At 45.2% G+C, this 72,089-nt stretch overlaps 1 protein-coding gene and 1 pseudogene across 1 annotated transcript; both read right to left on the bottom strand.

Annotated features, from left to right (window-relative positions):
• Positions 1–12,823: 12,823 nt before the first annotated feature.
• LOC144157769 (arylsulfatase B-like) lies at positions 12,824–60,131 on the bottom strand. The gene is made up of 11 exons (XM_077688536.1): positions 60,027–60,131; positions 54,459–54,567; positions 53,738–53,897; positions 50,964–51,076; positions 50,304–50,414; positions 49,758–49,883; positions 48,505–48,631; positions 45,786–46,067; positions 44,639–44,777; positions 15,356–15,659; positions 12,824–13,684 (listed from the first exon to the last, which is right to left on the bottom strand). The coding sequence occupies exons 2-11, from the start codon at positions 54,564–54,566 to the stop codon at positions 13,388–13,390; spliced, it is 1,767 nt and encodes a 588-aa protein (XP_077544662.1). The 5' UTR covers position 54,567; positions 60,027–60,131; the 3' UTR covers positions 12,824–13,387.
• A 6,418-nt stretch (positions 60,132–66,549) lies between these two features.
• The window catches only part of LOC144159877 (uncharacterized), a 13,375-nt pseudogene continuing 7,835 nt past the window's right edge, over positions 66,550–72,089 (bottom strand).

The raw sequence follows: 72,089 nt of genomic DNA, 5'->3' as shown, positions 1-72,089 counted from the left end.
GCAATGGCATAACGCGATCGCGCAAGACGACGTGCTCGGGCGAAGGCCGAAGGACCCTTCGTGACGATGTGGTGGGTGATGGTGTGCTTCACCGGGGACTCTGCCGTATGCGGTCTTGTGATCGCGGGAAAATCTGCGAGTATCTTCTCGTACACGGAAGATGGCACAAAGGCTCGAAGTCTGGACACCGTGACAGAGGAAACAATACCATGCACCAAAAGGCTCGTCGTCATGTCCACGAGGCGTCGAGAGTGCGCGTCCAGGGCCAGGTTGTAGAGAACCAGGAAATGAGCGCCGAGAATAGGCTGCTTATTGTCGGCAATCCTGAAAAGCCAACGGAAGGTGCAGCGTAGGCCGAAATTGACTGTGAACGACCGCTACGCGTAGGTGTTGATCGGCGAGTTGTTGACGGCCGTTAACGTGGAGGTCATTTCTAGGCGCCATTGGTCTAACGAAGAGGACAGTATGACGCTGACCTCTGCTCCCGTATCGACCAGGAAGCGGTGGCCGGCAATCTTGTAGGTGACGTTGAAGAGGCAGCTGTCTGCGTGACCGGGCTCAATTGCCGCCGCCAGTGTCCGGTCTCCTAGTTTCCCGTCCTCGAGCAAGGCTGGCTGCACTTGCGGGCGGAAGCGCCGAAGGTACGATGACACCAACAGATGCCCGAAGGGCCAGGCTCGCCTCGTGTTACTGAGGAGCGATGTTGAGAACTGGACGGGGCTTGGGAGTATCGTCGTTCGTGGGATGCACGGCGGCGTCGGTGCAAGAGGGGTGCGAGGAATGACAGATGATGGCTGATTTCATCCATGCGGCTCTTAAGTCGACCAAGGCTGGAGTCGTCCTTTGAGGCGGAGGGTGTATCGGCTACTGCGGCGATGCTTGCGGACCGGGAATAGTCCGCGATGCAGTCATCCAGTTCCGCGATTTGGTTAAGCGGCATGTCAGCGGCTGCCGCAAGTACCAATCCCGTGTTCCGTGGGAGGCGTTCAAGGAAGAGCTCCCGATGAAGTGGATTGTTGAGGTCCTGGCCAGGATCGCCCAATAATTGCCGCATGCGATGTAGCAGCGGGGGGGATCGCCTGTTCCCGAATTCCTCGGTGTTTCGAAGCTGCAGCATCATGCTGCGCTCCGACTCGGACTTGCGTTGGATGATGGCTGCCTTTAGGTGGTCGTACGGCGCTACCAGATGTGATGCGTCAAGAATGTCGGCCAGCTGGTCCGCGATGCTGCCTGGCAAGGAGGTTACGACGCTATTATATTTCGTCTCCTGGCTAGTGATGTGGTGCTGACGAAAGCGCGCTTCGACAAAACGAGGGTGGTGTAGGGCTATGCACAGCCGCGGCTGTATCGTAAGCTGGCGGAGCTGCTTAATGCGCCGAAGGAGCTGCTTTGTCGTCACCGCCGGGCTGTAGTTGGCCCGCAGAATCCGGCGAGGCCGAAGGGTCCAACATGGCTCGGCCAGAAGAGGCGAGTTTGGTCCACGCCACCAATTCTTGTTGCGACCAACGCACAGACAACCAGCCGCGACAGCGTTTGGGCTCGAACTGAAGTTTATTACTCCAGCGCAAATAAACTTAAGCGCCTCGTGCTTCCAGCTTCGTCGTCGTCGTCGTCTCGGCGCGGCGGACCTGCGCCGCTACAATATATTGTCGTCCGAAATTTTTCTTTAAATGTTAGCTTTTGTCCCAGGAGTCGTAAGGCTGGTATCGACGTAACTAAACGTATCGGAATTGTTGGCTGGCATTACGTGGCACCTAAATATCGAAATCTGCAGGCAATATTAACACAAGGGGTATTGAAAAAAGAACAATCACACTTTTGGACCATGTCAAGGGCTTATTTGTTGTTCGTTACGGGTCACAGGATTCTCGCTCCCAGTGGTTAGAATGTAGGGACAGTTTAGTCCCGAAGAAGTTAAAAAATGAAATTTCGCGCACTAAACTGCACGGAGACGAGAAGTAAAAGGCTAGAGACACCACAAACAGCACGTCACTGACAGAAAAAGCTACAATTTTTCTTGCTCTCTATATATACGCGCTCCGGGAATTCAGCTTTCATCGAGTAACTGAAGCCCGCATCACTCATGCAAAATGGGAAAAAGAAACAAAACACGCTTACTTGTGCTTTGTGGGTTTCAGCTAGCTAGCAGTTACGACGTGCGAAACTGTGAGGTCTGTTTAAAGGCAATTAGGATACAAAGCGTGCTCGCTTTCACAAGCGCAGAACCCCCGTTGCAAGCTCGTCGCTTCGCTGGGACTTGGTATCGAAGTAAATACATCAGTATTTTCGATCCGTAAGAATGAGGGGTAATTTGTGCTGGAGTGTGCACTGCAATTGTAGGGATCTCGAGTGGTATGAGCAATAGAGAATTATTCCACCAAACGAGACGAACACTACCGACTAGTGTTTCTGGCAACAATGCGCTTCCGACACGGCTTTTACTTTAGTTGTTTGCATGGAACTGCAGACAAAACATTGCGATTAAGACAGCAAGAAAACGGAACCACATGTAAGCGCCACATGGTGGAGTTTTTGTTTTACTTTAGAAGCTTGAGGAATCGAGCCTAGGTACCCGGAGTTCCAAATCAGGAACCAAAACTACTACAGTATCCGTCCATTGTGAAAACAGTGCAAGGAAAGACCAAGACATGGATAGGGTAAACACAAGCACGACGGTACCAAATCTGTGTCTTCGTCTTTCCTTGCGCTGTTTTCACCATCAGCGTAGACCAACATTACCAGTCCGCTGCAATCGCAAATACTACAGTATAGTTAATTTTAGGATAAGTAGTTTGCACAGCAGTGGTTGTTGATTAGTTGCTTTCGCCTCATGTTACAGAGCACATGTTATATGCTCAAGGAAAAAAATACTGTCAGTGCGTCCGTCTGGATGCAGTGCAATAAAAAACTTACACTGAATAAATAAAATTAAAAATAAAAAACTAACACAAATACCAGACTTTTTTACTTCCCTACAAAAACTGTGTTCTCAATACATCAAGAATATTTTCACGTTTCTCATGCATTTTTTTGCACATGACGAAAGGAGCACGTGTCCGAGTTTGAGGGTTCCCTTTTTTGGGTTTCGAAGTATAGTTACCATTCCCCGTCCTACACGCACTGCCTATTCCTAGTGCTCAATGAGGCGTTAGCGATCATTAGTAATCTTAGCCCATTTATGAACAAGCCTTTGAGAAGTCTCCATAGTGTTTTGTCTTTATGTGTTATTGTTTCATTGGGTCTGTCTTTTCTTTTACTATTACTGTTTACACCTTCCACATGAGCTTACATTGAACCCTTTACTTCGGTTTCTAGATTTCCCCGCTCATTAGCATAGCGACAGTAAAAGCACTATCCGTTGCTTCTGCAGAATCAACGTCATACACACCTCACACGTTTCCGCTTGTAGCACTGAACAAATATGCCTACGCCGATTTATAGTGGGTGTATTTGAAAAGCCTCAATTCTAAATGAATCACCACCATTCGTCGTCCGCGCTCTTATCAAGTGATGTGCTTAAAAATACATAAGCAACGATAAACTCCCGTTGTCCCAATTTTTGTACAATAAACCAACAAGGAACGCTTGTTTTTTTTACTTTATACAATGCTAGTGTCGATGTTTTTTGTACTGAAGTGAGGACTTCAGGACGTACTCAGTTCAATATTGTATTGAGAGAACCACCGCAATCGCAGGGCCACGTATCAACAGCGACCATTGTGAGTCGTATCAGCTCGGGGGTGGTCGTCGGCCAGTGTTTTATTGTGTTTTGGTAGGGGTTTATGTACCCTTTCCTGCCTTATAACGTAAGGCAGTACGAATTCAAGAAATGAAGCAAATAAAATTAATGCGGGTTCACTGCCTAACCTGCCTCTTCTACCACTTAGAAAAACTCTGTAGGTACAACATAAAAAAATGTATAAAGTGACAGAAACCAGGATTTTTGGCTGTGGCTGATTCTGTAAGGAATACGAAACTCCGCCATCTGCTTCTTAAACCTTGGTTAACCCACAGCCTCCACTTTTCCCGCTTATGATGACAAGCCCACAGATAGCACTTGGCAGTACAAAAGGCAACTAACCAGTCTGACTTTATCGTTGTTGTCCTTGGAAAAGGGGCATATGCGCTTACTGAGCCAATGTGAGCGTGTACTTTCACAACACTGGTTTTGTCTGCATAACACCGATGCCGTGAAGTGCCGTATTTAATGATGGCTGGTTTTTACTTTGGGAATCTGTTACCTGCTTTTTTCTTACCTAACTAATCTGGGAGATTTCTGGGTATACCTGCGTGCATAGCTCGTTCCGCATCGCCGGCGTTATTGAATTTGGGTGTATTTTTCCAGGCCCTTCAAACATGTGGCCTCCGGGTACAACGTACTGAGAAACAGGAAGCGTGGCTTAATAAATGGGATACAATAAGGCCCCAATCACGTTTTGACCCAGAAAGAAAGACGAAAATAAGAAAACGAATAAATGTTTCACCCATCACAAATACGGACAAGTTGTGGCAGAAGATTTGCTACCTAAAAATTGTTCGGAAAATTATTACCTGCGTAACTTGCGGTCCGCCCAGAGAAATTCAATTATGGGATCCTTAACGTTCATCTTAGCCGCAGAAAACAACACGCGCACAGAAGACAAGTGCAAGCGCTAGGATGAGCGCTTGTCCTTGTCTTCTGTGTCCGTGTTTTTTTTCTGGGCTTAAGATTAACGTATGGAATACCAACTATCCCGAACACAAGCCCTTCTCTATGTGATCCTTTTGCCGCATGCCATGCTGCTAAGATTTTTGACCCACTGCGAGAAGCGAAACTAAACCGTACGCTGGCTATATAGCGACGGTACTTCATAGTAAAAGTCGCAAAACAATTAAACGGTTATCGTTATCCAGCGTATTGTTCAAGTTTTCAGAACTACTGTCAAAATAAAGACTCTTTTACTTTTGTGAACATTTAGTGCATCTAGTATATTTAGTGCACTTCACACGTTGTTGCATAATATCCATTCTTAAACTAGCGTTCTTTTTATTAGACGTTTCTGGCGAACAAGTGTAACTACGGGGCGTTCAATGTGTCCTTCTCCCTGAAGTCAGTGGCCCGTTATTTACTCATTCATTTGAAAATATTCGAGATCGAATATTTTGCGAAGAGCCTAAAATCAAAAACAACAAACGTTTGGGTTCAGCGCCTAACTCGCGCATAGTTACATTTCTGAAAGTGATGAATAACTGCCACGCCTTGTACAAAGAGGTTGGTATTCCTAATTGCAAACAAATTGGCCCTTCCATGCAGCATCCCTGCCTCATTTTAGGCGGATTGAGCTAAATCTATGTAAATATGGCAAGGGGAAACTAACCGTTTGCGAAAGATTTTTTCAACCTAGTTTACTACGCTTCACGTGATGTGGTTACCCCGTAGTCCTTGGGAGCAGTGAAATGTTCCTTTTTGTCAACCGTGCTGCAATTTATGAGAGATTTGAGGCCAATGTTAGGCCAAAATGCGGTAACCGTAAATAGGGAGTGGCTTGTAGAAAACAATGTGGTTTCGGCTCTACGAGCGTGATTAGGGTAAGCATTGCACGTTTTGTATTGTAACCAATATTTTGAGTGACCTATTACCCTGTCAGCGTAAAATAAACTCAGTGTGTTCCCCTCGTCACTGCACCGGTAATTCCACGCATGTCGAGGCGAGTGTTTCGCGTGGCAGAAGGCGCCATTCCCGGAACATCATTTGCGAGGCCGAACGGCGTAAAAGCAATGCGGTGATCACCAGTGCCAGATTCAGTTTTGTGTGTGCGGGTCGCGAGCAGAATGAAATTTTCCGTACTGTACACAGTGGTCGAGAAAGTGATGCTCGTAAATGTTTTTGTTACACTGCATCCGTGGCTTATCATTTGCACGAAAAGCTGAATTCGGCCCTGCGAGTGCCACAAAGCTGATGTTCTTGAGAAGCGCGAGGGGTTTCTGGCGCGCCTGGTACATTGGTGAAAGACCGCCGCGTGCACCTGGCGGCCGCATTGATTTTTATTGGAGGGCGAAGGTCGGGGCGCCGAAAGCAGTGATGGAAAAGGATGCGATAGGCAGGTGTAAATTGAACCGGCAGGTGATTTCGCTGGAGCATTCTTGTAAGTTTAAGCGACGTCTGTTTTGTTCGTGGGCGCTAGATACTATGTTCAGGAGACGCGTCACAACGACGGAGGAAGGAGGGAGGAAAAACATTTATTTATATTTTGTAGGGGTTGGGCCGCACTCCATTGAGGGCTTGTGCCACGTGCGACAGTTCCCAACGGGGTCAGCAGGGGTGGTACCGTTGGTCCAGGTAGAGAGTCCAAGTCTCGAACAGGCTCTGCTCCTTTCCGTGCTAGCTGAATCAGACCGATCTGGTCTTCACAGCAGGCGCTGGCCAGGAGTGCCTCGCATTGCTCCGCATTAGGTTTTCTGATTTTGGTGACAGCCGTTGTGCTTTGGCATTAACAACGACGAGGATCTTTTCGCCACTTTATGGGAGGGGGCAAGAGGGTGATGTGCGGGCGGTATAACCTAAAGCCACCTATTACAATCAACACGACTCAAGAGAGACGCAGGAAGTAGATGCGGAGTTTTGGAAAGGTGGGGGCAACAAGAGTCGCATTCCGTTTCGAAAAACACTTCGTCCTGACCTGCGTGCTCTTGACGAGCCAGTGAGCGATGTCCTGGACGAAAGAGCAACGTTGCAGCTTTAAATAAAACTTGAGACATAACGAAAAGCTGAGCACGGAGTGACAAGTGCCGAGTCTTTACGACAGAGTTTCTTTTTTTTTCAGCTTGGCTGTACAACATACGCCTTTATTTGTTGCTCGATAATTGAAAAGTTCTGACATCCCTGTAATTCCGGTGCTTCCGTGGCTTCATGGGCAATATGCCAGGAGGCGGCAGCAAGGTCAGTGCTAGGGACGCAAGTGCAACTCAACAGCGCAATTATCACTGCGTAGATGACTTCATTGTTTGCGGATGCCTTGCATTCTTTTCGTTGAATAGAGGTATATTAGATAAAATTCTTACAAAGATACCTTGTATTCGCTACGCACGGGCTTTGTTAATTGCGCATTCTTATGCTTTGTTAATTACGTTTTCGGGAGCACTTTTGTATGAGTGCAATTGCTGTGCGATACATTGTCTGTGTGCAGAAAACCAATCTTTCGCGTTTTGGCGTAGAAATATTTGGAAAAAAACGTACAAGAAAATACATTCAATGCAGCCGAACAGTACACTGAACAGGCCTCCTGTGAACTCCCAGTAAGAGAACACAATAAACTGCCACTGCTCCCATTGAAACTCCCATTTTTATGCACCAAGCTCTATTCTTAAAGGCCAGTAAATAATCTCCGGAAGCAGTGATAGTAAGGCGATACTTCCTCTTGAAGACATACAGTATACTCAGACTGGCGATTGAGTTACGCTACAGCCCGTTTGCACTGAGTTTGCCTCATTTGTTACCTCTGTGCATGAAAGCGTATTGTTCAAACGAAACGCTATCGTGCGCGACTGGTAAAAAAATGATTAAAATAATTTGACGCAAGGTGTGGCCTTGTAAAATTTGTTCCTAATCAGGCTACACTTCTGTAACTGTATAATAAGTTGAATAGTTGTGACTGGGCGTTTTGTGGCATTTTAACGCACGATATCAAATGGCAAGCTTTGCCACGCCGTAGGCAGGACGACGGGGCACAAGTCGCAATTTGCACATTTCCCTGCCTGCAAGCAGCCGGCCGCTTCGTGCATACTGCTGTGTCTTGGAAAAGAAAACCCCTGCTGCTTTCTTTCCGGCATCTTTTTTTTATCGGGAACGAAATGTGAGCCTTTTTTTGATGTGCCGGTGTTCGGAACTGAATTTTTACTTACCTTGCATTTTGCACGCTGAGCACGCTGCGTAGCTTCACCGCAAATGGGCGTAGCTGGTTCGGCACCTATACTATAAGAGCTTCAGAGCCGCTTAGATCAGATTGTTTCCTTGCAAAATATTAAAAAATATTGTTGTACGCCATGCCGTTCACTCAAGCGGTACGGTGTCAGCGGTACGTGCCCATGGTCGATCTTGTCGTTTACGGCTGTGAATGACGGCGGTGTTATTTAGACACAATTGGCATGTCTGCTCCAATGGGCAGAACTGGTAGGCATTCTCAGATAATGAAGGGCAGCCTAAAATTGCCCCTGAAGAATAAAGTTTGTGACAGCTGCATATGGGTAAGAAACATGGGGGTTCACTAAGCAGGTTCAAACTTAAATTGAGGGCGACTCAGCGCGCCATGAAACGGAAGATGATCAAAGAACAAAGAGGAGCGGTTCAGGGAACAAACGCGTCTTGAGGACAAATTAGTAGAAATTCAGAGGGAGAAATGGACATGGGCAGGGCGTGTATTGCGCAGGCAAGATAACCGTTGGTCTTAAAGGGTAACAGAGTGAATACCTATAGAAGGTAAACGTGGCGGGGGCGGCGGAAAGTTAGAGGGGCAGATGAGATCGAGAAATTTGCGATGATGAATTCGTCGCAGTTAGCACAGGACCCACATAATTAGAGATCTAGGGGAGAGCCCTTTGCCCAGCAGTGGGCTTAAATATGCTGGCTATGATGATGATATTCATCATCACCATCATCCTCGTCCTCCTGCTCCTCCTCATCATCATGGAGGAATATTTGATACCATCAGCCGCACTCCTACCACCCTGATGTATCTAATCCATTTTTGTGCGTTCTCGTAACACGGATGTGCCGGTATTTTAAGGCGTGTTGTGCGCTGTGTGTGAACCTACACGAGGTTACAAGAATCAAAGTACTTAGCTCATTGAGAACGTGCGATATTTTCGTGTTAAAAGGAAATAAACACGAACCAGGAAAGAAGTAGCCCGCTGCGTTAGCTCATGCCAAAAGGCGCAGCTGCTGCAGTTTCATTAAGATGTGGTGCGATATGGCGCAAGCTATTGAAAGTCGTGCTAGCGGACGCAGCAAAGTTAGAGCATTTGGCTCTCTTTGATCATAAAACCGCTCGCACACACCCTGTAAACTTATATACATGGGCTGCGTGCGTATCCATTCCCTCACAGAGCCGCAGACGCAAAATTAAAGCCCTTCTGGGTTTTATATATTATGGAATTGCATGTAGCCTGGTAGCGACTTCCCGTGTGCTGAAATCCTTGTCAGATCACAAAATACAGGAACCATGCGTAGCAATGTTTCATCTGGGGCAGTATTCTCGTAACTGTCCCTTTTGAAAATGTCCCTTTGGCGCCCCTTCCTCGTGACGTACTTCCGGTTGAGCAATGAGCGTTGGCGGTTGATTTGCCGCGCTTGCGTTACGTCACTGCCGGTTGTTTGCTTTAAGCCAATCAGGGCTTGCCAAAAGGGACACTTTTGAAAGGGACGCAAAAGGGACAAAACTCGAGAATACCGCCCCTGGATTTCACAGGTTTCATTTTGGAGCCTCAAATCGCATCGTTTTTTGCCCATTCGGCTTCCGTGCAGCTCTTCCGGAAAACAGTCTCCGTCAAAGGACCTCATGGTGACCATGGAGTGATTCAAAGGTCAAGTGGCCAGACACCTGAAACCCATCGTAAGGCTTCTGAAGGACAAGACCCAAGCTACGACCATTCATTTCGCACGCCGTTGGCACTATTGCCACAAAGCATTACCGGTTAAGTAGGTGCATGGGAATTTATTGTGCTGGCCCTTCTCGCTGCTGGTAAGGCAGCGTTTTGGCGATGTTGATCGTTATTGATCAATGCAAAAGAGACACTAAAGGGCAGGGACGCACATAGCAGCTCTGCAATCTCACCTAATTTATGTTTGAAAGAAAACGTCTTATACTCAGATTGCAGTCCCCTCGTGGCGCTAAAATTTCACAAAAGGAACCAAATCACTGGCGCATCTGCGGAAGCGTAATAAATGTATGAATATGGCTGCACAAGAACATCATTTAGGGGGACAAATTCTAAATTGTGCCATACTGTGGAGGGCATGCTCATGCAGCGGTGAGCAGATGGCCTTGTATGGTATGCCTTGATTATCTCCATAGTGTTTTTACCTCGGGCTTTTATCGCTGATAGAATATGACTATCCCCCCTCCCGAAACGAACTCGCGATTTCTTTGGGTGCTTTGGGAAGTTAATCCGAATGCTTAAGTAATTCCATTCGTGTGTGTTGCGAATCGGAAATAGATTTTTTAATATTCCGGCTTTGACTGTTTACACAAACGTACTTTCTTTGCAAACAGTTAACACTACTGATTAACAATTGTCAAGGAACATTAGAGCTTATTGCACGCATAAGTTTAGCAAGGCTACTTACTTGAAACCTTTTTTTTTCACATGTTGTCTGGGACAGTTGCCATAGCCAATAAAATTATTCTCCAAGCATTGGGGTCATAAACTCTATTGATTACCTGTATTTTGTGTTTGATATTTGTGTATGACTGCACATGCAAATGAGAGATTATTTTGGCTTTCCCACTTTGTTTACCAAGAATAAATTGTGTGCACTTGTGTTCGCTTAGGTTATTGCACTTCTCTACGCCTGGAAACGTGTGCCGTTCTTCTAGATATTCTGTATTTTAATCCTTCCATGTTTCATGTTGCTAAATGTATAATAATAGGCTAGTATCCTGCCACAAGCAGCCTAACTTTAAATTTCTTCTTACTTTTTAACATATATCTAAGAAGAAATTTCTCTATTATGGCGATCAGTAAATGAGTACAAAATGGGGTGTGGCAAACCTACCGACAAATATTTCGCAAGCAGCGGTGTGGTTCACCCTTTCAGCTTTAGGTATGTAGCAGTTCTCTGCCTTGAAATGCCGGCAGAAGTCTGAATCGCCGTTGCGTGCCAGCATTTCCTCGTTGATAACGACTGTGGGGAGACAAGAGCCTTTGAAGTGGCGCTAAAATACCTGAGTATAAGGATGGCGATTGTCTCCCACGAGGTTTTTAGTTTGACCTGAAGAACATCAGTACAAAATAACGGGGCTGACAGCATTTATTGCAAAATATACTGCCCATTGGCCAAAACGTTTGTTTTGGGCGGGAAAGTGATGTTCAGTGTCTATAGGCAAATGTCCAATCACGTGCACTGTTAGCGCGTTTCCCAAATATTAATGAGCACGAGTTATGAGCAGCGTCATAAAGGGACTGCGATCTATTTGCTAAAATGTTTATTTCGGGTGCCTTCTACATACAATGGTTACCAAGGTATTACTTTGGAAGGGTTAACAGTTTGAAAATATTTGGAATAGCTTTCAATACTACAGAAATGGCGGTTGTAGAACTTGTGAACTCACCCTGACAGCCTAATGTATTCGCGCGTTGCCGGAATTACAATCTGCCAATGTTCCTACAGTAAGCATGCAGCAAATAAGAAGTTCCACGCATATCAACGGCAACTTGTGACAATCCCTTAGCACGGCCTCGAGGTTTAGCTCTCCATATATTTCCCAACTGGAAGCGATAGAATGTTTTTACTAGCACGTGTAATTGGCAAGGTAGCAAACATGATGAATAGAATTTAAATATGGAAGAGGTTTTTACAGGTTTGTACGCTGGTGCTTTTGACTGAGAAAACACTTTGAGAGACTAGCCAACTAGAACAGGCCCCAGGAATAACAAGATATGGAGGAACCCCACTAAAAGTAGTTAGGAAAGCGAGTGATTCGTCAGGCACCCGAATCAAAACTGATTTATGGCTTCATGCATAAAGAATGGAGGTGGAAAAGCTTTCTTAATGTTGGCCTAGTACCGGAGCACCTAAAAGAGAGAAAATTACAAAGGAAACCCGCACATATTCCCTTTCGCCACGCGCATGAAATCAAAGATGTGTTTTCACAGATACGTGGCCCTACTATTGGTAGTGTACATAATAAGTACAAGGTAATGCATAAAATTATAGCGACCCCCTCGATTTTCAGTAAGTGAGAAAATAGGAAGCTATTGGAAAACGTTTCTCATAAATAGACAATATCCATGCCAATGCTCATATATAAAAAACCTCGTCAGAATATAATAAACGTGCGGGTTTGGCACTTATAGCTTATGAAATGGCCGTTACTGAGTGGCGACCACCACGGTGGTAAACGCATTGACAGATCATTAGCGGTCGTCGCGTAGCACTTTGTAGGACATGTATAAGTGATGCACGAAAACGACGCTCTTCCATAAGTAGGTGGGTGTAAGACGAATGCGCGAAATCTCATTAATTATCTACGGCTCGTTTAGAATACAGGTACCCAAATCCGTATTGTGAACACGAATGCCTCAAGGGAGAATACTTGAGATTTTCTGATGACCTCGCCTTGCCCAGCCAACAATGAAGGAGTGTATAAAAAAACATGCTTCAACAACTGTACTTAGGAGCTAGGTTACTATCCTAAAACAAAAAAATAGACGTAAAATGTAATGATAAAGTAACATTCAAAAGACATTTGATGAACGAAGGTAATCACGTACTTGGGATATGTGCTTATAACTATCCGGACAAGGTATGAGGTATGGCATAATTGATTAGAAAGTAAAAAAACGGAGCTTTATTGTTGGCTGGCCTGCATTGCTTATCTGTTAAAAAATGTTGAGCAGCAGCTTATCTATGTCACTAACAAATATTGGTGCGTTACCTGTAGTCACTTGCGGTGCGGGCATACGGAGAAGAAATTTGCGTTTCTAATAACCGCCTTGAAGAAAACTTATGCCTGTCTAAAGAGCAATAAAGAACACGGCTACGACAGAAGAGACATGAACACATCTCTCTCTATTGGAGGGTGGAGGACAGGCGAGGCAAGAGAGAGACGGCATCCAACGGGTAAGGTGCCGTCTCGTGCATGAGCATGAGCGCGTCTCGGCCTCTACCATTATATAAGAGAGGTGAAAAATGAAAATTGTGGATTGCAGACAATCATGGCTATAGAAGTTGAACGGGTGATTATGATGATGCTGCTACCAGAGAATACTCTCCGGGGGAGATATTTTGGCGCGTATCAGGCTAACTATTCTTTGGGACTGGTCAGGTTTTGTGCGGGACGCATAAAAGCGCCGTATATAGGTTCAATACAATGGTGACGAAAGAATTGATAGTAAAGTACGTGAAAACGGAGACATGAATACGGAATTGCGTTAGGAAAATTCTGGGATAAAGATGCGACTCGGGAAACTTCCTTATGCAATGGACAAATACATGATAATGTGGATGATGACGACGACAACGATAACGACGACAAAGCTAACGTGGCTGGTTGTTTTGGACGAATACAACTTTTACCGGTGTTTTTACTGTTTTTATAAAACATCACTCTTTTAAAAATTGTACGCACTACTACCAACTAACAGCTACATATAAACCATCCAAGGCCATCCAAACGAACTTTTTAGTCAATTACGTCCTGTAGCAGGACCCTTCGCCGGTCTCCCTAGCTCCGGTTAGGGTCCCCGCTCCAGCATCATAGGGTGTTGGGGACGTGGGACAGGTACTCATGGTCCTGGTCGGGGCACCCTGCTCACGAAGGGTCTTACTGCAACGGCATGTTAGAGGTTTGTCGCAGCTGGAGCCTTCCCATGGACCCCAGACACAGTTGTTGCATTCAGGGGTCGCCTCAGGCTCCAAGACATCGTCGATCGCGGGTAGCGTAATGGAGGCAGCAGCAAATAGCTTTTCCGTGAGGCTGGATACCAGCTGCGGTGGAGGATACACAGTAGATACTGTAAGAGCTCTTACACTCTATAGTATCAGTGACAGAAACGTTAGCTGTTGCCCCAATATTGGTCCAAAATATCCAATGACAACAAGACCAACAACACCGCAGTCGTCCCCACCATCGCTACTGTCATGAGCCCATTTCCGTACAAGGACCAAAGTCTCTCCCGAGTTGGTCGACGACGAACCCTCGTTAATTTATCAAGCCAACCTTTTGCCCTCAATTTTTATTCCGTTCATCCCTTACCGAATTGTTCGCATTTGTAGGGATAGTACATCCTTTACCATCTCCTCCCAGCAATTCTGTTTAACGGACGGCTCCCCTTGCCCAACCTCACTTCTTATGCTTCATTGGAAATATTTCCCATGATAACCAAGCCAGTTCCCTAATCCAATTCTGTTTACTAATCTTGACATGTGACTCCTTTCCACTAAGCAAGAGTATATATAGTAGACTAAACAGAGTTTTGCGGCAAGTGTTGACGAGCGACCTGGTAATATCAAAATGACAAGCAACGCTGTTAAAAAAAGCTACATAGTGGTAACGGCGAAAGCGAGGGCAGCAGCACCCACCGGCAAAATGATAGCGGGCACAATTCATTCCGGGGCTGCGGAGTGAAATGCTGGACGCCGTGGGCGAACACTTTCCTCCACCAGGACAGATTCCGCTAGCATGACTTGGGGAAAGCACTTGCGACGTTATGAGGCCGTGATAGGAGTCGCCGTTGCTCCTCCTGTCTTGTTCGTCCTCAGGGCTCCTAGCATATGTTTTGCATGGTTGCTTCAACCTATCTAAGCTATTTTTCAAATTTTCTACTAAGGCGAACTGTTGCTATTTTTGATATCACAACCAAAAGTACACGCTCATTGTATACTTTTAACAGCGTAGTTCAGCAAATCGTAATTTGCCGGGAGATTTCGGGTATAGTGCAAGGTAGGTCCGATGACCATGTTTTTTATTTATATTTCGAGCGTACTTTCGGAGGATTTTGTTCTTTAATCTTCGGGTATTGGAGGACATGTAAAAGTTGCATATGTTTTATCTTCAGAACATTTTTCCGTTTTTTTTTATTTTTCGGTTTTACAGAAATTTGTTCGAACAAATATTCATAGTTGAGCTATGATGCCAAATAAATGTGTTACTTCCGCCGGGTATGCATTTTTGTGAAAATGCAGGGTGTTAGATGGTTTCCTCATTTTCGCCTTTTATTATTCGTAGTTCCTTCATTCTTTTACGCGGTTTTTTGTTTGGCCTTTTTGTGTGCTTGACCATGTAATAAATGCATATTTTTATGTGGTCAATGGATTCATCATAACTTTTTATTTTATTGTCTTTCGATTTTTCTAGTATTTCAAAATACTGCTTCACCAATTACCTGGATTTGCGCTATTATAACGAATAAATGCGGTACTTCCGCCAATCCCTAATTTCTGTGCTAATTAAGGGCGTTATACGGTCCTGCTATGGCGGAATACCTCAAAGAATACTAGTCATTAATACCAGCTCAAATTAACCCAGATGTCTATATGAATGTGACGACCAAAACAGTAATTGCAATTATGATGACGATGATGACGCAACGCGCTAGGCCCTTTTCAAGCCTCGAATGTGGCGTACTCACCCATTGCAATATATTCACTAACACTTACGTCGCTCCGCTCGTTTGCCAGGTTGTGAGTTTCGCAGGGGTCGCTGACCACATCAAACAGGTAAGGAGAGTCCCCAGTTCTGAAGTTGCTCGAAAGCTCCGCCTCGCAGCAGATGGAGGCCGACTGCCTCCACCTAGGAGTCACCATGCGCGGTAGTTCGGTATTGTAGAACTTTGACAGCGTCTTCGCCACGGCAGATTCGGCCATCAGTTGCTCGAGGTCACTATCCAACGATGTGTTTCCCACAGGCATAATCCTGAAGTCGTTTGAACTGTGGTCTCTCGAGGTCATCACCAGTTTGTACCTGGTACGTGGAAAACAGCGCAGTCCACCGTTCATGTTTCGAGTAAAAAATAAGAAGTGACACCAGTATGTCAAAGAATTGTTTAAATTTAGAGTGAACAAACTGAATGGGGAGATGGTATACAAGTCAGTTCGAGACATTCCATGCCGGCCCTGTAAAATAGGGCTTGCAGGAGTAACCCAATATTACGTAAAACCAGCAAGACACCTTGGGGACGGCTGCGGGCTTACCTGCGTTACGGAAAAGCAACTGTTTCTTGTGCAGGGAGAAACTTCTCTTCTAAAATAATCCTCGTAAACACCTCGTAGACACATCCTCACGAGTGGATGTGTAGTTAGGCAATTCTTGTTTAAGGCGACAAATATTTAGTCATTGTTTTATTACCCAATCTTCACACCATAGTAGGGAGCCTAATTTGCGAAACTTAGTGGTAAGTAAATTTATATTTATGGGTGTATATTTGCCTAATAGTCGATGTTCCGCCAAAAGCACGAGACTCCGCGATCATTCTTGTCTTAAATTCTTATGTAAATCTTAATTTTTTTACAGGAGCTATACTCGACTGGCATCGTCTGCCAGTGGCCAATGAGGCACCATCACTAATGCCCAGACAAAGAATACTGAGAAATAAACAATAGAGCTTCTAGGCTGGGTTGAAGATTTTTTATATATTGCACAACTCGAGTTTGGTTGCCAGCCATTATTTTGGCGTCTTATTTTCTTCAAAACCAATTAAAAATTACACTTTTATACACTATCAGACCCTGAGCCATGAAATGCAAAAAACTGCATCTTCCCAAAACAGCAAGTCATTTACTCAACAATTACATTCCACCAGTCCTTCCACGTACACACGTGCCAGTTGTTCTGCTTCCGACCACTAAGTGTCATGCGACTGACTCAGACAAAATAAGAAACAAGAGTTGAGGTTATCAGAGCTTTAAAAGTGCTTTTAGCTCTCAAATCATGCTTCGTTTTACAACTTCAGCCACTCATTTTGAAACTCAGCGGTTTCATTCAGGCTTTTTATCGCACATAAATAAAACCACTTTTACCGGCAAGGAATGCGGTGTAATGCCACTGGAGTTTGCAATGCAGCTATCGCGATGTGCAGTGGGATGAGCAAGAAGGAGTGATGATACCAAAAGAAATTTACACTTCTGGGTGCTCTGCGAGGCAATTGTGTGCTTCCTACGCCATTTGGGTCCTTTCATTTCCCGCATGGAATCACGGGCGATACATTGGGATCGAGAGTGCAAGAAACGGCAGCGAACCATCAGCGGACAGATTATTTGGATTCGAAGTGAACCACCACCCTCCTCGAAGAAAGAGACGCAGCGGGAAAAGCGGGAAAGGTAAAAGAAAAGAATAATGCAGAGCAACATAAAAAGAAAGAACGTCACAATTCAACATGAATAACTTAGGCATGACTCGGACGTGCACCGGATGTGCTTTTGATTGGAATAGTCAGTTCCTTTTTTCTGCAGTGACATTTCGAAATAGTCTACTCTCAATATTGAAGCCTCGTTATGTTGGCATGTACATTGCGATGAAAACGCATTTGTTGGTAATAGTTGTGGAACAATATCTGTGTTAGTGGACTCGTATATCCCCTTCCCGAGCTCAAACAATTGGGGGAGCTTTCTACTCCCCAATAGCATGTGCCAGTGGTTTCACGTTCTATGTGGGGCTTCAAAGCGTTACCGGCAGTTTATTTTCACCATTCCACTCTAAAAATTATTTCCGCAGAAATTCTCTTCAGAATCAGAAATACCTTTATTAAGGCAAATACACACGTACGTACGCACGCACAGGCACGAACACATCCACGTGAACACGCACACGTCAGACATTCGTACAACGGGCCAGTAAGACGAACGGGCAGTAAACTGATTTTAAGCGCGTTTTGGGTTTGACAAGCCTTAGTAAAACAACCCTGACGAAGGCTTGCCCCAACCAGAAACGCGCCTAAAATCAGTTATTTGCATGCTCGTCATCTTGTTCTACGGTATATATATATATATATATATATATATATATATATATATATATATATATATATATATATATATATATATATATATATATATATATATATATATATATATATATATATCTATATCTATATATATATATATATAAATATATATATATATATATATATATATATATATATATATATATATATATATATATATATATATATATGAGTGTGACAGCAATAAAGTTTGGCAGTCAAGAAAACCTCGTAAAGCAAAGGGTAGGATATCGTAGGACATTGAAACATATAAAGAATTTGGAAAGAAAGAAAGTGGAGAAAAGATGCCCGCCAGGTGGGATCCCAACTGAGAAATAAACTGAATACTGAGAAATAAACAATAGAGCTTCTAGGCTGGGTTGAAGATTTTTTATATATTGCACAACTCGAGTTTGGTTGCCAGCCATTATTTTGGCGTCTTATTTTCTTCAAAACCAATTAAAAATTACACTTTTATACACTATCAGACCCTGAGCCATGAAATGCAAAAAACTGCATCTTCCCAAAACAGCAAGTCATTTACTCAACAATTACATTCCACCAGTCCTTCCACGTACACACGTGCCAGTTGTTCTGCTTCCGACCACTAAGTGTCATGCGACTGACTCAGACAAAATAAGAAACAAGAGTTGAGATTATCAGAGCTTTAAAAGTGCTTTTACCTCTCAAAGCATGCTTCGTTTTACAACTTCAGCCACTCATTTTGAAACTCAGCGGTTTCATTCAGGCTTTTTATCGCACATAAATAAAACCACTTTTACCGGCAAGGAATGCGGTGTAATTCCACTGGAGTTTGCAATGCAGCTATCGTGATGTGCAGTGGGATGAGCAAGAAGGAGTGATGATACCAAAAGAAATTTACACTTCTGGGTGCTCTGCGAGGCAATTGTGTGCTTCCTACGCCATTTGGGTCCTTTCATTTCCCGCATGGAATCACGGGCGATACATTGGGATCGAGAGTGCAAGAAACGGCAGCGAACCATCAGCGGACAGATTATTTGGATTCGAAGTGAACCACCACCCTCCTCGGAGAAAGAGACGCAGCGGGAAAAGCGGGAAAGGTAAAAGAAAAGAATAATGCAGAGCAACATAAAAAGAAAGAACGTCACAATTCAACATGAATAACTTAGGCATGACTCGGACGTGCACCGGATGTGCTTTTGATTGGAATAGTCAGTTCCTTTTTTCTGCAGGGACATTTCGAAATAGTCTACTCTCAATATTGAAGCCTCGTTATGTTGGCATGTACATTGCGATGAAAACGCATTTGTTGGTAATAGTTGTGGAACAATATCTGTGTTAGTGGACTCGTATATCCCCTTCCCGAGCTCAAACAATTGGGGGAGCTTTCTACTCCCCAATAGCATGTGCCAGTGGTTTCACGTTCTATGTGGGGCTTCAAAGCGTTACCGGCAGTTTATTTTCACCATTCCACTCTAAAAATTATTTCCGCAGAAATTCTCTTCAGAATCAGAAATACCTTTATTAAGGCAAATACACACGTACGTACGCACGCACAGGCACGAACACATCCACGTGAACACGCACACGTCAGACATTCGTACAACGGGCCAGTAAGACGAACGGGCAGTAAACTGATTTTAAGCGCGTTTTGGGTTTGACAAGCCTTAGTAAAACAACCCTGACGAAGGCTTGCCCCAACCAGAAACGCGCCTAAAATCAGTTATTTGCATGCTCGTCATCTTGTTCTACGGTATATATATATATATATATATATATATATATATATATATATATATATATATATATATATATATATATATATATATATATATATATGAGTGTGACAGAAATAAAGTTTGGCAGTCAAGAAAACCTCGTAAAGCAAAGGGTAGGATATCGTAGGACATTGAAAGATATAAAGAATTTGGAAAAAAAGAAAGTGGAGAAAAGATGCCCGCCAGGTGGCATCCCAACCCACGACCTCCAGAATACCCGTCTGGTGCGATAACCACTACGCTACCGGCGGGGCTATTTCCCCCTCCACTTTCTGGGGTATTTATGTTTAGGTATTTTATTTTCTTGTGCTAGCGGGTGGTAGCCAGCGAAACTCCAACTTCTCGGGGTGGCGCTGGCCACCACCCCCACGTCATCGTCATCGTCAGGTCAAACGTCGTCGCATCGGCTCGTCATGGGCTGGGGACACGGGGCGGGGGGACGTCGTCGAGTTTTTGTAGCGGTGGGGCTGGGGCTGCCCGACGTGGTTTACGCACCCTCGATGATTCCAGCGATGCCGATGAGGTGCGAAGCTGGGCCCAGAACGGGGATGACGACCCGCACTCTCCACCAAATGTAACGTGGCGGCAGAGCCATTGACTCGAACGATGGTTGAAGGATGAGCAACAATCTATTTACAGAATTTACAATGCGGCCATAACCGCACGCGCTGCGACCCAGCCATTTCTTCGTTGTCCTCGTCGTCATTTGTGACGAGCCATGATAGGGTATTGACCGCCTAGGTGTCCCGTGCCATTACCCCCCCCCTTGGGCGAGGGCGACCGTCCCGGTCGAAGCTGCAGCCCGGTGACGATGGTGACTCAGATGAGCAATGGGGGAACACGCATGCCAGGCAGCATGCCCCACACAGCTTCGTCGTCGTCGCAGATGCTTGTTCGTGACGCCACAAGCGGCTGCTCTCTTTATCGTCTATATATATATATATATATATATATATATATATTGTAGCGTAAACGTAGAAACTGGCCATAAGGGGTTTAGTTTAATAAGAAAGAGACCAAAAACCCTAGAGCAGAGTAATGGCATCTCTGCTTGCTGAGGGAAGCCCGCGCGAGAGAGAAAAGTCCTCTTCCTCCTTTAGCCGGGGTGTTCCCGTGCACACCTAATCTCGCGCGAACGAGGGATTGACGGCACCGCCCTGCGCTTCTTGAGTTCCTCAGAGTTGCCTTCTAATGACTTGACTGTGGCATTGCCCCCCTCTTCGGAAGAAGCATCGTCTCGATGCTCGAAGTGCGGGTCACCAAGAAGTAATAGATGACGGCCCCGGAAAGAGATAATGGAGTGCTTCATTGCCGAAGGGTAACCATCACAGGGATTCGGCAGGGTAAACGTTCTGTTCATCAGCACTGTAGAAGACATGGGTAGTCTCTGTCGTAGTACGGTTTCATTCGGACCACGTGCACAACCTCTGGAGTTAGCCTGACGCGTCGGGAGCAGGGTGCCCTTCCATAAGGTGCCACTTCATAGTTGACGTCGCTAAGGTGGCGAATAACTTTATATGGCCCGAAGTACCGACGAAGCAGTTTCTCAGAACGTCCACGCTGTCGAACTGGTGTCCAAACCCAAACCGCGTGCCCTGGTTCGTTGAACACGGCCCGCCTGTGCTCGTTGTAGCGAGCAGCATCGGAACTTTGCTGCCTTGAATTCTCTCCCGTGCTAGCTGGCGTGCTTCCTCGGCTCTTTGCACGAAATAGTCGGCGTCGCCGTCTTCATCCTCATGTACCGGAAGCATGCTATCAAGTGTCGTAGTGGCAGTGCGATCATAAACCAGCTGAAATGGAGTCATGGCTGTGGTCTCCTGAACTGCGGTGTTGTACGCGAAATTTGCGTATGGCAAGATCTCATCCCACGTTTTATGCTCGACGTCGACATACATTGAGAGCATGTCGGTGAGGGTCCTGTTAAGTCGCTCAGTCAAGGCATTCGTCTGCGTATGGTAAGCAGTTGTTCGCCTGTGAGATGTGTGGGTTAGTACCATGACGGACTGCATGAGGTCAGCTGTGAAAGCAGTGCCCCTGTCCGTTATGACAATCTAGGGAGCTCCATACCGTAAAACGATCTTGTGGACGAAGAACTGAGCTTCCTCAGCCGCAGTTGCCCTTGGGACAGATGCTGTCTCCGCGTACCGCGTAACGTAGTCTGTCGCCACCACGATCCACCTGTTCCCCTTCGTGGAGATAGCAAATGGGGCCAGGAGATCCATGCCTACTTGCTGGAAAGGGGCCATCGGTGGTTGTATTGGCTGAAGAAGCCCTGCTGGTTTCAAAGGCGGAACCTTCCTCCTCTGGCAGTCGCGGCAGCTCTTGACGTAGTGCTGAACTGTTCGCAATAGCTTCGGCCAATAGTATTTCTGGCGTATCCTCGCCAGTGTACGGCTGACACCCAGGTTCCCCGACGACGTTTCGTCGTGGCAGGCGTATAGAATTTCCTCGCGCATCGCTGTTGATACAACGAGTAAAAACGCGTCCGAGCTATTTCTGAAATTCCGCTTGTACAACACTCCGTGCCGGAGGCTAAAAGACGAGATGTTGCGGGCAAAGGCGTGCGGAATTTGGGCATTGAGACTTACAAATACTGGATGACAAGAAGCAATTCAGGGTTCTCTCGTTGTAGTTGGGCCATTTCAGCAGGAGTAACGACTCCGAGAAAGGGGAAGTCTTCGTCGGTGTCTGGGCTTGCCGACTCGACAGGTGCCCGTGACAAGCAATCAGCATCGCTATGCTTCCGCCCGGACCTGTAAATGACCGTCATGTCGTACTCTTGTAGGCGGAGACCCCATCTGGCGAGGCGTCCAGATGGGTCTTTTAGGTTTGCCAGCCAACACAAGGAATGGTGGTCACTGACAACATTAAACCGCGTGCCATAAAGGTACGGCCGGAACTTGTTGATGGCCCAGACGACGGCAAGACACTCTTTTTCAGTGGTGGAGTAATTCATCTCTGCCTTTGATAGAGTGCGGCTGGCATAGGCTAGAACTCGCTCGGCTCCGTCCTGCCACTGAACGAGGAGTGCGCCAAGACCGACGTTACTGGCATCGGTGTGGATCTCCGTATGTGCGTGTTCGTCAAAATGAGCTAGTACTGGCGCTTTCTGTAGCCGGTCCCGCAGGTGATTGAAGGCTACTTCTTGCTCTTCTTGCCATGGGAAAGGTACGTCGTCTTTTGTCAATCGCGTCAATGGTTCCGCCAGGTCAGAAAAATTCTCTACAAAGCGTCTGTAATAGGCGGAGAGGCCTAGGAAGCGCCTAACAGCTTTTTTATCGGCTGGTCGGGGGAAGGCTGCTACGGCTGCCGTCTTCTCAGGGTCTGGTGCGACACCGTCTGAACTGATGACATGTCCAAGGAACCGCAGCTGTTTGTAGCCGAAGTTGCACTTTACGGGTTTTATAGTCAGACCAGCTGACTTTATAGCGTCGAGAACAAGTCGAAGTCGCTGTAGGTGGTCATCAAAGGTGGCAGAAAACACGACGACATCGTCCAGGTAAACAAGACACGTCTGCCACTTTAAACCGGACAAGACAGTGTCCGTCATTCGCTGGAACATCGCGGGTGCCGAGCAGAGACCAAACGGAAGCACTTTAAACTCATAAAGCCCATCGGGTGTGACAAACGCAGTCTTCTCTCGGTCTCGCTCGTCAACCTCAATCTGCCAGTACCCACTTTTGAGATCCAAAGAGGAGAAGTACTTTGCATTACGCAGTCGGTGTAAGGCGTAGTCTATTCGTGGAAGAGGGTATACGTCTCGTTTTGTTACACGATTTAGCTTCCTGTAATCGACGCAAAATCGCAAGGTTTTGTCTTTCTTTTGGACCAGCACAACAGGGGATGCCCACGGACTTGTCGACGGTTGAATCACGTCTTCTCGCAACATTTCCGTTACTTGGGTCCGGATGGCTTCCCTTTCCTTACAGGACACGCGGTAGGGATGCTGGTAGACTGGCTTGGTCGTTTCGTTAACGATGATGCGATGTTTGGCCACAGGCGTTTGTCGAACTTTCGATGAAGTAGAGAAACATTCGCGGAAATCCTCGAGGAGCGTGTCAGCTGCCGTTGCTCCTCTGCCGACAGGTCAGGGCTGATGTGGATTAACCCGACAAATTCTTCCGGAGCCGATGCTTCATGCCCACCTTCTCCCACACTGCAAACTTGTGCCGCTTGAATGAATTCATGCGAGGAGGCGATGGCGGTGCCTTTTGGGACGTGTTGAAGCTCGTTCCCAAAGTTTGTCAGCACCACATTTGCACAGCCGTTATGCAGGCGGATAAGGCTCCTTGCGACACAAATTTTTCGTTATAAAAGCAAATTCATGTTGCCTTCCACTAGCCGTTCGCAACTTTCAGCCACGTCCCCCTTAACAAAGATCATTACGCTGCTTCGTGGCGGTACCACCATGCTGTCGTCCACTACGCGGAGGGCACAAAATTGCCCTGCTTCTGAATCGTTTCTGGCGATGGCTCGTTCGGTGGAGAATGTAACGGTCGATGTCTGTAGGTCGATGATGGCGCCGTTCGTTTGCAGGAAGTTCATACCCAGAATGACGTCCCTCGAGCATTCCGGGAGTACGATGAAATCGCCCACGTAGGTGTACCCCCGTATAATAACCCGGCTATAGTAAGCCGGCCATGCTGCCCGGCATGGCCGACATTCCCTCGACGATTTCGCCCCAGGCCAAGACGATGAGATGTGACCGCCAGGATGGGCATGATCCCGCGCTCTCCACCAAAAATGTAGCGTAAACGTAGCAACGGGTCAACGGTAAGAGGTATAGTTTAATAAGAAAGAGCCCAAAAACCCTAGAGCAGACTAATGGCGTCTCTGCTTGCTGAGGGAAGCCCGCGCACGAGAGAAAAGTCCTCTTGTCCTCTTCCTCCTTTAGCCGGTGTGTTCCCGTACGCACCCAGTCTCGCGCGAACGAGGGATTGCCGGCACCGCCCTGCGCTTCTTGAATGCCTCGGAGTTGCCTTCTAATGACTTGACTGTGGCAATATATATATATATATATATATAAATATATATATATAAATATATATATATATATATATATATATATATATATATATATATATATATATATATATATATATATATATATATATAAATATATAAGGTAAACGATTAGGCTAGTGAAGGTTAAATAGTAAAAAGGGGCGCAAAAAAACATAACAAATTTACTTCGAAAACATAAATTTGCATCGACGTTTCGGACGGGGACCCTCCTTTATTAAGCGTAATACTTTACAGAATGGAAGCGGTTTATATACAGGTCAAGCACTTGAGGTTCCGGGGCGGTGACATACGTTTAAGATTGGAAGCGAGGAGGAAGAGAGAAAAGCGCATTGAAACATGAGAGAAAGAGCCAGCAATAAAGAAGCACAAACTTGAAAAGCATAAATATGTGAGAGAGGGGGATGGAAAGGCAGAGGTGGGGACGGGCAAACTAAAACGAACAGAGAGGGCACGACAAACAGAAGCTTAGGAGCGATGGGAGACACGTAATTGCGTGGTCGACAGGGATGACCCACAGGGGCGGCGAGTTGTACCTGTCCGCGGCCATCGCAGGCGAACAATATGCAAGGGTTATTGTACGCGCGCCGCTTCCAAGACTCCCGTGCCAGAAGCGCGTGTTTTTCGTCGGCCCTCAAAGACGCACCGCCATCTACTTCCCCCCACCCTTCCTGCTCAGTTCGCGGAAGCCGTAATGTGTCGCCGTGTCGGAAAAAACCGGGAAGAAACGGGCCGCCCCAGTCGCGCCGGCGTGAAGATGAGCAATCGAAAGTCCGAATGAGAGTGATTGAGGAGACATGAATCACGTTGCCTGCAGAGACAGCGAGAATAGTAAGTCAACGTGAGCGATAGGGGGCACATAATTGCGTGGTTGACAGGGGTGACAAGTTGTAAGCGCCCGCGGTCAGCGCCCGTGAACAATATGCGAGGGGTGTCCTACGTACGCGTGCCCTGAAGACTCCCGAGCGAGTCTATGTATATATATATATATATATATATAAGACAGAATTAAGAATTGGCAGTCAAGAAAACCTCGGAAAGCAAAGGGGAGGATGTAGTTGGTCAAGATAAAGAATTTTGAAAATAAGAAAGTGGAGCATAAATGCCCTACAGGTGGGAACCGAACCCACCACCTCCAGAATACCAGTCTGGTGCGACAACTACTACGCTACCGGCGGGGCTACTTTAGCCTCCACTTTCTGGGGTATTTTTGTTCAGGTGTTTTTGTTACCTGCGCTTGCGGGTGGTAGCCAGCGGCACTCGGACTACTCGGGGTGAAGGGGAACTTCTTTTTAACCCCCGGGCCGTGACCCAAGCGTCTACGACATGTCGAGAGTGGTCGACCAGATTTGAACCCTCTTAAGCTCCCTATGGCACCAAGACTGCCAGAACAGAGTCCCCCGCTATGCATGTAGCCAATCAGAATAGGAAATGAGGGGGTCGTTGAAAACAAGACAGAAATAAGAATTGGCAGTCAAGAAAGCCTCTGAAAGCAAAGGGGAGGATTTAGTTGGTCAAGATAAAGAATTTGGGAAATAAGTAAGTGGAATAAAAAGAAGAAGCGGGTTAAAAAGAAAGGGGGTTAAAAAGGCGGTTACAAAGAAGGTCCCCTTCACCCAGATTCGTCCGAGTGGTGCTGGCTACCACCCCCAAGCGCAGGAAACAAAAACACCTGAACATAAATACCCCAGAAAGTGGAGGCTAAAGTAGGCCAGCCGGTAGCGTAGTGGTTATCGCACCAGACCGGTATTCTGGAGGTCGTGTGTTTGGATCCCACGTGGCGGGCATTTTTTCTCCACTTTCTTATTTTCCAAATTCTTTATCTTGACCAACTAAATCCTCCCCTTTGCTTTCCGAGGTTTTCTTGACTGCCAATTATTGCTGTCTTATTTGCAACGAGCCCCTCATTCCCTTTTCTGATTCGCTATATATAATATATATATATATATATATATATATATATATATATATATATATATATTTATATATATATATATATATATATATATATAAATATATATATATATATATATATATATATATATATATATATATATATATATATATATATATATATATATATATATATATATATATATATATATATCACAGAAATAAGGGTTGGCAGTCGAGAAAACCTCGGAAAGCAAAGGGGAGGATGTGGTAGATCATTGAAACAGATTAAGAATTTGGAAATGGCGGGCATTTTTTCTTCACTTTCTTTCTTTCTTTCCAAATTCTTAATCTGTTTCAATGATCTACCACATCCTCCCCTTTGCTTTCCGAGGTTTTCTCGACTGCCAACCCTTATTTCTGTGTTATTTTCAACGAGCCCCTCATTTCCTATTCTGATTCGCTATATATGTATATATATATACATATATATATATATATCGAGAGAGAGAGAAAGAAAAATGGATAGGAAGGATAGGCAGTCAAGAAAGCCAAGCAAAGTGAAGGGGTAAAAGTGGTAGGGTATGTTATTGTCATTAAAACAGATACAGTTTTTTTAAGAAAGAAAACTAAGGTTGAGGAATGCATGCCCGCCAGATGAAATCACAACCCACGGCCTCCAGAATGCGTGTCTCGTGAGATGACAACTACGCTTCTGACGGGGTTGTGCTCCCCTCCTCTTTCTCTGGTATTTATGTGAAGGATATTCTTTCCTCAGCTTGGGGGCGGTAGCCAGCATCACTCGCCCTACTCGGAGAGAGGGGAACCTTCTTATCACCCCCGGGCTGTGACTTGAGCATCTACGACATGTCTGGAGCGACACGTCAACGATATGCCGACGACATGTCAACGACATCTCAACGACATGTCTAGGACATGTCAACCCCCTTAAGCTACCTATGGCTGCAAGACTGCCAGAACAAAAACGCTCCCTATGCATGCAGTGAGAAGAATGGGAAATGAGGGGCCCTATGAATTAACACAGAAATAATTATAGGCAGTCGAGAAACCCACGAAAAGTAAAGGGGGAAATCGGGTAGTTTATTTTACTATCGTTGAAACAGATACCGTTTTTTTGGGAGAAAGAGAGAAAGTGGAGAAAAACATGGCTGCGGGAAGAATATGCGTCTGCGTCTGATAAATAAACAAGCCTATATGTATAAAATATATATATATATATATATATATATATATATATATATATATATATATATATATATATATATATATATATATATATATACATACAGTACACTCGATAAAAAGAACTTCAAGGGAGCGGAAAAATTAGTTCCGTTTAACAGGAGGTCCGTTTACTGAGAGATCCGTTTTAAAGTGCAAATTTATGTGCGTACACACTTCTAAGGGCATTTCATGGAACTCTAACCACTAGAAAGTGGCTGTAGCTGATGGTTTATAGAAAGCAAAAAAACTACAACCGTAGGCACACCATTCACAAAGTTGATTTGGCAACAATGAGGCGCTGTGCACTACAAAATGCGTCAATTAGTTTTGTTTGAGTCCTTGCAACTGCATATTCACGGAGGCTAGATGCCTCAACTTCGCGCGTGCTTACGAGCCACCGAATTTAGAAGACGGCAACTTCGTAATAAAGGACGAATAGCAAAACGATGGCACGATCGAGGCGACAGGAGGTGAGCCCTGTAGCCTCAGCGTCTAGAATCGAGGCCCAAAGACTGGAACAAGAACTGCGATGTTGCATTCGTTGCGCTAGCACGGCTAACCACTTACGAGATGAGGCTTACGAGGCCAACAATGCTAAAAAGCATTCAGGAAGAAACTAAACAAGAACCAAGCAGCCTTAACCGTAAAAAGCTGATTCTCATGCCAGTGGATATATATATATATATATATATATATATGTATATATATATATATATATATATATATATATATATATATATATATATATATGATGCAATGATTGACTCCCTGATTAAAAAAGTGTTTTACTGACGTTTCAACTGGAGGAATAGTTCTCATTGGATCTAAAGACTGGTCCTCCAGTCGAAACGTCATTAAAACTCTGTATTTGTTTTAATCGTGAGTCAAGCATTTTCTCAAATATTTTTTTTGGCTCATAGAAAGTTTGCTTCTACTGCTTACCTATATATATATATATATATATATATATAAATATATATATATATATATATATATATATATATATATATATATAGACTGAAAAGATAAAAACTCACACAGAGCGCGAAAAAAATAAGGTTAGTAGAGACAGAGACAAACGAGAAAGACTTAGAAAATAAAAATAAGTTTACTGACGTTTCAGGGAGAGGACTCCCTTTCTTCAGAGTACCAGTAAACTTATTTTTATTTTCTAAGTCTTTCTCGTTTGTCTCTGTCCCTACTAACCATATATATATATATATATATATATATATATATATTGTAAGACGGGCTTATACGCGAAGGCAATGCAGCAGGACGCTCAGAGAGGGCAGCCAGAAGCAAGCGAGGCAGACGGCTGGCTCTCACGTGCTCTTCTCGTTGTCCACGCTGATGATGATCCCTGTACGGTTCACTGGTTCTTCATCCTCCTTGTCAGTATATTACCACGGCCAATCTCCTGGAAAGGGTAGGAGGTACTTGTATCTCTTCCGCACTACAATCATCCCCCCGTGGCGAAGGGAGCCACCTGGACTTAGGGGCACGCTACGACAACATGATCGTAATAACGCTTGGGGCGTTGAACGTGGACTGTCTCGCGGCCTCGGCGACGAAGGTCTGGGGACGGGGTTAGCGGCTCCACAACGTAATTGACAGGTGACGCGCGTTCGACAATGCGGTATGGGCCGTGGTACTTGGATAGCAGATTGCTGGAGAGACCGGGAGTAGTAGTCGGCATCCAAAGTCATACCAGGGAGCCGGGAGAAAAAGTCGCTTCTAGGCGGTCACCATCACGACGATGTTTCTGGTGCGACTGATCTTCAGAAGTTAAATCACGGGCAATCTGGCGGCATTCTTCGACGTGGCTGCAGAGTCGAGAAATGGTCGTGTGCTCAGAAACATCAGGTCGGTAGGGGAGAATTGTGTCGAGAGTGCAGGATGGTTCACGGCCGTAAAGAAGGAAAAAAAAGGAATCTCGTGGTACACTGCATCGCGGTGTTATAGGCATACGTCACAAAGGGAAGAATAGTGTAACCATTGGAGTTGTCAGAAGAGATGTACTTGGTGAGTATATCGCCAAGAGTGCGGTTAAACCTCTCCGTCATCCCATTCGTCTGCGGGTGGTAGGCAGTAGTGGTGCGGTCAGTCACGTTGCATTTTTCCAGGAGAGCTTCTATCACTTCCAACAAGAAGACTTAGAAGTTCACATGGTGCTCCGTGAAGGAGGATGAAATGCTGCACAAGGAAAGTAGCAACTTCGCTCACCGTGGCAGCCGGCAGCGCAGCGGTCTCAGCGTAGCGCGTAAGGTGGTCGATAGCAACCACTGCCCAACGGTTTCCGGTAGAAGTAGCTGGCAGCGGCCCGTATAAGTCAATACCCACCCGATCGAAAGGTCGCGCTGGGGTGGGTAAAGGGACCTGTTTGTTGCTGAGGCGGAGACTTCTGACGCTGGCAGTCTTCGCATGCCCGAATAAACTTCAACACGAAGCTGTACATGCCTCTCCAAAAATAGCGCTGTCGCAGTTGTTCATACGTCTTCAGCACGCCTGCATGGGCACAATGCACATCTGTGTGGAAGCTTTCACAAATGGCAGTCCGCAAGTGACGAGAGATCACTAGCAACCGTTTGCGTCCTTCTGGGAGATAATTGCGGCGATAGAGCAGTACATCACGGATGGCGAAGTGTGCAGCCTGACGTCGCAGCGCTGGGGGAGCCGTACACAACGTAGGATTAGAAAGGAGGTCGCAGAGTGAGGATATCCAGGGATCCTCACGCTGTTGCCCCGCCATGTCCTCAAATGGTTGGAATGTCGGGGTAGAGTCAATAGCCATAAGCTCTGCCGTATCCATGCCCAGAGGTAAACGAAAGAGTGCGTCCGCATCGTTGTGTTTTCGACCAGACCGATATATCACGCGGATGTCATATTCCTGGAGGTGGAGAGCCCAGCGGGCAAGGGGACCAGAGGGAACCTTCAGAGATGTCAGCTAGCAAAGGGCGTAATGGTCTGTCACGACATCGAAGGCAAGGCCGTAAAAATAGGGGCGGAATTTGGCAATAGCCCACACGATGGCCACTCTTTCTCCGTGACGGAGTAATTGGATTCGGCTTTTGTAAGCGTACGGCTCGCATAGGCAACAACGTACTCGTCAAATCCTGGCTTCCTTTGGGCAAGTACTGCCCCCAACCCGACTCCACTGCCGTCAGTATGGATCTCGGTGGGCGCACGAGGATCGAAGTGGCGCAGTATAGGGGGTGAGGTGAGAAACCGACGTAACGTCAAAAAGACTGCCTCGTATGCAGGAGACCAGGTGGACACGTCATGGCTTCCGCCGAGGAGCTTGGTCAGAGGTGCAATAGCGGATGCAAAATTTGGAACGCATCGCCGGAAATAAGAACAAAGGCCAACGAAACTGCGCAGGGATTTAGAGTGGTCGGTTTCGGGAAGTCGGCCACAGCTTGTAGCTTAGCAGGGTCAGGGAGAACACCGTCCTTTGAAACCACATGACCTAGAATTGTCAGTTTTCGGACCGCGAAACGGCACATCTTTAAGTTTAGCTGTAGACCAGCATCCGTTAGGCAATGCAAAACTTGCTCTAGATGAGTAAGATGGGTGTCCAAATCGGGGGCAAACATAACGATATCTCCCAAGCAACATTTTTCACGGTCATTGTCTGCCATAGGCACCAGCCAGTAATCGGAGCGCAGGTGCAGCGATGAAAAGAAATCAGCTCCTTGCAGATAGTTAAAGGCATCGTCGATCCGGGGCAGAGGGTAAACGTCTCTCTGAGTGATCTTGTTAAGTCGCCAGTAATCCACACAAAATCGGATAGATTCATCCTTCTTCGTAGCAAGTACGACTGGAGAAGCCCAAGGGCTATTAGATGATCGAATGACGCCACGCTGGAGCATCTCATCAACGTGGAGTTCGAGGACGGAACGTTCTTTGGCCGAAACGCGATACGGTCGCTGGCGCAAAGGGCGATGAGAGCCAGTGTCGATTCAGTGAGAGACGGTTGATGTGCAACCCAAAGAAGTCTTCTGACAGTCAAAGGTGGATTGAAAACGCTGAAGGAAGGTCAGAAGCTGGTCGCGCTGAACAGGATCGAGACTGTCGTCTACGGCGGTAATGAAAGCAGCAGTGTCAAAAGGTAGAGGTCGGCTCATTGAATTGATTGACAGAGGAGCTGACACATCCGGGAAGTCGAAGAGGTGGCTATCAACAGCTTCCACACGCCCAAGGGACTCAACACGAAGCACAGGTAATGGGGAAGGAGATCCATTGCAGACAGCATAGTGCCTGCCCCATTCTCGATAGTAAAGACGGCATAAGGGAGAGAGGTACCTTTGCGTTGGGAAAAAAGATTAGAGGGCGTGAACACGACTGTTGCCTTGGAAAGTGTGTCACAGCTCAGTGTTATCAGAACAGCAGAAGCTGGCGGAATTGTGCAATCGTCGGCGCCGGATAGCTTAGAAGAAAGTGAAATACTGTCCTTTCCGGCATCAAACAGAGGAAGTATAGCAAGCTCGGCACGGGCACAGTCAATAATGGTGATAAGACGTGACAAGAAGTCCCACCCTAAGATGATGCGATGGGAACAAGAGTGCAGGATGAGGAACTGGGTGATGTAGAGCTCCTTTTGTACTAAAATCCGGGCGGTGCAAACTGCGATGTGCTCGATTTGGTGCGCTGTGGCCATGCGGAGATGAAAACCGGAAATAGGCGTCCTCACTTTTCCTAATTTGCGGCAAATCTCTTCGTCCATGACTGATACCAAAGCTCCTGTGCCAACCAAGGCGCCAGTGGGGATTCCTTCCACGTCTACTTCAATCGTGTTCGCAGGGGACAGACAAGGGCTTCGGTATTTCGACAGCGCCGCAGTTCTTGCCTCCGGAACTGTGGCGATTAGTTTTCCTCTGGGGCATTCGGACGACGCCGCATCGGCGAGATGGAACGGCGTCGAGGAGAGACGAACCGATGGGCACCAGAAGAGAGTTCGTCACGAGAAGGCGGAGAATAGGGCGGCTCAGCATGGGTGTCGCTGTAAGGGTGGTAAGGAACATAAGCGTTATCAGCGTAGGCTGGCCGTCGGTAAGCGTCTCCTGGCGGCGGAATCCCACGGCGGCAATAACGCGCGACGTGGCGAGGAATTCGACAAGAGAAACATATTCGCCGGTTATCAGGCGTTCGCCAGGGGTTGGTGTGGAGCGGCGGCGGGCGAACCTGAGTAAGATGTGGCGGCGGCTGTGGGCGGCGTCGAGGTACATTAACGTGAGGCAGGGTCCATGCCGAAACTTCGGCATAGCAAAGTGGCGCCGCTACAGGCAAGGGCTCGGAAACAGCTGGAATGGCGTCAGCGACTTGCTCTCGAATTATTTTATGTAGTGGCGACGACTGGGCAGGATCTTGTGTCGGCGACGACTGCTGCGATAAACAAGGCAAGAGAGAGATCTGCCGGGCGACCTCCTCACGAATCAGCTCTTTCATGCGCCGCAGCATGGACGGGTTTCCGTCGACTTCCAGCGCACAAAGTTGGTCGTCACGCTGCGACAGTCCGCGACGAGTCAAGATGCGCTGCCTGCGCCACTCGTCGTAACTTTGGCACAGGCTGACGACTTCGCACACGTTTTCGAGATTTTTCGCAAGCAGCATCAGGGACGCGTCCTCGTCGATGGCTTTAAGAATGTGGTTGACGGTGTCTTGCTCAGGCATCGAAGGATTCACGCGTCGGCAAAGATCTACCACATCCTCAGTGTAACAGGTAAAGGTATCACCGGCCTGTTGAGCCCGCTCTCTTAAACGCTACTCCGCGAGATGCTCGCGAACAGCTGGGCGGCCGAATACACCAGTTATGTTTGTTGTAAATACGGTACACGCTGACCTATCGGCTGGATTGTTCAGAAACCAATGCTCAGCCACCCCTTCAAGAAGAAACCCGCGTTGCTGAGCTTCGTGACATCGTCCCACCGATTGTACGCGCTTACTCGCTCAAAAGAAGAAAGCCAGTCCTCGACGTCCTGGTCTTCTGCGCCACTGAACTGCGGCGGGTGACGCTGGCGGAACGCTCCGGAGCAGATGACAGCCGGCGGGGAAGGTGGCGCGGTGTGTTGGGCATCACCAGGCATGGTTGACTCAGTGGGATATGGCAGGGTACGACTGCGGAGCTCCAGTCTCGAGGATAGACGGGGTGAGCTGAGGCGGAGAACCCCATAATAAACCCATCTTACAGTTCGGTGATGTTCGGTGTATCGATCTCCGTACCTCTCGCACCTCCACCAAACTGTAATATGGGTTTATTCGCGAAGGCAATGCAGCAGGACGCTCAGCGGAGGCAGTCCGAAGCAAGCGGGGCAGGCGGCTGGCTCTCACGCGCTCTTCTCGCGGTCCACGCTGATGATGATACCTGTACGGTTCACTGGTTCTTCATCGTCCTTGTCGCTATATTACCATGGCCAATCTCCTTGAAATGGTAGAAGATACTTGTATCTCTTCCGCACTACAACATATATATATATATATATATATATATACAGAAAGATAGGTCAGCAGTCTACAACGCCAAAGGAGGCATAGGGGTGTGGTTAGGCTCTTTTCTTTTTTTCACTACGGTTAATGAAGTAAACATTTTTTTTAAATATACAGAAGAAAGAAAGAAAGAAAAACACGCGCCCAGAGTGGGGACTGAACCCACGCCTTTCGATTACATCTCGAATGCCTTACCAATTCGGCTATCTGGGCGACTGTGTTCTCCTTCACTTTCTGGGCTATTTATATTTACTAGAAGTGTATCTGACGCTTGAGGGTGGTAGCCAGCGCCACTCTGACTACACGGGGAGAAGGGGACCTTCTTTTCAACCCCCGGGGCGTGACTCCAACGTCTACAGCCTGTCATGAGCGGGTGACTGGCGGGAAGCCCTCTTATGCTACCTAGGCATCAAGGCTGCCAGAACCGAGACCCTCGCTAGGCTTTCGCAGAATAATATATGTAGTAAGGAAATGAGGGGCTCGTTGAGGAAATACAGAAAGATAGGTCAGCAGTCTACAACGCCAAAGGAGGCATAGGGGTGTGGTTAGGCTCTTTTCTTTTTTTCACTACGGTTAATGAAGTAAACATTTTTTTTTAATATACAGAAGAAAGAAAGAAAGAAAAACACGCGCCCAGAGTGGGGACCGAACCCACGCCTTTCGATTACATGTCGAATGCCTTACCAATTCGGCTATCTGGGCGACTGTGTTCTCCTTCACTTTCTGGGCTATTTATATTTACTAGAAGTGTATCTGACGCTTGAGGGTGGTAGCCAGCGCCACTCTGACTACACGGGGAGAAGGGGACCTTCTTTTCAACCCCCGGGGCGTGACTCCAACGTCTACAGCCTGTCATGAGCGGGTGACTGGCGGGAAGCCCTCTTATGCTACCTAGGCATCAAGGCTGCCAGAACCGAGACCCTCGCTAGGCTTTCGCAGAATAATATATGTAGTAAGGAAATGAGGGGCTCGTTGAGGAAATACAGAAAGATAGGTCAGCAGTCTACAACGCCAAAGGAGGCATAGGGGTGTGGTTAGGCTCTTTTCTTTTTTTCACCTCGGGTAATGAAGTAAACATTTTTTTTAAATATACAGAAGAAAGAAAGAAAGAAAAACACGCGCCCAGAGTGGGGACCGAACCCACGCCTTTCGATTACATGTCGAATGCCTTACCAATTCGGCTATCTGGGCGACTGTGTTCTCCTTCACTTTCTGGGCTATTTATATTTACTAGAAGTGTATCTGACGCTTGAGGGTGGTAGCCAGCGCCACTCTGACTACACGGGGAGAAGGGGACCTTCTTTTCAACCCCCGGGGCGTGACTCCAACGTCTACAGCCTGTCATGAGCGGGTGACTGGCGGGAAGCCCTCTTATGCTACCTAGGCATCAAGGCTGCCAGAACCGAGACCCTCGCTAGGCTTTCGCAGAATAATATATGTAGTAAGGAAATGAGGGGCTCGTTGAGGAAATACAGAAGGAGAACACAGTCGCCCAGATAGCCGAATTGGTAAGGCATTCGACATGTAATCGAAAGGCGTGGGTTCGGTCCCCACTCTGGGCGCGTGTTTTTCTTTCTTTCTTTCTTCTGTATATTTAAAAAAATGTTTACTTCATTAACCGTAGTGAAAAAAAGAAAAGAGCCTAACCACACCCCTATGCCTCCTTTGGCGTTGTAGACTGCTGACCTATCTTTCTGTATTTCCTCAACGAGCCCCTCATTTCCTTACTACATATATTATTCTGCGAAAGCCTAGCGAGGGTCTCGGTTCTGGCAGCCTTGATGCCTAGGTAGCATAAGAGGGCTTCCCGCCAGTCACCCGCTCATGACAGGCTGTAGACGTTGGAGTCACGCCCCGGGGGTTGAAAAGAAGGTCCCCTTCTCCCCGTGTAGTCAGAGTGGCGCTGGCTACCACCCTCAAGCGTCAGATACACTTCTAGTAAATATAAATAGCCCAGAAAGTGAAGGAGAACACAGTCGCCCAGATAGCCGAATTGGTAAGGCATTCGACATGTAATCGAAAGGCGTGGGTTCGGTCCCCACTCTGGGCGCGTGTTTTTCTTTCTTTCTTTCTTCTGTATATTTAAAAAAAATGTTTACTTCATTAACCGTAGTGAAAAAAAGAAAAGAGCCTAACCACACCCCTATGCCTCCTTTGGCGTTGTAGACTGCTGACCTATCTTTCTGTATTTCCTCAACGAGCCCCTCATTTCCTTACTACATATATTATTCTGCGAAAGCCTAGCGAGGGTCTCGGTTCTGGCAGCCTTGATGCCTAGGTAGCATAAGAGGGCTTCCCGCCAGTCACCCGCTCATGACAGGCTGTAGACGTTGGAGTCACGCCCCGGGGGTTGAAAAGAAGGTCCCCTTCTCCCCGTGTAGTCAGAGTGGCGCTGGCTACCACCCTCAAGCGTCAGATACACTTCTAGTAAATATAAATAGCCCAGAAAGTGAAGGAGAACACAGTCGCCCAGATAGCCGAATTGGTAAGGCATTCGACATGTAATCGAAAGGCGTTGGTTCGGTCCCCACTCTGGGCGCGTGTTTTTCTTTCTTTCTTTCTTCTGTATATTTAAAAAGAATGTTTACTTCATTAACCGTAGTGAAAAAAAGAAAAGAGCCTAACCACACCCCTATGCCTCCTTTGGCGTTGTAGACTGCTGACCTATCTTTCTGTATTTCCTCAACGAGCCCCTCATTTCCTTACTACATATATTATTCTGCGAAAGCCTAGCGAGGGTCTCGGTTCTGGCAGCCTTGATGCCTAGGTAGCATAAGAGGGCTTCCCGCCAGTCACCCGCTCATGACAGGCTGTAGACGTTGGAGTCACGCCCCGGGGGTTGAAAAGAAGGTCCCCTTCTCCCCGTGTAGTCAGAGTGGCGCTGGCTACCACCCTCAAGCGTCAGATACACTTCTAGTAAATATAAATAGCCCAGAAAGTGAAGGAGAACACAGTCGCCCAGATAGCCGAATTGGTAAGGCATTCGACATGTAATCGAAAGGCGTGGGTTCGGTCCCCACTCTGGGCGCGTGTTTTTCTTTCTTTCTTTCTTCTGTATATTTAAAAAAAATGTTTACTTCACTAACCGTAGTGAAAAAAAGAAAAGAGCCTAACCACACCCCTATGCCTCCTTTGGCGTTGTAGACTGCTGACCTATCTTTCTGTATTTCCTCAACGAGCCCCTCATTTCCTTACTACATATATTATTCTGCGAAAGCCTAGCGAGGGTCTCGGTTCTGGCAGCCTTGATGCCTAGGTAGCATAAGAGGGCTTCCCGCCAGTCACCCGCTCATGACAGGCTGTAGACGTTGGAGTCACGCCCCGGGGGTTGAAAAGAAGGTCCCCTTCTCCCCGTGTAGTCAGAGTGGCGCTGGCTACCACCCTCAAGCGTCAGATACACTTCTAGTAAATATAAATAGCCCAGAAAGTGAAGGAGAACACAGTCGCCCAGATAGCCGAATTGGTAAGGCATTCGACATGTAATCGAAAGGCGTGGGTTCGGTCCCCACTCTGGGCGCGTGTTTTTCTTTCTTTCTTCTGTATATTTAAAAAAAATGTTTACTTCATTAACCGTAGTGAAAAAAAGAAAAGAGCCTAACCACACTCCTATGCCTCCTTTGGCGTTGTAGACTGCTGACCTATCTTTCTGTATTTCCTCAACGAGCCCCTCATTTCCTTACTACATATATTATTCTGCGAAAGCCTAGCGAGGGTCTCGGTTCTGGCAGCCTTGATGCCTAGGTAGCATAAGAGGGCTTCCCGCCAGTCACCCGCTCATGACAGGCTGTAGACGTTGGAGTCACGCCCCGGGGGTTGAAAAGAAGGTCCCCTTCTCCCCGTGTAGTCAGAGTGGCGCTGGCTACCACCCTCAAGCGTCAGATACACTTCTAGTAAATATAAATAGCCCAGAAAGTGAAGGAGAACACAGTCGCCCAGATAGCCGAATTGGTAAGGCATTCGACATGTAATCGAAAGGCGTGGGTTCGGTCCCCACTCTGGGCGCGTGTTTTTCTTTCTTTCTTTCTTCTGTATATTTAAAAAAAATGTTTACTTCATTAACCGTAGTGAAAAAAAGAAAAGAGCCTAACCACACCCCTATGCCTCCTTTGGCGTTGTAGACTGCTGACCTATCTTTCTGTATTTCCTCAACGAGCCCCTCATTTCCTTACTACATATATTATTCTGCGAAAGCCCAGCGAGGGTCTCGGTTCTGGCAGCCTTGATGCCTAGGTAGCATAAGAGGGCTTCCCGCCCGTCACCCGCTCATGACAGGCTGTAGACGTTGGAGTCACGCCCCGGGGGTTGAAAAGAAGGTCCCCTTCTCCCCGTGTAGTCAGAGTGGCGCTGGCTACCACCCTCAAGCGTCAGATACACTTCTAGTAAATATAAATAGCCCAGAAAGTGAAGGAGAACACAGTCGCCCAGATAGCCGAATTGGTAAGGCATTCGACATGTAATCGAAAGGCGTGGGTTCGGTCCCCACTCTGGGCGCGTGTTTTTCTTTCTTTCTTTCTTCTGTATATTTAAAAAAAATGTTTACTTCATTAACCGTAGTGAAAAAAAGAAAAGAGCCTAACCACACCCCTATGCCTCCTTTGGCGTTGTAGACTGCTGACCTATCTTTCTGTATTTCCTCAACGAGCCCCTCATTTCCTTACTACATATATTATTCTGCGAAAGCCTAGCGAGGGTCTCGGTTCTGGCAGCCTTGATGCCTAGGTAGCATAAGAGGGCTTCCCGCCAGTCACCCGCTCATGACAGGCTGTAGACGTTGGAGTCACGCCCCGGGGGTTGAAAAGAAGGTCCCCTTCTCCCCGTGTAGTCAGAGTGGCGCTGGCTACCACCCTCAAGCGTCAGATACACTTCTAGTAAATATAAATAGCCCAGAAAGTGAAGGAGAACACAGTCGCCCAGATAGCCGAATTGGTAAGGCATTCGACATGTAATCGAAAGGCGTGGGTTCGGTCCCCACTCTGGGCGCGTGTTTTTCTTTCTTTCTTTCTTCTGTATATTTAAAAAAAATGTTTACTTCATTAACCGTAGTGAAAAAAAAGAAAAGAGCCTAACCACACCCCTATGCCTCCTTTGGCGTTGTAGACTGCTGACCTATCTTTCTGTATTTCCTCAACGAGCCCCTCATTTCCTTACTACATATATTATTCTGCGAAAGCCTAGCGAGGGTCTCGGTTCTGGCAGCCTTGATGCCTAGGTAGCATAAGAGGGCTTCCCGCCAGTCACCCGCTCATGACAGGCTGTAGACGTTGGAGTCACGCCCCGGGGGTTGAAAAGAAGGTCCCCTTCTCCCCGTGTAGTCAGAGTGGCGCTGGCTACCACCCTCAAGCGTCAGATACACTTCTAGTAAATATAAATAGCCCAGAAAGTGAAGGAGAACACAGTCGCCCAGATAGCCGAATTGGTAAGGCATTCGACATGTAATCGAAAGGCGTGGGTTCGGTCCCCACTCTGGGCGCGTGTTTTTCTTTCTTTCTTTCTTCTGTATATTTAGAAAAAATGTTTACTTCATTAACCGTAGTGAAAAAAAGAAAAGAGCCTAACCACACCCCTATGCCTCCTTTGGCGTTGTAGACTGCTGACCTATCTTTCTGTATTTCCTCAACGAGCCCCTCATTTCCTTACTACATATATTATTCTGCGAAAGCCTAGCGAGGGTCTCGGTTCTGGCAGCCTTGATGCCTAGGTAGCATAAGAGGGCTTCCCGCCAGTCACCCGCTCATGACAGGCTGTAGACGTTGGAGTCACGCCCCGGGGGTTGAAAAGAAGGTCCCCTTCTCCCCGTGTAGTCAGAGTGGCGCTGGCTACCACCCTCAAGCGTCAGATACACTTCTAGTAAATATAAATAGCCCAGAAAGTGAAGGAGAACACAGTCGCCCAGATAGCCGAATTGGTAAGGCATTCGACATGTAATCGAAAGGCGTGGGTTCGGTCCCCACTCTGGGCGCGTGTTTTTCTTTCTTTCTTTCTTCTGTATATTTAAAAAAAATGTTTACTTCATTAACCGTAGTGAAAAAAAGAAAAGAGCCTAACCACACCCCTATGCCTCCTTTGGCGTTGTAGACTGCTGACCTATCTTTCTGTATTTCCTCAACGAGCCCCTCATTTCCTTACTACATATATATATATATATATATATATATAATCTTAAATTTACTACTGTCCATGTATACCATCATCACCAACAACTTCACCGTGCTCAGGTCCACTTCAGGACGAAGAACTCTCCCATTGACCAGCAACCGCTCCTAACCTGCCATGGTAAAGTTCACAGTTTACTGCCGAATTTTTTATTTCACCCCTCCGCTAGAAAAAACGCCTTCTCCATCTTCTAAACCTATCCCTCGGTATCCATCCTGTTACCCTGATTTGCCTCTGCTTGTCGGTACGTCTCACGCCATGGGACGCCCGAGACCCTTTCATTTTCCTACTTGAAATATGATATCTTCTAACGTAGATTGTTCTCCGAACCAGGTAGCTCATTTCCTGTCTTTGAGTGTTACTCTTATCATTATTCGTTCTAGTGCCCGCTGAGCCGACCTATGTTTTCTTTCAGGTTGCTTACTAAGGCGCCATGTTTCAAAGCTCCATATGCAATAACTGGCAGTAAAAACTGGTTGTAGATTTTTTTTGAGTGGCAGAGGTAGCTTACTTTTTAGTCTTTGGGAGTGGTAGCCGAGTGGTCGCCAACTTATATCTGCAATGCAACGAATTTCCCTGTCCCTGTTTTTGTCAGCACCAACTATTGGTTCATAATAGTAATATTTTTTAATTCTTTAGGGCGTCCGTTCCTAAGCTGAAGAGGGCGTTTTTGATGTTTATACCTCATTACTTCAGATTAATTCATATTTATTTTCTGCCTTACCGCCATGCTTTTTGATTGGAGTCCCTCACGCATTCTTTGCAGGTGTTCTGTAGTCTCACTCAGCAAGCTCACAACCCCAAGTGGCTCAAGTATTTCCAGTTTATCCTTAATTCTATATTTTCCCACTCAAGCTTTGTAAATTCCATATGTAGACACGCTATGAATAGTTTTGGCGAAATGGTATCTCCCTGTCTCACTCCCTTTCGGATCGGGCATTTACAGCTTTGCTTGTGGAGGGTAATTTGGGAATGCAGTCTTTATAAATATCTTTTATAATGCTTATCTGGGTCTTCTCTATCCCTTGGTCGTTTAGTGCTTCTAGCAAGGCTGTGGTGAGTACGGAATCAAACGCTTTCCTATAGTCGATGAATGCCACGTAAAGGGGTTCAGTGTATTTATTCTGAGGATTTTTCTATCGGTTTATTGAGATCATGGATGTGATTCAAAGTTATTACCCTTTCCTGAACCCAGCCCATTCTTTGGGACCTATAGGAAATTCATAGTGTTACCTAGCGGCTAAGTATGACTTTGGTAAATAGCTTGTACACAACAGACCGTAGGGTGACGGCTCCTAATTCTTGAGGTCCTTGGTATCTTCCGTGTTAATAATCTATAATTTTGCCGTTTTGCGGGCTATGGACCCTTTTTCAGTCTTCAAATATTCTGAAAACAGTGCGGAAATCTCATCCAGTAAAATATCTCCTCCCTCCTTCATGTGATCCACGGTTAGGCCCTCATCACTTGCAGCTTTTCCTTTTTCATAATTTTAAGAGCCGTTCCTACCTCCTCTTTAGTTACTAGTCAGATATCGGAAGTTGAGCTTGTATAATTAGTACTTTCCCCTCGAATAACGTCTTTGGCATATCGACTTTGTGTAGAATCGTTCTGCTACCTTTATTATTTCGTCCAAGTTGTGCGTAATGTTACCCTGGCGGTTTCTGAGTGCTTGCATGGAGTCTTTCCCGATGACTAGCTTTTTCTTAGTCGCTCTGAAAGGGCCGCCTACTTGCAGAATTGTCTCACTGCACTAGTGTAATTTGTTTTATGTCTGATCAATATTTTAAACAGCTCGGGTTATTCAATCTGGTCTGCCAAACTGGACTCTTTCATGTCCTTACGTTTTACCATTATTTCCTTCGTTTTCTTAGTTTGTCAGTTTGTTCCTTACATGTCTCTCCTCCCAAAGCTGCTGCTCATTCTCTGATTGCCGATGTTGGGTTGTCATTTATCCTGTCTACCCTTGCCTCGTCCTGCTGCTGTTGTTTCGTGAACCTGTTTTGAAGAGTAATTTTAAACTCCTGTGATCTGGCCCTGACTGACTCCATGATGAGTTTATCAGTTTTAGTGAGTTTCCTCTTTTCTGTTTTGAGATTCAGCCTAAGCTTGCGTCTTACCATCCCATGGTCCCAACTCTGAATCGTACATATCACCTCTACGCCTTGCTGAATACATGTGTCGTCATGTAAAATGAGGGCAATGTTTTTTGGTTGTACCATCGGGACTTTTCTATGTCCTTTCTTTTCTTTCGTTGGTAAAAAGGTGCCCATCAATCACAGGTTATTTCTCTCTGCAACTCACACCAGTGTTTTGTCTCGACTGTCTCGATTGTCTATAAGGAAGGTTTCCACTAACCTTGCTCCCATTTGCTTCTAAACAGCATTTGCTTTAAACGTCTCCCATCAGAATCGTGACCTGTGTTGTTGACTTATTCATTGCTAATTCGCCTTCCTCGTAAAAGCTATCTACGGCTTTGTTATAATTGCTGGGTTTTGGCGCATAGGCGTGTACTATCTCGATCACAAAAACCGCGACCATCTCGCCAATGCTGAAAAACCTCTCCACGTTTCCTACTATTTCTCTGTGGAATAAAAATCCCACAACGTGTTCTCTCTTCTCTTGAGTCCACTGTAGCACAACATATTCTCGCAAGTGTGCTTCATGAAGGTTTCGCTGGTCCCTCTAACTCCGCGTACTCCTACAGTATTCTACCTTATATCTCACACCTCCACTAGTAGTACAGCTAAGATCCCTCACTAGACGGAGTGCGTGTGTTGAACGTTGCCAGCGAATACGTGTGTGTGGTGACGTCAGATTTCATTGGGAATTATGGAAGAACAATGGCGAAAACCAAACCACGCACCAATAAATACAACTTCGTGGCAATTCCTGGTCAGCGGTCCTGTCAATTGGGCATAAAACATACACGTAAACGCGGAAAACCTTCAGGGTTTCATCCGTTAAAGCAGCTACACTGCTTCATATAAACAGCTCCACAAGGCACACACAACAGTTTCAGGGGACACGCACTGTAATCAGCGGGCATGACCCCCGTGAGCTACGAGGAATAAAAGGTTGGTACTGCCACATCTGAAAGGATTACGTATTTCAATGGTTTAAAATGAGCGTACAATTCCGGGCTCAGACCAGGAAACGTTGGTGCGTCGCAGTGTGTGGCTCGTTAGCATCACGGCGTGTGTATTGACGAGCCGATATAAAAAAAATGTTTTGCAAGTATTGTGGCTGCGGCTATCAAGCCTACGTAGCTCTTATCTCAACTTCTACTAAGTATTTTTAGGAATGAGGTGCCTCAATAGACTTTGAATAGTGTCTAACAGTATTTGTCCTGCTAGTTCCCACGCCCGTTTTAGGTAAGTTTAAAAAACATTCACCATCGTCTATGGTTTTGAAGGAATAAAGACAACTTTCAACGACAAATAAAACTTCAGCAGCAATAACTAGTAGACCCTTCTGGCTTCACTAGAGAGCTTTCTCCAATTAGGACGTAAATGACTTTAACATGGCTCATGCATTTTCACCAAAGCAGATAAGCCGCGTGTGTACAAGGGAGCCAGGTTTTTGGAGAGTTCTTCAAAATGAATGAGCCCTCGCACAGTGCTATACCAGCCGTCTACGCAAAGTAGTCATTAAACAGAAGCCACTGCAACTTCTGTATATTCTCCTTCCCTTTTTTCTGAAACGTCGTCTGCCCTAATCCCGAAAGGTGTGTCATTATTTTGTACTTTTCGTACGTTAGAAATTTTTGTTAAGTAATATCGTCTTTTCTAGAAAGGTTTATCCCTGAAGAGAAGCTACTGTTGAACCTTCACGGCGACCTCTAGATTTATTTTACTGCTTAAAATATTAAAAGTAACAAACAGTTCATTGCTCCAATAAAATCCACGTGACACATATACACGCGTGTTAAATAGAAATGCTAGAGCTCACTTCTTACATGGTATGGTTGGAAGGCCGCTGTTGCGACTGAATATCTAGAATGGCAAATCTTCCCGTTCTGCGCAACTCACTTCCATCACATGCTCAAAATACATTAGAAACCATAAACCCCCTTTCGGCGCTTTATCAACGAAGCCTCAGTAATAAAGCCAGGACGGCCTCTTGTTTGTGTTGGTTTTATATTTTTGAAGTTTTGTATTGTTACCAAGTTAACACTTGCGAAAGCACCTGGCATGATAATGTCCTTGAAGAATCAACTTGATACCAATGCCTTATTTTAAATGCAGCGCAGTGGGTCGTATCAACTTAAGGGTGACCGCTATTGAGTGATTCGATTCGTTCAGTTTGTGCACGGAGTTCTGCTCCCGTCTCTGCCTTGTCTGCCATAGGAGAGTATAAAAAATACTATATTGAAAATAGGAGAAATCAGACGTCACTGGCTTACCTGTCGCTTCTGTATGCGCCGGTTTCGCTGAGACCATTAAAACCGAGCAGGAGTTCCTGTCGCTTCGAAGGTGCGCCTCTCAACAGCGTATCCCATTGACTGACGCCATCGATGGGGCCAAGGTCATCAACGTTGCCTCCTGCGTGGAGCACAGTAAAAAACGAATATTCTTCAGCAGCAAAATGCGCCATGAACTGAGCTTTGGGAGCTATGGAGAGCCACCATAGAGATCAGCGAAGCTGAGTCAATTTGGTAGCTTTCATATAAATAATTTTTTTTTGAGGGGGTATTGAGATTGCTCTCTGGAAACGACACCATGTTTCGGTAGCCCTCATTCCGAAGAACAGATTTATCCCGCTTTAACACGTCCGGAAACCCTCTTCGAACAGTTTAAACAGAAAAAAATTGCAGGTTTTATGAAATAGAATTTGCGCAAGGAACTACAAGGCCGAACTCAGCACTTTTTTCTAATTTATCTGAAGAAAAAAAGTCATGTTTTCTTTTTCCGGGCGCAAGCGTCCAATACGCCAAGATTTACATATACAAAAAAGCCACGAGCAATTGTGGGAGGTTGGCGATACCTATTTCCTATGCTTGTTGGCTCAACTGCATTAGTTCCTGCTGAAGTTTCGCTCTAAAGTGACTGAATATTATCACTAAGCAGAAGATGAGGCTGTTGACTTGAAGAAAAGACAATTTTATTGGAGCGAACTTGTGCTCCCCTAACTAAAAGAATACACAGACGGCGAAGCAGCAGTCAAAAAAGTGACGTACGAAAGCGAGTGTCGGCGAATCGAATGCCGCGGAGAATGCTCTGCGGGCATTTATCTTTGGGCGCGAGTGTTTCTCGAACCGTGGATTTCATCCAGAACACTAAAGATCAAAGAAGGTTATTCTATGCTGTTAGAGGTTAGTTCTAAACGCTCTCCCTATCAAAAGAGATAACACGTGCGGCATAAAAATAAATAATGGAATACGGGCTTCACTTCGCACACCAGTAACACAGATAACACAACCCGGCGCAGCCCCTCGGTAAAAAGAAAACGTAAACAAACCCAATGCATGGTTCGCGGCAATATGTTGCAGGCGTACTCTATCAGTCCTACTCATGTGTGCGTCCGCCTTTAGTGAGTGGAAATGAGCTTACCAGCTATCTGATAAAAGGTGGGCAACCAGTCCACGAAGTGCATCAAGTCCCAGGAGACTTGTCCCCTGGCTTCCAACAGGGGTGACCAAACAAACGCCGGCGTGCGCACGCCACCCTCCCACAAGGTACCCTTTGTACCCCGTAAGGGCCAACTGGAACCACGGCCCAGAAGGTCGGCGCCATTGTCACTCGAAAAGACGATGATGCAATTCTCCAGCATGCTCCTCTCATGAAGAGCGTCCAGGACGACACCCACCGCCTGGTCCAATGTGTCCATCATCCCTGAGTGACATAGTTTTGGCGTTACAATTCTTCCTGCAGCTCGTTTTCATAACACAAGACAGTTAATCCACCCTGAAATCTCGGCTATCCTGCTTTTTAAAGCAAAAGCTTTCTGAGTGAAACCGGTGGCGTTCTGTATAAATATTTAAGCTTTTCACTATACAGGGTTTGGTTCACCGAAAAGCTCTGATAAGACTCTGGGCTCAGGACGCCTGTAAGAAACCGGGGTTCCATTGTTGAAGAACTCTTACTCGCAAATCGCAAAAAACAATGGTTATGTACAAGACAATGCCCACATCTAAGATGACGAATAAGTACAGTAGTATACCTCTAGCACGTACATCACGAATCGGTATAGATTAAAATGGCTCGTATTTCCGTTTGCTTAGCTGACGAAAAATCGTCGCATGGGGTTTTTCTTAGTTTACAATTTGGGTCTTTGAACGTTTTACGATCGATTAGACAAACGTTCAGCGAAAAGTGGACGTTCTGTCAGCTCTCGCGCTTCTACTAACCTTCTTTAGAAAGACATGGTAATTCTTTTAGGTTAGATCGAAATGATGAAAAGTTTCGCAACAGGTCACTTTTGTAAGAAAAGTCAAGACGTCGTTAATTGTTCGGGAGCAGCAGACAAAACGTTTTGGACAAAAACGCTGACCTGCTCCCAAAAAGAAATAATGCAGACCGACAATATTTGTTTTAGTTTGGGGACTGGTGGTCTAAACTTCACTGTAATGTTCACTGCTTAGCTGCAAAAGCGTATTGTAGCTTTTTAATATACCCTTCGTGCCAATTTCGCTGCCAGTACTTGAAAAGCAGGAAGAAAGCAGGGCAGTGGCAGTAAGAGGGTCCACGTTTTAAAAATATATGATGCTACAAAAAAGCCGGGCTACAATGCATGCCCAGTCGTTGGCTTATAAAAAGCACCGGCGCCTGTCACTTTAAGAAAACTTCCGCTAGTCTCAGCCCCGGGCTTGTTCCGTCTGTGAAGGCAGGCCGACAAATACCGTGGGTTACATCTTAACCAATAGAGAGAGATGGCGCTTTAGTGGAAACTGGTGTGGTCAACCTTCTTCGTGACAGGGCTTGCTACGCTAGAATGGGATGACTACAGTGATGAGTGGTGAACGTTGGATATAACAAGTACAGCAGGGAGACGGCAAACAGACACACTTGAAAATGAGAGCAAAGAAATGCTGCTTATGAAGTTCGGACATAATTTAAATTTGAACAGGAGGTCCTTAATGCTAACTCGTAATTGAAATACAATATACATAGCGCAAAGAAACTGAGCAGGAAACAAAGGTAAAGAAATATAGAAACATCAGAGTGCGAGAAAGCACATATCTAAAGATGCTTGCACTGTTTACGATCTAAAGGGATTTTTCTAGTTCAAAGTCCCGTAGCAAGCGAAGCCGATCTTTGGTTCCCAATGTACTATAGAGGGGCTCTTCAATGCGAACTGGTGAGGTCAGCCCTGCTAGTGACACTGTTACAGCGCTTGCTACGCAAAATGGGCGATGACTGCAGTGATGAGTGGTGAATGTTGTACAGTATCTAAGGGCCAGGGGGTTCTGTTGTGTGGCCATTATGTTGTTTCATTTATGGGAGCATAAACGGGAACGTATTCTGAACCCCCATGTAGACACAGAGAAATGTAGAAACATTTAGAGAACAGTAGAGACAGCGAACAGACCGACACCCCGGTTAAAAATGAAAGAGAAAGGTGTGGCGCCTTCTGCCAAACTTTTCCCGGAGGAAATTCAACATCCTCCTCTGAAGTTTTCATTTCGTCGTTTTCGTTTACGTTCAGCTTCGCGTGTCTTCGTTTTATCGATTGCAGTTTGAAAGAGTGAAGGACATAAGGCGCGTTCGTAGCACATTCTCCCGTCTTGGTTTGTAGCGCAGTGGGAAGAGCGCCAGGTACCTCTCATTGCGGCCAGAAGTTCATGGGATCAAACCCGTCCGCTGCCTAACTATATCTTTTCATAGTGGACTGCGCTGACGTAAGCCCAAACGCTTGCGGGGCTGAAGAGACACACATCCGCCGTAGAGTGTGGACGGCAGACAACAACAAGAGAGGGAGAGACACAGCCCCAAGCATAAGATGCTTCGCATCTAGAAATTTATATTCTCACCCTGGGTGCAACTCAAACACATATTTGAATCCTCCCAGCCTATCTTTAACAACCAAAACACAGGTTCTGAGTTCCCTGTTTTTTTTTTTTCATTTGCAAAGAAGGGGGCTCGCCTACCTATGTAAAGGAGAGCGGGTGTAATTGCGTACCATTTGTCTTTTGTCTGCAATAAATATATAGAGCGTATTGCTGAGTTTATCGATTGGTGGTTATCACGTCGCGGATTTGTTTCCTGGAAAATTTTCAACCAACTTTTTTCCGACCTTAATAGGCTGAGATTGGTGTGCACACCGACTTACCAGCGTACATAGATCTTTCTGCATCTCCGATGTGATCAAACTTGGCTATATTTTCAGCGGGTGCTTCAAACATGTGGTCTCCGGTTCCAATGTGGGGTGCTTGCATGCTGAAGAACAGGAACAGCGGCTGGGTAAAACAGCAATGTGAGGTTGTAATTTTGGCTTTCTTTAAAAAAGGAGCTAAAAAATACACAGAAAACAAAATAAATTTTTGGCACAATGCACAATTGTGACATGCCGTGCCAGGACTTTTGATTTCTGGAAAAGATTTCTTATGAAGAAAATACCACGTCTATGTATATGCTCAAATATGCAATCTGCTTGCCGTGTACTACGCTTGACAAGAAATTTGTCACCTTTCAAGTAAGGAAAAGATACCTTACCCTGTACTTTGGCAGTACGGCTATTGTTAGTTGGCTGTATCGCCACAATGTTTCGACGGTGAGTGCACCAACTTAGGAGTGCAGTTACCGCTTGGGAGCGTATTTTACACTTGCCACAATCACTGTCACACCAATCACTATTTTTTGTGTGAACGGACTATTTAATAATTGTAACATCTTGTTGCATGTCTTTTATTACAGACCAGCATTCCCTACCTAACTAATTTCAGACAAAGAGGTTTAGGTATGGGGACATTGTTTCTCAGTAGCGCAGAGAAGTTCCCGGTCCACCTATTTAGAACCCCATTTGAAAATATTCCAGATAGAACACCTATCAAAAAGGTTAACATCAAAAGCAGCTACATTTGTGTTTACGAGAGATAATGTGCGTATAGTTACATTTCGCAGAAGCGGATAACGATCTTGCGATGTACAATAAATTGAGCGTTACTCAGAAGTCCGTTTTAAATTTGCTTTTTTTGTTCACTATTGCAGCAAAATATTAGGCGCTCACGAAGTAGCTCCGAAAATATGGCAAAGAAAAAATAACTGCATGCTAAAAATTTATTCTGGACACGATGCTTTACAATGCGCCACTAACGGAGGTGACCCCGTAGTCCATCGAAGCAGTAGAATGTTCCTTTGCCGTTAATTCTGTCGCCACAAGGCAGAGATTGATCATATATTTTGAATGCAAGACAGCAACGTTATACCGCCATTGTGTACAACATGCCGTTCACTCAGATATCTTATTCGCACTTAAAACATCAACATCACTTGATGTTTTAAGTGCACTTATGTTCTAAATGCACTTGGTGTTTTAAATACAATTAAATATCAAATTCATCTCAGCTCCTCTAGCTCACCAACCTCGGAGATGTCGTGATCTCTAATGACGGTAGTGGCCCTCGACAGAAAGATGTCCATTGAGTAGACGCCGGACACACTTTCAAGGAGGTCTTGGTTGAACCAAAAGTCGTAACCGCAGTGGCCTTTCTGCAGGCGACAATGGAAAAGCAGACGCAAGGGCGAACAACTATACTTCCTTTTGAGACACAGTCAGGCCAGGATAGATTGGTTGGGATAGCACTACAAGGAGTTTAACCGAGGCTTGCAATTACACAGCTGCTCGCATGAGCTGCCATTGGGTGTCACTGAAAATGTGGAGAAAACAATGCAGTAAGAATGACTCCCGCGTTCATACAGCAGTTCCGGGCACCACAAATTGGTCACCTTGACAAATTGGAAGCAGAAAGCATCGTCCTACCGTGGCACAGGGAATATTGGGCCCGAATCGCCATCCATGGGTCAACAGTTCAAAACAGGTTGAAATACAAATATCGTTTTCTTTTAACACTCCATCTCCGGCTGCAAGCACTAACCGATGACCTCGGCGGTGCAAAAACGGATCCTTACGTATGTTACCGTGTGGGCGCTATACCGCTGGCCGTGATTGAGGTAGCCAACGTGGCTGTCGAAGCCTCGGCTCGTCGGTGTGTGGTTCCAACTGGAACACCCGAGGTGCCACTGCGAAAATTAGTTTTCAGTGGGAGTTTCTATGAATTTGTTCAAGGGAAGGAACCCTAAAATGATGCCAATACAGCAGCAATTTTTTATCCTAATGGCTGTTAACATATAAACTTTGTGCGGGAAAAAGTGGTTTCACAAAATCTAACATACAACGAACGATAGCCAAACATGTTCTGAAAATTGGTGTTCACTTTATAGACCCATTAGTTTGCTACTAGCAATGTTTAAAAAAAAGACACTTATTGAACCGTGTTTGGTTTAGTTTAACTTTTGCAGAAGAAATAGGCTGCAGAACGCTGCTTTCGGATTATTCCAGTTATGTACATTATGTTACTTTCTATTACAAGAGGTACTACCATCCATCACAACCTAAGGAGCCAGTTTTGTATGAAGAAAAGCCATTACAGCCCTAAACGCGCCAAAAACAAAAAATAACTTTTCAGAATACCTTTTTAAAAGATACAATGTCATTTGGCTACGCAACACGCAAATATTACAGCACAGAAACTCATGCATATGTAAATGGCTACAACAAAAGAAGCAGACCTTGCCCACGATGTGGCTTTTGTAACCAAGATTTCCTAGGTGTTCAGGGAGCAAGGGGATGTTGAGCGGAAGACCATGCCTGGAAACTGGAAGGAGCATGCTGTCCTGCAAACCTGCAGAGGCACATTAGTTACGAAGGCTCAATCATTTGGGCGAGGATGTCGCCTGAAAGGCAGACAAATAACCCACTCCCAGCATAGCTACGTGCATAGCACAGTGCATTGCGTACTCGCTATACATATGCACCCGCCAATGTAAGCAAACTAATAAATGTACACATGTTCAGTAATCTGGGTTTTCTTTTGGGGAAGAGTGCTCAAAACTAGGAGCACTATGTAGAAGCTTCGCTCGAACATTCAAAAGTATGTATGAATTCAGCCTGCAAGGTCTGCAAGCATATAAGATAAATCGGCGGTGACACCGTGTAACTGCTGGCACTTCCGACAAAACGGAGCCGCTTATGCAATTTACGACAACCTTCTCTGTGCAACTGTATACTTCCCGCCCACAGAAACCCACTTCGGGCTATTGCCACCCTCTAGATTGTTAAAAGTATTTCCGTCGGGGTCATAAAGCCCTGACTACTGCTTTTCAGTGATGACTGCGGTGACATATAATATTGGCGAGAGCCTGTTTGGCAAGTAATTGAAAGGGGGTGGGTGTGTAGAATTTTTTTAATTCTTGCTTGTACGTTCATTGGCCTTCACAAGTAATTCATTTGTATGCGTTACAGAAAAAAAGTATTGGCTGATCAAACCTCACTTTTAGACGCTGGTGTTCGTTACTGGGCACGATTGTTTTTTTTTTATTAACGCAACGCGATAACGACGCTCTATAAAATACCTATGTTGCCAATGTGTACACAAGTGGGCGAGTGGAGACGTGAACGCCTCAAAATTAAGTGTCATCGATGTATGTAGGGGCTCGCCATTTGTTCCTGACGCTAAATGTTAGTACCGCTTTATAAAACTAGAAAATGTTGCGCGCTACAAAATCCAGGGCAAGTGATGCCCTGACATTCAGGCTCAGGTGCATATACAAATCTGAAGTGACTTGACGAGGTAGTCCCGAGGGCAGCACTCTGACTTTTTTTATCGCTGCTGATAGTAACCACCCGAGAATGATGCGAGGGCGAAATCCCAAAGGGTCTCCTACAATGCGCCACTCCTGTTGCACATGGAAACCGCGGTAGCGATATACTGAAGCTATAAATGAACAGATAAAAAGATATTTTCGTAAATTTCGTAACGCTGCTGCGGCCATTGTTACAAATAACGCAATCAACAACGTTGTCGATGTCTTTCTGAGATGTCTTTGTCGATGTCTTTCTCGCCTGTACGAGAGCCCCTGCCAAGTGGGCGACGTTTAAGACAGGTGTTTCCATAGCTTAATGTCTCCATGTTGTTTGCGCCTATCTATGCGTTCACTCGTAAAGGACGGATGAGCGCACATCGGCGAAGTGCGATTGTAGATTTTGCCGCATCCGCTGGCGTGGGGACGCCCCAATTTTTTCGCCCGCAACAAAGACACCAAAAAAGTCTGAAAAATAACCGGTTGTAAAAATGGCTTCCTGCAATAGAAAGTATGCACCATATATCTGTAGAAAAGATCCGTGGTAAAACACAAACATTTATTGACAATTTTCTAGCGTACGTGAACGTCCTCTCTCCGCAAACTCTTAGAGTGCAGATAGCGTCATGTTTTGTGTGCAACTACTAGTGATAAAAAGCGCATACTAAACTGAATTTGCCAATCCATATTGCGTACTTCGCATCTATCCTCATCCATAACAATAATTAATACATCAGTGCACGGCGCATCACCCCTTGTTACCCGTACCAACTTCCTCATTGCCAGTTGTTGCCCTTGAAATTTAGGGGCCTCAAACTTCTCATCTCTTTTAAGTGCGAATGCACTTCTTAAGCGACCCTGAATCACGCGTCCACCGCCGTCCGTCCGTCCGCACCACATACCCACTTAGGGCGATTGGCGAAGAAGAGTTCCTAATTTCTTTAGCACATACCCACTTAGGGCGATTGGCCAAGTAATCTGAATCACGCGTCCACCGCCGTCCGTCCGTCCGCACCACATACCCACTTAGGGCGATTGGCCAAGAAGAGTTCCTAATTTCTTTAGCACATACCCACTTAGGGCGATGGGCCAAGAATCGGGTGTGAGAAGGGCTAATGCACCCGCTTAAAGGAGTACTGACACGAAATTTCAAAGCTAAGATCCGCTCTAGCAATCAAGTACAGCGACAACACACATAGGTGTCTGTGAATAAATGCATCTTTCTTTCTTTGTAGTTGTGTGTGTGTGTGTGTGATCTCTCTTTCGCGAACATTACCGAACCGCGCAAATTCAACTCCTGCATTCGCACTTTCACATTCTTCCCCTCGGGGAAATGCGGGGAAATTTTTTTGTAATCCGCGGCTGGTCTTTATCCTGAACACTTCCTAACCATTCTCCGGACTTCCGTTGTGGTGACCACCAAAGTCTTGGACAGCCGGATTGGCCTTGTTAAATGAAATACAAGTCATGCATCTGCAGTGCAACGGAAATACATAGTTCAAGGTTCGGTACATCCAGAAACTATGGCGCTGCGTGGAAAGAACGGTATGAGTGCGCGCGTAGATGCACGCACCAAATTTGAACTCCATGCTTGTGCGAAGACGTGAGGTTGACCTAAAAATAACAGTAGAAACTGGACATTTCCTTTAGTTTGAAAGTGAGATGCCTTTCACAAAGCACCAAGACTGTCGCAGTGCACGCACCGTAGCGAACAGGGTAGAGCCCCGTCATTAGGGCTGCCCTTGATGGTGCACATGTGGGCCCTGCGTAGAGGCTGTTGAGCACGATCCCATCGGCGGCCAGCGAGTCCAAATTGGGTGTCGGGATTTGAGGCGACCCATGAAAGCTGACGTCTCCCCATCCCTGCGCGAAAAAAAAAGCTAGTAGGACCATGCTTAACATTTCGCGTCTTTGTATTCCGTGGTACGACGTACCTAGAGGATATTAGATAGTGCATTAGTCTACGTTGGCATGAAGTGCAACCTTTTGCCTTACATTTGTTAGAGGTAATAAAGATAGCAATTTGCGCGTTTATCAGAGGTTGTACAGTACAGGCCCGTATCTCTAGTTGCTATCACCATTGAGCATTGTGCCTTTTCCATTAGTGAGAAAACAATCAGACGTATGCAATCCACTCATACGTCAGCCAGCTAAACTGCTAGACGGTAAGAATTTTTGACGGTAGCAGGCGTCTTACACTGCATTCTTGCAGTGCTAACAACATGGTTGACACCGTATAAAGGACGGATAACTACAGACGGATGTCGCGATTTCGTCCTTCGAATGCCAACAATGCTTTCAAGACCCAACAGCGTTATAAAGTCAGCACCCTAATTGTAATTATCGCCACGCGCTTCAACAGGAAGCAGTACTCAAAGTTGGCTCTGTTGTATTTTACGCCCCCGAAAGCAGAAATACACCTACCAGGTCATCCGCCAATATAAAAATGATGTGAGGCGGCTTCCCGGAAACCGTCCCGAGAACCTCCTGTGCAGTCGTGGCGAGGATTAGCAGAATGGAAGCGCACAGCATGCTTGGAAAAAGAAGAGAAGGATAATTCTTTATAGAGCAACACGTTAGCAGAAATTTACAATCTCCGCGATCATAACAAAGTTTTATACCTCCTAATAAACACGTGAATAGTAGTCAGATCTTTGAAGCCGCAGCGAAATTAGAAAAAGCGGAGTTTAAGGTGGCGGTATGGAAGTATTGTAGGAAGAAGATTTAAAGGTGACCAGTAAAGAAGGAAGGGTGGGAGGCATATCATGAAAGGAAACCAGGTGAAGTCTTTAATACACCGCGAATTGCGCGCTTCCTGTGTATCCCACGGAAACAACACAAATGCCGCTCATGACTTTCTGTTTATCTTTTATTTTGTAATAACGACCACATAAATTGGTCCTCGGCATTGTTTCAGTGGCGTAAAAGTTGCGCTGCTCACTGAAAATTCCGGATTAAATTTCCACCCACGGCTGTCTATTTAGGAAGAGAAAGAAGAATAAAAGAGAACACCCGTAGGTACAGGAACACACTGCAAACTAAAGATTGCTAGGTGATCTGCCATTCGTACGGACCCAAGTCATATCTACCTCGCAGGTTTCCAGATATATCACCTATTTGTATTTGAATTCATCATTCGCATTGCAGCGCTTGTTAAGCTTTTGTTGATTTATTTTCCCTAGGGCATTTCCTGAAACGGTCATTGTGCTTCTCCCAAATATCACCGACTCGAAATTTTACCGCCGGACATCGACACCCAATTTCGACAGTGAAGTGTGCGCTGTTAAGGGCATCCTGGTTAGGTACCAGAGTCAACCCATTCGTGAAGGCTAATGTTCTCGGCGTCCGTATGTCTATACACAAAGGCCCGCAGCATTGTCATTGCCGTCGTCTGCTCCTTCACACGACCGGGGAAGGGGGCTGCATTGTTTGCATAATTACGTACATTTTTCAGAAACAAATCTTGACGACAAATAGGATACTTCATGAAACGAATCTTCAGCGCATCTACTTAGGTGTTTTCATTTTGCTTTATGTTCAGGCAAAAAAATTTGAGGGATGCATGTATGTGCAGTTAGCACTCGTGTGCTAAACCCTAGCCACCGCATACAGACCTACGGTCGTGCATTCATGCGGTGCTGCGTTTTCACATCTAGTGAATGCGTTCCGACCGGGACACGCCATATACCCTATGCCGCTCAAACCCACGACCGGGTGCGTATTGGGGCCACGACGACAGAGTTTAAGTTAGGTTCATTGGGGAGATTGATTCACTAGAATAACACTGACGCTACTATTAAGGACACCTTCAATCAATCAGGCTGTTTATTGAGGAAAGCCGTGAATAGCCTTGCGATACCCTAAGTTGCCCGCAGATAACGTATGGCGTATAATGTACAGATCGCTGCGATTGTGTTTGGCCGAGAAAATTCAAGGAAAATGGACAGGGATTATAAGCTTGCCGAACAAGCTACTTCCAGTTCCACTTAGAGCCAATTCTTCCTGTAGCAATTAGAATGTGACGTAACTAATGGAAGTGACGAACTAACACGTACACATGGAAGCACCTCTTTTCACTGCGCGACTATGCCGGCCGTAGCTGCACAGTCATCCGGTGCGTTGGACTTGTCAGCACGATCCTAGCCATCTCGCACATGTTAGATGAATAAGCATGTTGTGGAGTGCATACGGTAGACATTATGAGATAATGAATGGGAGCCTACCATTCTCTCTGAAGGAGAAAGTATATGACAGCTGCATTTTACCGGTACTCACCTACGGGGCAGAAACTTGGAGGCTCACTAAAAAGGTTCAACTTAAATTGAGAACGGCTAAGGGGGCAATGTTGCCGAAGATGATAGGCGTAAAATTAAGGGACAAGAAGAGAGCGGAGTGGGTCAGGGAACAAACGCGCAATAAGGACATATTAGTAAAAATTAAGAAAAAGAAATGGTCCTGGGCAGGGCATGTAATGTGAAGGCAAGATAACCGGTGGTCATTGAGGGTAACAGAGTGTATCCCTAGAGAAGGCAATCTTTGCAGGGGGCGGGAGAAAGTTAGATGATCAGATGAGATCAAGAAGTTTGCGGGGATAAATTGGTCACAGTTAGCACAGGACCGGGGTAATTAGATAATAATGGGAGCGACTTTTGCCCTGCAGTAGGTGTAGATAGGCTGATTATGATGATGATGATGATGATAATGACGCCTTTCAACCACGGCAACGGGTGCTTAAGGGCTGCGTTGTAAAAAGAAAAGTACTGTAAATGAATTCCCTTTGTTCGTGGAATATTTGGCGATTTTAATGAAGGTGGAAGTGCAGCCACGTAAGCATCATCCCATTCATAACATCCGCGGTCATCATTGCTAGCTATTTCGCACTCATAACATGATTGGCACATCGCCTGGTGTGGTAGCGTGTTCCCAGGACTTGACTTCACGCCGCAGCAGTCACCGCCCAAATGCATGTGGGCTGGCCCACCACATCTGGTCGACCGGCTACAATTGGTGAGCTGGACGTTATTTCTGTTGGAATTTATGCGAGACAATGCTTACTCAACTACTTCTTCCGGTGGCAAGGCTAAAGTCAAAGAAATGATTGATGAGACCATGCCAACCCCACAAGGCACAGCGAAACCAAGTAAATCAAGATTGCAGAAATCAAAGAAATATTAGCTGCTGCACCACAAACATTCTGGGTAAAAAGCGCTATTTGCAAACACAAACCAAGCTTCTTACTGAATAATTCGCCTCACACAACTAGATACAAAGAAAACATTTTAACATATATATAAATTATTACAGGCAACACAACTTACAAAAGTAAATGCGCGGTATATTCTTGTAGTTACTAATATAGTAAGTGAACATTTTTGCTTTTCAAACAAAAGCAGTAAAATAATTGGTGAGTTCTAACGCACAGAACATGTGCAATGCCAAATGAAGAAGATATGGTTTGTTTTATTTTTAAACCTATGCCGTGACATCTAGTTTGAAGTGGACCAGATATTGCAGGGCGCAGGTTACGTTAGGTCTGTTATTCTTGAAACCAACCAGTTCGTCCCCGTAATGTGTCCTAACGCAAGTTTTTGCTGTCAGTTCATTTCTTTATTCATAAGGGCGTGATTTTTGTGATATTTCTTAGTCACTAGTGAACATTCCATAGGTGCTGTTTTATATTTGGTGATATACTTTTAATGCCAACCTGTAGTGTTGTAATTTGTATATGTTTAAAATTCTGTACTTCCTAAAGTACGGCGTGAGGCTTTGTTGAGTAGCGCGTTACAAACTGCTCGCAGAGCCGCTTTTTGTAAAGCCATTTATGATTTAGATTTGTTTGCGTTGCTGTCGATCATACCAAACCATAGTAACCTAAACTCGAATGGACGAGTGCAAAATATATTTGCCGCTTGTATATTTGTTTAAGGATAACACCGTAGCGTATTTAAAGCCCCTTCTGCCCTGGAAAGGTCTTTTCGTAGCGTGTCGACGTGGGTGTCCATGACATAAAATCGTTAAACAAGACATCTAGAAAACGAACAGTTTGTGATTAATTAATACATGTGTAATGGAACTTTATACAATTGTTAGTAGTAATATTTTTATTTTTCGAACCATAAAGCCTGTATGCAGTTTCGTTAGTGTTCAGGTTAAATTTAGTGCCAGTAAGCCTTACACTTAAGCGCCCCGTCTAGTTATTCGCTTGGTCAAATTGTTTGTCAATGTGTTTTCCTTGAAAAACACGTTTGCATCATCAGCATATAAAACAGCTCTCGAGATAGCCTGTACATTTATTAAATCGTTTATATATGCAAAAATTTAAACCGTAAACTAAATTTCTGTGGAACTCCGCATTGAATAATTGTGTGTCTCAATTAACATTATTTGTTACACTATGCGGTATTCTACCTGACAAATAGCTCAGTAGGAGTGACGATGATTTCCCCACGGATGCCATTGACTGAAAGCTTTTTAAAAGTACATCATGTCTAACGCTGACAACTGCCGTATTGCACTCCAGAATTATACCCAGTGTTAAATGCTTTCTTGCTCTATTTGCAAAGTGTAAAAATGTTTCTTGTTTGTAGTAGTGCTGTCGGTGTAGTCGTATTTGTTTTATTCGAATTCTTCATTCACAATTATGTTGTTACAACTACAAAACCCAAGAAGGCATTAGTTTATAATCTAATATTTTCGCAAATATTGAAGGGACAGATACGTCTAAAGTTTGCTTATTTGTTCGATAATCCACCCGTGGAAATAAGCGGTCACATCGTCTAGTTTTAGTTCATCTTGAAATGCGGTGGGTAATAGGACCACATATGCAAGCGGTCTGCTTACTATATCATTACTGCTTTTGGTGGTCATGATTTGAAGTCATCACCTCCGGCGGCAAAGGCGTCTTATAACGATAAAGTTGAGCCTTTGTTCCGTTCTCGTCGGTGGGATGTAAAGTATTGTATTAGGAAAATTTGAATGGATTAACTGTCGGCATGGTACTTGAACAGTTTTGATTAAGGGTCTGACAACAGCCGTAAAATGCGAAATAAATGTTTGCCACTTCGACACTGGACAAACCATACCTGTGTAACTGAATTATCTTGGAAATATCTGTACTCATAATTTCCTTAACGGTCTGCCATACCATACGGGGATCTATACTGCTTTGGTCAAATTTCTAAAAATAAAACTTACGTTTGAATCTCTTCAGATTGGACCCCAACATGTTTCCTAATAAAATATACTTCCAAAGTTCGCTCTCCTTCTTAGACTTCACAAATGTCTAAATTACGATATTAATATGTCGTATCCTGTCATATAATTGCAGACGTCCATGGTTTACGTTTTTCGGGTGTTTTTTTAGTGGCTTGAGTGGCACACGTCTGCAGTAGGCTGTATAAAAAGCGTTAGAAAGGCGTCAAAAGAACAACTCGCATTCATGTTGCTAGTTACACTACTCCAGTTTATACGACAGAGTAAAATTACGCAAACATTTGTATTCTTCGTTCAGTGATGTTCCTAACGTGGATTTCATGCTCACGCCTAGTAGACTTTTTGCTGGGCAGAACACAACATATTCACAGACAATTTCTCTTGAAATCCGAAGTAAATTGCCCTATCCACATTGCCATTGATGGTATATTTATCAGTAAACCGGCAACCTCCTCATTTGCTAATTTGATATATACCAAAATGGCCGGCATTGCTGGCTTGCGTGCCTCAATAACGGTATTCTGATACCCTATCGACTGACACTGGGCCGTGCGTCCTCTGGCGCTGCTGTATCCCTTTCCTGGCGCACGGTCCTTCGCCTTTTGTGAGAGCTCTCCTCTCGCGCTGCCTGTTTCTTTTCCTGGCTCGCCATCCCTGGCTCGCGCTGGCTGCGACCACGACAACTTTTTTCTGCAACCGATTTTCTGCACTACACAAAGCCCGGGCTTGAAACGTAGAGATGAAAAGATTTTGTTTAGAAATACGCTGAATGAATCTCACCTGAACCGCCCCGTTCCCGGTGGTGGTATCACAAACTTGTGTATGAACGAATGTGCTCATCGACACAGGGACGACCCCGTTGCACCTTTACCGGGAAATGCGGTTCGTACTTTGTCCGTACTTCACTGAAAAAATGTCGCTGTAAATTAGTCTAACATATATACCGGGCCAATAACGTGCATCTTCGGGGGTGAACGTTCTTGGTAAGTACCCAGTGCAGCTTATTCCAGCTGCAGGATATCCGTCCGCGACGAAGCCAGGACACAAATGTTCGGAAACTTTGCTGACGATACACTTCATTGCAGTGGAAATGCCAAGTGCAGTTGCTCCTATCATTCAATATGGCCGTTGAGTGTGGCCACGAATGCTAGACAAATATGCACGTATGTGCTTCGCTCACGCGAAGCACTGCAGCATGCTGCTTGCGTCTTCAAAAACGTGCTTACAACATCATTAACAAGATCGCATGTTTACATGCAAGCATGTGAAACGTAGGATAACGTAACGAGGTTATTTCTTGTGGTGGAGGCGTCGCTTACGGCGTACTAATTGTGCGTGTAAAAAGACACGTGGGGAAAATGGCAGTTGTCTCGATCAAAGGCTAAACAGCATGCGGACAGTGTTTTCGAAATTGTTGGCAACGACATAATACCCAACCGCCCCTCGACTTCTTCAGACGTCTTAGATTGAGGAAGCCAGCTAAAATGTTCAGTGGTGTGCGTTTCTGTCAGCGGTCTGGAAAGTACATGGGCTTGTCAATGCATTGCCACGGCGGGGCAACAGGGGAGCCACACGACACGGGGAAAAATAAGATGACTCTTTCCGCCCAAATGCCTTTGTTTCCGCCAGATGGCGTTTGACGTTGGCGCGCTTTTGTGTTCTTGAGTTTTATTTGACAGTGCGAAGTTTCCAGCAGTGAAACAAGCCTCAGCCTAGTTCGTGATGCACCGATGTCGTATAGATTGGCAGGTATTTAGTTAAGCCGGTGCTCTGCAGCAGCGGAGGTCTGTCATTCGGAGGAGCCTGTGACATGCTGCGTGGTCAGTTTCCCGGTAGAGGAAATTAGAAGCGAAAGATGAAGAAATAAAACCAAAGAAAGAGGAGCAAGCAGGATGTAGCAGCAAAACGTATGATAGGTGTTGGTAAGGGAAGCCATAATGGTTTCCCTTCCAAAATACGTAAGCACACTTAGACTCCCAAAGAAGTATTGCTTACCTGTACAAAGCGTATAACGAGGCACCACTGTAAAATTCCTTTTGAGGGCAAACACTTAAGTGCCCAATTCTGCCAAAACACGTCGTTGTTTTTGTTGTCCTGCCAGAAAAGTTGCCGCGTTGTAAAGACCCAATAAGGAACGCATGTTTAATCTGATAGAAGTTAAACCCAGTTCTGCACAGTAAGAGCAGGGCTCAACGGACTGTGCCTTCTCCCCAGGTGTCCAGTGCAAAACAAAAGTTGGGCAATTCTGCGAAATCCCGTCGTTCGTTTACTTGCCAAGTCAAAAAAGGGAGCGCCGGGAGTCAAGAACACGACACCGTAGGGCTCTGATGTTATTGCGATTCGGAAGGGAGAAGACCGAAAAAAGAATAAATATTCAAAAGCACAATACCCTGCCGGGTGCAATGTTGTTGAATGGTCAAGAATTGAGTGGCACAGCCCTTGCCGAATATATGAGCTCGTATTTTGTAAATGCGGCCGTTTCTCCCCACGATCCTCTTCAGCTGACCGACCAAACAATTAGTTGTGTTTAATAGTATATTTCTCCAACCTACTCCCGAGTGTCAAGTTCTTGGTGTCATCACGAGACTGCGAAACTCAAGAACTTTAGTTGTAGACAATTTGCAGATACTACCAACGAAGTATGTACTGCCATCAATTGTATTTGTAGTAGCACATATATTTAACTTGGTTCTGGAATATGGTACTTTCCCTAGTGCTATCAAACAGTCCAGGTTGTCCTTGATTTACAAAGGGGGAAACCGAAATCTGCCTACAAACGACCGCCCAATATCGATTCAAACCGAAATCTGCCAACAAACAACCGCCCAATATGTAATCTGCCAGTGTTCTCTAAAGGACTCGAAAAAATATTTTCACTGGTGTTACTAAATTCTTTGACAAACAAGGCATCATAACGGGCACCAAATTAGATGATATACTTATTATTTCCAACGAAGTTCTTTCAAAATTATCAAGATGGGTCCAGTTAAACGACATGAAAATAAACCCTAGCAAGACTAAGGCTGTCATTTTTTGTGCACGAAATAAAAAAGTTAGTCTACAAAATAGCATTTACCTTTAAAATCAACTTGTTGAAACAGTCCATGAACATAAAATACTAGGCGTTCACTTTTCATCAAATATGAGCTGGAACACCCGTATTGATTATATATGCAAAAAACTGGCTTAGGTAAATGGAGTTTTATTTCGTTGTCGTTCCTTCATCCCACTGCAGGCAAAACTACAGATATATTATGCGTTATTTCATTCACGTTTAACAAACTGCGGCCTAGTATGGGGGACAACAACCACATCCAATATAAATAGACTTACTATCCTTCAAAAAAATTATTCGTGTCATTGATAACATCGACCGAATGCAAACAACAAAAGAGGCTTTTGCAAAATACAATATTTTTCGATTTGATAACATGTACCAATTCCGGCTATTAGATACAATGTATTACACTTCACCGGTTATTGCAAACTATCTAAAACAATTAGCTGGATTGCAAAGTCACTACAGTAATGTTAATACACGAAATCTAATTTTATGGCTGTACCTTCATTTCGCACAAACTATAAACTACAGTCATTAACATATAACATTCCAACATTGCTGAATCAGCACAAAAACACAAGCGGAATGACTCGCAAGGAGCTGCGAAATCATTTCGTGCTGTTACAGGAATGATTGCTTGTTGCGATTTTATTTTTTTTTTATTTATTTACTCTCAAGGCACATGGGCATTACAGAGAGGAGTGGGGGGTCAAACACTCTACAGGCAATGCAGCAGGAGTTTGGTTACACATAAGAAACATATTTACATATTTGAAATATACACATCAACTAGTAATATAAACAATAACAGGAAAAGAAAAATCAGAAGGTTGATAAAACCTTCTCCACACTCGGAAACAACATAGCAGGATTTACACAAAATCGCGGAATTCACGGAAAAACAGTATGAGAAAGAAAGATAATTCAAATAATATGGCCACTAATAGCCACCTTGAAATTGACTGGATTAATTATTGAAGCAATGCAGGTGGGGAGGTGGTTCCAGTCAGAGCTGGTTTTAGGAATGAATGAGTTGAAATAATAGTTTGTCCGGCTGCTGGGTACGCCAACCTTGAACTGATGGTCATTTCTTGTCGAATGATAAGTGGGAGGAAAAAGCATCGAATCTTTGAGCGTTAAATTGCCGTGATAATTTTTATGAAAAAGACAAAGTCGTGATATTTTCCTGCGAACAGACAGATCAACTAGGTTAAGGGTACATTTCATGGAAGAGACGCTAGGCGTACGAAAATAGTTAGATAATATGAAGCGTGCGGAACGATTCTGGATAGCTTCGATATCATGAAGTAACGAGTTGATATGCGGGTCCCAGATCGACGACGCATACTCGAGCTTTAGCCGAACTAAAGTTTTATATAAAACTAGTTTTATATCTGTTGAAGCTAGAGCAAAATTTCTCCGTAAAAAACCGAGCATGCGGTTAGCGTCACTTGTGATATGTTCTATGTGTGTTTGCCAAGAAAGGTTATCCGAGATGTACACGCCAAGATATTTGTAATATGACACCTTGGTTAGGGGGTCGTGGTTGAGTATGTAAGTGCGCGCTGTAGTATTACTTTTTTGACGGGTAACTCGCATTACTTTGCATTTATTTGTGTTCAGTTTTATTAACCATGTATCGCACCATGTAGAAACCTTATTTAGGTCAGATTGTAGCGCACTTTGGTCGGCAGAATCCAAAATTTCTCTGTAAATGACGCAGTCGTCCGCGAAAAGTCTAATAGTTGATGATAGCCTGTTCGGCAAGTCATTAATATAAATTAAGAATAATAGGGGACCTAAGACAGAACCTTGCGGCACACCAGATGTAACAGAGCAGTTCGTGGAAAGACAGTCATTAGCAACTATGTATTGTGGGCGGTTAGTTAAAAAACACTCCAACCATTTGAGAATATCTACGTCTAGATTGATTGAGTTTAATTTAGAAAGTAGTAGTTTATGACAAACGGTATCGAATGCCTTTGCGAAGTCGATAAATACGCAGTCGATAACTGAAGAACGGTCAGCGGCGCGAAATAGGTCGTTAGTAAGGCTAAGCAACTGAGTTTCACAGGAGTAATGTTTTCTGAAAACATGTTGGTGCTTGCTAAAAAAGGAATTGTTTTCGAGAAAGTGGACTACATGGGTGTAGATAATGTGCTCAACAATTTTACATGGTACACTGATGAGCGATATGGGTCTGTAATTGATGGGATTGTGAGTGTTACCTGTTTTGGGCAAAGGAACCACCTTCCCAACCTTCCAATCCTGTGGTATTGCAGAAGTTTCCAGAGACTGTGAAAAAATCTTAGATAGAATTACAGCGGATAATATTTCAGTATTTTTCAGGAATTTGAGGTTAATACCATCATCTCCGGGGGAAGAAGGTTTCAGATTTCTGATCAATTTGGCAACACCCACCCAGTCTATGACTAATGGATCCATGTGTAAATAATTGTAGGCAGGGAAAGGGGGCGAACTGTATGGTACACAGGTTACAAACACCGATGAAAAGACCTCACTTAAAGCTTCACAGCACATTTCACTTGGGATCACACAGTCGTCTTCAGACATCAGTTCAATTTTCTTCTCACTTTTTCCGTTGATGGTTAGCCAAAATCTGCGGGGATAAGTTCTAAGCATAGAGGGGAGGGTACTTCAAAGAAAGAACGCTTAGCCACAGCAAGCGCGTGCGCATATTCACCGGCTGTCTCATTGTACGAAGCCCATCGGTCAGTTGACCTCGAGCGTTTGGCTTTCCGAAATAAAAATTCCCCCGCATTTCCCCGAGGGGGAGAATGTGAAAGTGCGAATGCACGGTTGTCGGCCCGCTTGCGGCGCTTGCGCTCGGCCCCCGCAGCCCACCGCCTCGCCGCCTTCTCTTCCATCTCTTTCATCGGGTTTGTAGTATCACGTGTACACCACGCAGTTATCAAGCCGCTATAACGCCGCTGAGTCGCCAACGCACGCCGCTGACGACGTAGTTTGAATGCGTTAAAGATATAAAGCGCGTTACTAACACTGATATCAGCGTCGCGTCCGTGGCTTAGTCGGTAAAGCGTCGCGCTGCGGCCGCAAAGTCCTCGGATCAAAACCTGGCGCCGGATGCTGCTTTTTTTTATATATAGAGAGGAGGAATGCGGACGCCGCCGCCGCCGCCGGCGGTGGATGGTTTGGGGTCGCTTATAAAGTGCATTCGCACTTAAAAGGCGCTGCTTTTTATTGCGTAGTCGCTTAAGGGTCGGCGTGAACCAAGGGGATTGAACGGTATTCGTTATTCTACGCAGGGGCACATAATGGTCTATTAGCTCGGACACCTTGGTTTTGAACAGATGCCAATTTTCGTCTACAGAACGCTGATCAAAATTGTGAAACAGTTCTTCGGTGAACAATTCCAGCTCCCTATTTATTGCAGCATAGTCCGCTCGTTTGTAATCTCTGAATCTTTTCGAGGTTTTCTGTCGTCTGGGATTCCTGTTGGGAATAGTGAAGTTGATTGCTGAATGGTGACTGAGACCAGTTATCACAGAAAGGGATGTAACAAGATCTGGGTGAGTTGTGAGGACCAAGTCTAGAATAGTTGAGCTTGTAGTAGTAACACGGGTCGGGTATTTAACAAGTTGTATTAGATTGAAATCTGAGCACACACTGACAAAAGATGCGCTTTCAGACGTACTGGTGCTCGCACTTGGTTGGGGCATACACCATGGAATATCGGGCAGATTGAAGTCTCCCAAAACAAAGAAGATTGCAGCAGGAAATCTAATATGTATCTTAGTTAAAACATCATGAAATATCTCGGAAAAGCCTGAAGAAGAACTTGGAGGCCGATAGCAGGCACAAAGAATGAAGTCTTTGTGGTACATGCGAATGCACACACAAAGTAATTCTAGTTCAGAAGTGACGTTAACTTTGAAAGAAACAAATTCATTTGATACCGCAATTAAGACACCTCCGCCTGAACAGCTACCCCGGTCGTACCGATAAAGAACGTAGTTTTTTGCACCATGCAAAATTTCCCTGCTATCAATTTTCGCTGACAACCCAGTTTCCGTTAGTATGATTATATCTGCCACGCACGCATGAACAAGGAATAATAATTCGTCACGCTTGTTCATTACGCTCCTTACATTACAAAGGAGAAAGGAAATTTCCCGCTCAATACCATCAGCTGGTGTGCGCACATCTAGCTACGTTGAAGACTGACCTTCGCTTTTGTTTGGGGAACACGATCCGGCTCCGCCTAGACTATTATCATTACTTCGGCAGTTTTGAAAGCGTCCATCCTGTAGTTCAATTTCAACAACACGATCGGTAATACTGCAATACACATAGCTCTTTTTGTCGATTACAACTTTGTTGTACTTCAGAGAAAATGGCTGGCCGGTGGCCTTCGCGAATTCCAGCAACTTTTTATGTACGGTGCGCGTTGCCTTACAAAAGTCCTGAGTAACTGAAATGTTTGTGCCGCGTAGCTTAGACTTTTGTGAAAAAATGGAGTCTTTCGTTTTAAAAGAAGCAAATCGGACGATGATTGGCCTGCACTTATTTTCGACAAACGCTCCTAGTCTGTGTGCACGACTAATCGCTTCCTCGGACAATTGCAGTTTAAACGAGCCAGAAAGAATTCCCCTAATTTTATTTTCTGCTTCAGCCCACGTCTCTTCCGCACAATCAGATATTCCATAGAATACCAAATTTTCTCGTCGTGCCCTGTCTTCAAAGTCATCCAGCCGTGATTGTAGTGTGGCACTTTCATTACGTACAGCTGACGTAATCATCGCGTCCAAACTCGCTTCATCATGTAGTGCGTCAAAGGAACTCTTTTTTTCTTCCACAGCGGCAAGACGCATTGTTAAGTCAGATACCTTGGTGTCAAGAATTCGTTGGTTTTCTATTACCTCATTGATAGATTCCAAGAGCTGGTCGTGCCGCTCGTCTAGGTGCTTAGTAAGACGGTTAATTGCAGAAAAGACTTGACTAGTTTCGGCTGCAGGGTCTAATTTTCGGGGACCAGGGTTGAGTTCAACGTCACCTCCTAGTGCAAGAAGTTTAACAACATACACAATGTCATAAAACTCAGACACCAAAACATGTGGGCACGGGAATAGCAGCAGGCAGATATTATCGGATCTTTTGGAATAAATCGAGTGTACAGTACCAACCTGAACAAAAAGGCAGAAAGGATTTTTAGCGACCATCGTCGCTGCTGACATTCCATGCCCACTGAATTGCGGCGAAGTCCGAAGGCGGCTTAAGTAGGCCGTGCTGGCTGCGGTCGATGTCCCTCTGGCGGCTTGGGCTGCGTCCCCTTGCGGAGACACGTATGGTGGCAGGTCACATGGCGCAGAATAGGTCGTTGTTATCTCCAGGACCGGGCGCTCTTCAGCAGCACTTGGCTGCGCCGAACCCTCGGCGCATGCATAACGGCACGTGTGGAGAAGAACTGCAGCCAATTGAACAAAAAAGCAGAAAGGATTTTTAGCGACCATCGTCGCTGCTGCCATTCCATGCCCACTGAATTGCGGCGAAGTCCGAAAGCGGCTTAAGTAGGCCGTGCTGGCTGCGGTCGATGTCCCTCTGGCGGCTTGGGCAGCGTCCCCTTGCGGAGACACGTATGGTGGCAGGTCACATGGCGCAGAATAGGCCGTTGTTATCTCCAGGACCGGGCGCTCTTCAGCAGCACTTGGCTGCGCCGAACCCTCGGCGCAGGCATAACGGCACGTGTGGAGAAGAACTGCAGCCAACTGAACAAAAAAGCAGAAAGGATTTTTAGCGACCATCGTCGCTGCTGCCATTCCATGGCATGTTTCATTAACATGTTTCTTTTTTTTTTTTCAAGAGTATGAACAAAAGGTGATTATAATGTGAATTAATTACTATCCTCATCTTACGCGTCCAAAGCGTATTCTTATCTCGCGCACAGTTCCGTTATGAAAGAAATATTATCTGGGTTTTTATTTTTATTTTCATATTGTACTCTCACATTATTTGCTGTTTATATATTCCTTATTTCTCTCTTTCTTGTTGCCGTATGTGCATATATGATGTGTAAGATTTCATGGATTATGTATAAGTCTATATGAATATACTATAAAAATGTCCACAAATATTTGTACTTATCTGTGCAAATGTAGTTTTATATGCAATACCAAAAAAACGAAGAAATTACACTATTCTTTATTGTCATTTTTCGCAAACACGAAACAAGTGACGATTTTTTCTTTTTCTTTTTATCATGGAATGTATTTTGTCTTGTTTCCGTGTCACATGCAAACCGATTGCATACCGCTGTCTGGTGTACCGGTTCCTCGGGCTTTGTCAAGCTGCAAAAGTGGCTTTTACCCGAGGAACCACCCACTTGTGGAAAATAAACTGAAACTGAAATTGAAACTGAACTGAAACTCTCAGTTTGGATTTAGAAAATATAGATCAAGTGAAGCTGCTCTGGTAACGTTAAAAGAATATATGTTACAAAATACTGAAAAAAAAACTTTTCACTGTTGCGATTTTTGCTGGTCTTAGCAAAGCGTTCGACGTCCTTATTGACAGAATTTTGATTGACAAGCTCAACTGCTATGGGATTCGCGGAAAAGGTTCAGACCTGCTTTGGTCGTAATTAAAAGAGAGGAACCAAATATGTTCACATCCACAACTTAAAATCGGCCTTACTGCATATAACACATGGGGTGCCACAAGGGGGTGTATTGGGGCGTCTTTTATTTAGCTCGTACAGAAATGACATTCTTGATAGTGATTGACATGTTAAATATATTATCTATTCTGACGATAGCACACTGCTTATTTACGGCCATGACATTATGATACAATAGAGAGATGTTATGACTTTTTATCAACGCTATTCACGTTGGAGAAAACGAGTAGGCCTGAAATAAATCCTACAAAAACTAAAGAGGTTATCGTTACAGCTGGAAATAAAAATATGTTAACTAAAACTCTCCACCTAGACTCAGAGGAAGTTGAGGTGGTTTCCGAATTTAAAATTCTTGGTGTATATTTTTCGTCACACTTAGGTTGGGATGCTCATATAAATTACTTGTCTAAAAACCTATCTTCAATTACACGTGTTTTGTCTCGCTAGAGTTCACGTTTTTCGAATAAATTAAAGATTAGCATATATAACGTCCTATTTAGCCCGCACTTAAACTACTGTTCATTAATCTGGCCAACTACACATACAAATCTGAATAGGCCTTTACTTTCGCAGAAAATGATTATTCGACAAATAGGAAATATGGAAACTCAGTCTACTTCAGGCCTATTTCAATTATATCGCATTAATAATGTTAAAAATATGTACCAATACCGCCTACTGAAGCTGCATTTTTTTTTTCATCTTATTCGGTAATCAACCGCATAACTAGCTTGGCTTGACTATAACATAGAAACGTTCTTGTGAATACCACAAGTACTGTCACTTTGGCAATCCCGAAGTTTCGCAGGTTCTACAAATATCAAGCGCTGGCATATAACATTCCTTACTATCTTAACGAATTCTCTGAACTTTTAGGCCTAAACCGCAAGAAATCGGAGTCATACTTTCTGCAGCTTTAAAATTAGTCTACTTCTGTATGTCTAGTTTCTGCCGATATCTCTACGCGATTAATTAAAGAAGCTACTTGGGCGAAGGGTAGTTATGTATAAATGAACAGTAAAATTGGCTTGTTGACGTGTTCTCCTTTGAGATTCTGTTATTATTGTGTATTTTTTGCAAAAAGAAACGCAGCATCCATACTGTAACTAATTTTACGGTATGCTCACTGTGTTTTATGTGCACGCTGTATATAGATCTGATTGTGCGGTTACCTAGTGTTTCATTATAGACAATAAACTTTTTTACACTCTTTTAGTCAAAAGGGTGCAGCATAAGTGGAAAAGCGTGTTGGTAGGCTTTTACACCCTTTTTCTTGAATCCCAACACCCTTTTGATAGGCGAAGCTTCTCTTGCTTGGGCCCTGTCCCGTCCCTCCTTGCTGGTGTATGCGGAACATTAATGATGATTGTGGCAGGATCCCCCTAGGGATTGGCCAACCACAGGTTGGCCGAAGTGGTCAAAACGTTCAACGAGTTCGTTGTTACCCAACAAGGAGGAGAGAAAAAGAAATTTCCCCGCATTTCCCCGAGGGGAAGAATGTGAAAGTGCGAATGCACGAGTTGAATTTGCGCGGTTCGGTAATGCTCGCGAAACAGAGATCACACACACACACACAACTACAAAGAAAGAAAGATGCATTTATTCACAGACACCTATTTGTGTTGTCGTGGTACTTGATTGCTAGAGCGGATCTCAGCTTTGAAATTTCGTGTCAGTACTCCTTTAAGCAGGTGCATTAGCCCTTCTCACGCCCGATTCTTGGCCAATCCCCCACGTGGGTATGTGCCATGTCAGCGGCCAGGCAGCGCGCGCCCATCTCCCCCCGTTGACAAGGAAGACGAGGAGATTCCTGGCCAATCCCCCACGTGGGTATGTGCCATGTCAGCGGCCAGGCTGCGCGCCTCCATCTCCACGTGCGCGGACATCGCCGGTGGACGCAGGTTCAGGGTCGCTTAAGAAGTGCATTGCACTTAAAAAGGTTGTCGTTCGTCGCCTGCGAGCTCGAGACACTTACCGGGGGTACGCGACACAAGATGGTCTGCAGAAGGCGATGGCCAAGGCTTCCAAAATGTCACACACCGAATTCGACAACTTACCCATGGAGATTCTCATCGTCCCAAACAAGCCCTACATTATCACCACAAACATCGACGTCGTCGACGGGCTTGTCAATGGAGTGGTGGTAAGCTTGATGTGTCGGGTCTTTATATGATGTGCGGCCGAATGTTTCACGGTTTTACCGCTAAGTATTTTAGCTTCGCCCCTCTCATCATCATTCACTTCGTGGATATGGCGGGATTTTTTCTAGCTCAACGCCCTTTCTGTGTGAATAAAAGCGTGCTGATCAACTTCAACACCCTTGGTTTTTCTTAGGGTGTTGAAAGGGTGTGGAAAAGGAGTTCAGCTGTTTGTTAAATAAGGCTATGCTTGGATGCATAGTAGCACTGTAAAGAAGAATACATCCCCTCATATACTCCTCTACTCGCAAGAAATTTCCAAACGCAAAAAAAATAATTGCTCGTATGCAATGATCGCTCGTTTCCATATGCGGTGCACCTCATGCCCTGAGATTAGCTTTGGCACGTGAAACACCAATTTCAACCTTCAAAATTAAAAAGACTACAATCTTGTGGCGAAAAGAGTGTTTACCGACTGCAACACGCTCGGCTGTTTGTAGGTTGTTGAAAAGGTGTGAAGTAGGTGTTCAGTTGCAAAAAAAAGAACAGCGCTGCGGCGGTCGACCTGAGTTTCTTCCGGTGTTGCTAAGTTTTGTTATGTTTGCTAAGCTTTGCAATGTTCTTGCTAAGCTAGGATGACCGTTGTGGGGCGAGGCCAAGTTTAACTGGATTTTACAAGGCTGTTCCAGTGTGTCCCTCCCCCTGATGCAAGGGATTTAAAGGGAAAACAAGCTAGGTTGACCCCCAGCTATGCTGTTTCTCCAGCCTTGCACCACTATTGCAAGCTGCGCCACTTTTTCGCCTTTTAGAATCCAAAAAGGCTAGTACCTTTCAGATGGTATAGTAAGAGGTGCACATACGCATACGCCCCTTGCGCTCATACTCTAACAAGCTCGAAAGCCGACTTCACTGTTATAATAACCCATCTGCGGTGGTGCACCCGTTACAGGAGCCGCAGTTCTTTTTATTTGTATTTTTTTGCTTACGCC

Source organism: Haemaphysalis longicornis, unplaced genomic scaffold, assembly GCF_048455015.1.
Source record: "Haemaphysalis longicornis isolate Haplotype H1 unplaced genomic scaffold, Haemaphysalis longicornis Haplotype H1 scaffold_10, whole genome shotgun sequence".
Lineage (NCBI taxonomy): Eukaryota > Metazoa > Arthropoda > Arachnida > Ixodida > Ixodidae > Haemaphysalis > Haemaphysalis longicornis.
Note: the sequence above shows the minus strand (reverse complement) of the source record. Positions and strands in the feature narration are given on the sequence as shown.

What these genes read in the sequence shown, in the direction of transcription:
- LOC144157769 (XM_077688536.1), bottom strand. Translation starts at nt 54,566, where the DNA reads ATGCTGTGCGCTTCCATTCTGCTAATCCTCGCCACGACTGCACAGGAG. An exon ending in AGAAAGATCTATGTACGCTG is followed by an intron (nt 46,068 to 48,504) that starts GTAAGTCGGTGT and finishes TATGTCACTCAG; the next exon opens with GGATGATGGACACATTGGAC. An exon ending in CACCTTTTATCAGATAGCTG is followed by an intron (nt 44,778 to 45,785) that starts GTAAGCTCATTT and finishes TGCTCCACGCAG; the next exon opens with GAGGCAACGTTGATGACCTT.